General features: G+C 39.1%; 3 protein-coding genes across 5 annotated transcripts in view; 1 reads left to right on the top strand and 2 right to left on the bottom strand.

Moving 5' to 3' along the window:
- Positions 1-5,230: 5,230 nt before the first annotated feature.
- On the bottom strand, positions 5,231-21,245 carry DECR1 (2,4-dienoyl-CoA reductase 1). The gene is made up of 10 exons (XM_086608726.1): positions 21,174-21,245; positions 16,333-16,535; positions 15,381-15,438; positions 15,145-15,231; positions 12,472-12,619; positions 9,202-9,301; positions 7,856-7,928; positions 5,990-6,136; positions 5,624-5,686; positions 5,231-5,530 (listed from the first exon to the last, which is right to left on the bottom strand). Exons 1-10 carry the CDS (start codon positions 21,243-21,245, stop codon positions 5,471-5,473), a joined length of 1,011 nt encoding a protein of 336 aa, XP_086464852.1. The 3' UTR covers positions 5,231-5,470.
- Positions 21,246-29,552: 8,307 nt separating this feature from the next.
- Positions 29,553-54,637, top strand: NBN (nibrin). 3 transcript variants are annotated; one of them, XM_086609446.1, is made up of 16 exons: positions 29,553-29,583; positions 31,180-31,313; positions 32,435-32,580; positions 33,865-34,024; positions 34,449-34,552; positions 38,391-38,508; positions 38,800-38,990; positions 40,089-40,189; positions 42,477-42,618; positions 43,067-43,330; positions 43,614-44,088; positions 46,137-46,208; positions 47,669-47,824; positions 48,844-48,957; positions 49,974-50,023; positions 54,571-54,637. In XM_086609446.1, the coding sequence occupies exons 1-16, from the start codon at positions 29,553-29,555 to the stop codon at positions 54,599-54,601; spliced, it is 2,289 nt and encodes a 762-aa protein (XP_086465572.1). In that variant the 3' UTR covers positions 54,602-54,637. The 3 variants fall into 3 exon arrangements, with proteins under 3 accessions (XP_086465572.1, XP_086465573.1, XP_086465574.1); XM_086609447.1 differs by having other exon boundaries at positions 46,137-46,226; XM_086609448.1 differs by having other exon boundaries at positions 31,180-31,317; positions 32,451-32,580.
- A 12,346-nt stretch (positions 54,638-66,983) lies between these two features.
- Positions 66,984-71,788, bottom strand: part of OSGIN2 (oxidative stress induced growth inhibitor family member 2) — a 13,899-nt gene continuing 9,094 nt past the window's right edge. Inside the window, exons 4-6 of the mRNA XM_086609445.1 lie at positions 70,710-70,901; positions 69,983-70,074; positions 66,984-68,031 (exon numbers count right to left, since the gene is read on the bottom strand). Coding sequence (XP_086465571.1) covers positions 66,984-68,031; positions 69,983-70,074; positions 70,710-70,901 — 1,332 coding nt within the window. The remainder of the gene's footprint in view (positions 68,032-69,982; positions 70,075-70,709; positions 70,902-71,788) is intronic.

Raw genomic sequence — 71,788 nt, 5'->3', positions numbered from 1 at the left:
GCCTGTGGCATACAACTGCGATAGTCTGCCCCAATATAAAACCGCAGAGCATCTTTATGGATCGAGCATCTCTTGGGATTTCGGGATATTTTATGCCTCTTGCATGACAGTCTCATCCTCATGGGCATTTAGGAACAGGTTCTTTTGGAATTTCCAGTCCAAGCCAGACACCACCTAGGTTAGGTAGTCACGATAAAGCTACTTTCTCTTGTCTGAGTTCTTTACTCTGTCTGAGTTCAGATGTCGTATGCTGCTACTTTAGTAACAGACAAATTCTATTTAGGTAAAACATAAACTTGAGATGTTCAAGATTCATCTCTTCATAGTAATGTCCCTCTCCTGCCACTAGCAAGTCTAACAACGCTTTTAATGAAGGAAATGAATCCAAGCTAGACTATTCCATTCTCCTGCAGAAGTGGACAGCTAGATCAGAGTTGGGTTTTGACTTAAGTCTATATATTTGGAAATATTTTCTAAACTATTCAGTAACATATAACTCTTTAAAACATTATATGTGATTTCTAAAACCTGCATCAACACATTGTATATATCTTGTCATGCCAGAATGCTCAGAATCTAAAAGCAACTAACTTGCATAGTTTGAAATGGATGTCGTTGGTATAGGTAAGACAAAATAAACTCTATTCTTATTATAGATGCTCATTAAAATTTGAACTGTGCTTTCTGGTTCTACCACTGAATAACATATGCTTTGAAAATGTTTTGTTGTCACTTTACAATTAATAATTCATTTAGCTATGGACAGTAAACAGGTAGAAGAAGATACTTTAGAAGCAATACCTGTTCCTACAAGTGATAAATGTTTTCTATCTATTTACAAGACAGGCTTTAAGAGGCCTCCCTTCAATAACCTGATCTTACCAAAAGAAAAGACAGAAAACCCACTCTTAAAGGACATGTTCCAGTAACCGTGGTGGTTCAGAAAACAGCTTCAGCCTCTGAAACGCTCACTACAAATTGAAGTGAGTTTCTCGTAGATGGAAAGTTGACCTGAATCTCTCTGATGAGTAAAGCAACAAAGGAAAGACAAAGATCTTTCCATTTTTCACTTTTAGGTCAAGAAGCAGTATTCATTTTAAACTGCAAAAGCACTTGAAAATCTTTAAGTGCTTTTGCATAGGAACCCACTGCCTTTCGCTATGGAAGAGAAACATGTCTGAACTGAACTCTTCATGAAAAGTTTACTTTCTACACAAAGGACATAAGCAAGCAAAGAAATATTATACTGCTGGTTGAGCCAAAGAAGAGTGGGTCTGTGTGTTTAAAGCTGTATAATGGATTTCTGGCATTTACTCTGTCAGTAGGCATTACATCTAACCATCGTGGTACTTGCTGCTGAAGTATTTGGAAAAAATATAATCATAGCAGGGCTAAGTTTATCTCTCTTTTCTCTTCTGCTCTTCCTTTTCTGTCTAACCCCACCCCCACCAAAATATGCCTCTGCTTTCAATATCTAAAAAACACATTACATAGTACATAGGATTTACATAGGATTATTAAAAAAGTATTCAAGATTAAAAACAAAGTATCATTACTATTAATTTATATGCAGGGAAGAGAGATGGATTAAGAATACGTGGCAGTCAGCAGTGCTTTCTAGCCCCCAAAGCCAACTACAGACTTGATCCTAACTTAATGTTGAGACTGGGAATGGGCCTCTTTTCCTGATCTTTTCCACCTGCGCCCCACCCAGGACCTATGTTTTGTGAGCTAAAAGGAACACGTCGGTCTCCTTGCTTCAGATGACCAGTTCCTGAGGGAATGCAGCAGTGTACCTACCCTACTGTTCAGATGCAACAGAGATAATTTTAGGTCTCCCAAAGTCTGTGACAATGTTGGAGACTGAACACAGCTGGTATCTTCCACCTCAGTCCAGTACTTCAACCACATGATAAACTTTCCTATAGTAGTTGTACACACTCACAGATGCAAGATACCAGTGAGAATTTATTTTTATTGATAGCCCATCTCCAGAGGATACTCTACTAAATACCACAGAGAAATACTTGATCATACCGCAGCTCACAAACATACCTTTGAAATTTTTTTTCTGAAACCATTTTTTCCCCGTGTCAAAGCCTTGTATGCAACTGTGCCCCGTATGAAGAGAAAATGTAAGTACATGAAAGGACGACCAGCAAAGAACAGTATATATGGGCCTAACTTCTTAATTAAATCACTTTTCTGGAAAAAGACATGGATATCATGTCAGAATTTCATCTTGACAGTAGACCTACCGAAACCCAAGATGCTATAAAAATGCTTCACATTATGTTCAAGAGACACCTTGAAGGCTGCTATGATAAACATAGTTGCTTTGTTTTATTATCTGGCACAGATGCTACTCAATCCCTCACAGGACTATCACTCTCAGGAGAAAGCTGGAAAGTGGAAGCTTGCACTAATACAGTCCATTCTTTCAGCAGAACATATATCAGCTTGCTTCAGCTTTGTATTAAGGCAATCAATTGATTTCAGTGTCAGATGCAAGTATGGCCAGAAGTGTGGGTAAAGTGTCAAGACCACTGTCAGCACTTGAAGGAAGACATGCCAGAATTGCTTCTGTATTCCTGACTCGTCCATCACTGTATCGATTTCATAGCACATACAGCTATGTCCATGTTTCTACATGTGAACAGTCTGGAGCTCAGGTTAAACAACTGAAAAAAAGGCATGGATTTCAGGCTGTAAAAGCCAGAGTCTGTGTGGTGGGTTGACCCAGGCCAGATGCTGGGTGCCTACCAAAGCCGCTCTATTGCTCCCTCTCCTCAGCTGGACAATGGAGACAAAACATAATTAAAGACTTGAGGGTCAAGATAAGGACGGGGAGATCACTCAGCAATTACCGTCACAGGCAAAACAGACTCAGCTTGGGAAAATTAATTTATTACTAATCAGATCAGAGTAGGGTAATGAGAAAAAACCCTACATCTTAAAACACCTTTCCCCCACCCCTCCTTCTACAGCTCAACTTCACTCCTGATTTTCTCTGCCTTCTCCCCTGCAGTGATGCAGAGGGATGGGGAATGGGGGTCGTGGCCAGTTTCATCACACATTGTCTCTGCTGCTCCTTTCTCCTCAGGGAGAGGACTCCTCACTCTTCCCCTGCTCCAATGTGGGGTTCATCCTGTGGGAGACAGTCCTCCACAAACTTCTCTGACGTGAGTCTTTTCCACAGGCTGCAGTTCTTCATGAACTGCTCCAGCGTAGGTCCCTTCCACAGGGTCGTAAGTCTTGCCAGCAAACCTGCTCCAGCATGGGCTCTTCTCTCCACAGGTGCTGCCAGGAGCCTGCTCTAGCATGGGCTTTCCATGGAACCACACTTTCATTCAGGCATCCACCTGCTCTTGCATGGAGTCCTCCACGGACTGCAGCTGGATCTCTGCTTAACTGTTAACTTCCATGGGCTGCAAGGGGAAAGCCTGCCTCACCATGGTCTTCACCACGGGCTGCAGAGGAATCTCTGCTCTGGTGCCTAGACCACCGCCTCTCCTTCCTTCTTCACAGACCTTGGTGTCTGCAGAGTTCTTTCTCTCGCTTCTCTCTCCAGCTGCAGTTTTTTTTCTTGTGCAGCTTTTTTGCCCCTCTTCTCAAGGATGCTATTCCAGAGGCACTACCACCATCACTGATGGGCTCAGCCTTGCCCTGGCCAGCAGTGGGTCTGTCTTGGAGCCGGCTAGCATTGGCTCTGTTGGACACGGGAAGCTTCTAACAGCTTCTCGCAGAAGCCACCCCTGTAGCCCACCAGCTATCAAAACCTTGCCATGCAAACCCAATACAGCCTGTTAATTTCTTTGAAGAATTCCATCCATTGTTTGAAGCGGGAGGAACAAAGAAATGGGAACCTCCTAATCTGGAAAATGCAACAATACTAAAAGAGGGACATCAATAAACATGGCTTGTTTGGTTTTGTTTGTTTTGGGGTGTTTTTTTTAATAACTTGCTTATTTGAGATGGGTAAACTGACTAGATTCAGAGGTAATATATTCCAAAATATGGAATATAATACAAAAAAGTTAAATTTTGTGAACGATTGCATGGAAGGTTTAGTAGGCTGTTTGCATGTATCTAAAGAAAACAGATATGCACACAAGGTCTGAGAACACGATGATCATCCTTGAAGCTGTCAAGAGTGATTAGTTGAGAAACTCCCTATCAAGACTTGCCTATCCTTGAATGGACAACATCCCCAAAAATGTATAAACTTAGTTACCATGTTTTGGATTGTCAGCATGTGCAGCAGTAACTGGGGAAAGGTAATTCTGGCAGGGGGAGACGGCAACCATCAACTCACGGACCACCTACCCTAAATGTGCCCCAGACTCAAAAGAAAAGGGCAGAGGCAAAGTACTGAGCACGTGAAGTAATTTACATGCTAGGCGAGAGATAATTAACCAATCGTTTAAGAGAGTAACACTGAATATATACAGTTTTGGGGAAATGTTATGAATATGTACAATTACAACATATAACTAAGTTTCTATCCTGGGGCTGTGTGTGCACTTTGGGAGGAGAAATTCCCCATGCACGCAGCGCTGCAATAAACTAATGTCAGCTTTGTAAACCATTGCTTAGTTTGGCGAGTTTTCTTGGTTACCATTTCAGTAACAGCAATGCCATCTTAAAGCTTCTTTAGTACCAGTCTGTGAACGCAAATGAAACCTAGGCATTTCTGTAAATCTCAACCAAGACTTTCAGTCCCAATTTACTGCTGTCCTTTACTAGTCTTAAGTAAACCATTTTATACAGAGAGACTCCCCTAGTCACATACACATTCATAGCAAATGTTTTAGTTTCTCATTTTCAAGAACATTAACTTAATCATGACAAAGAGCGAGCTCCTTAGAAAGGCTCTGCAAGTCCTTAAATGCCATTTTTGAAGTTCGGCATAAGATAATTAACAGACTTAAAATGTCAGCAAAAGATGAGACCAAGATGGTTATGCATTTCAAGATTTTGTAAGTAACCACAGGAGTTACATCTTACGTCAGTATATGTAGTCCTGCTGATAACTTGAAAGTTTGTTATTCACAAATTTAGGATTTATTACTGAAGTGTGAAGATTAGAACTTAATTTCCTCAGATTAACAATTATATTCAGTTATGACTGTCCTGAAGTGCTACTGGAATTACAACATTAAAAGACGTATCTGAGAAACAAAAAAATCCTCTGAAGGAATAAAAAATGAAAGCTAATTGTAGACCTCGGCAAGGCTATATAGGACCTAATCTAAAAATTTCAGTGAACAGCTGTTGTTCGTTATTGGCAATGGATTAGACTGTAGATAGGAAAAACATACATGCTATATTCAAAAATGACAATTTCAAAATATTTTACTGAAATCAGTATACAAAAGATTTTGAAGGCTATTTCTCAAGTGGTTATTTCTAAATAATGATGAAAAAGTAGTGATTAATTTCCAAAAATCCCACCGCACAGTTATGTACTTTAAGAGCCTTTTGTTTTTCTAATCATTGCTTCCATCATATCCCACTGCTCTCTGGTAACCTAAAAAAAGAAAAGAGCATTTTATTGGAATTCCACATAATAAATACAAATTTAAGTATCTGTTTGAATGCAAAATAGCAAGGAATTTAATACCTTCTTCAAATCATTGAATTCTCCTGCCATAGAAACATATTCTCCGCCATCCATTCTAATAACCTAGAAAAAGCATAAGCAGTGTTTTAACAATAGCGGGTTTTCTGTAGCATTCTTGTTATGAACTGTGAAACTAATTTTTATTGATTTGGATCAGAAAAACCCATGTTCAAAATGTAATTCAACCATTTTTAAAAGTGTTCTTTTTAAAGAACCATGCATTACAATTAAAAGGGTAATTATGCTTGTAAAGAATTTCAAATTAACAGTTTTTCTTTTATTTTTTTAAGCCCTGGTTTCAGAAATATCAGCAAAACACAGACCATCATCAGGTTCATTGTATAAACAAGATCAACTAAAACTTACTGCTCCATTAACCCAGCTTGCATAGTCACTGCAGAAATAGGCAGCAAGATTTGCAATTTCTTCTACAGTTCCCAGACGGCCACAGGGAATCCTCTCAATCATTTTCTTCTCAAATGTGCCTGTCGGGTCAAGGCGGCTAAAAGCACCCTGAGAATTAAGAGAAACATTTGGGAGCAAAAATTTTCTGTATCAGAAATCAAAATCCATCAGAGATTTGACTCTGCATAAACAATATGGAAGGTAACATTTGTGAGTAAACAGTCTACATCATCTTTGTCAGTAGGATAACAAAGAAGTAGGGAATTGAAAACAGAATTTATCCCTGTTGCGCTGATACGCACCATGGTCTATCTATGAAAAACAAAAGCGGTTAATAGTCTTTGTTTCTCAAACATCCTTGATAAACACTTGAGAAAATAAGCAAGACTCAAAATTGCTGCATGGACAGAGGAGAGGAACAAGGAGAGAAAAAGAGCAGGAAAGTGACAGAAAAATTACATGTGACACAGACTAAGTAAATCTGAAAAGAAAAGAAAAAAAAAATTAAGTTTGATCAAATTGCCCAATGGCTAGAACTCAACTAAGTCACTGGAAGTTTTAGTATTTGAATAGCTTGGAATGGCATGGGAAACAGAAGAGGTTTTTTGTTCTTCCTGGCTTCTCCATAAGGAAACAAACTCCTCAGGCAAAATCAGAAATGTATTAGTAACATTTATGTTAAGTTATTGAAGTTATGAGAGAGTTCGAGCACACCGTAATTTATGTAATCATGGCTGTACTCACATCATTTAAGTCTTCTATTGCCATGTTTTCAAATGCCAGTTTATAAGCTTAACAGTATTGTGCTTAAACACTTTTTTCTCTTCCTATCATGACTTACAACACTGTTTTTTAAAGACATGGATGTAGCCTCTAAGACAGAAAGCCTCAATTTTGAAATTTCAGGGAAATTTTAACTTGGAAGCAGTATCACAAATGTAGTACTTTATTAAGAACACATAGTATCTCAAGTGGGATATACGCTATTAGTTTAAATCAGAAACATTAATGTGAGGTAGCAGTATTGACATTTCAAGCAGTTAGCTTGTCAAAAATTATGAGAATCTATAAATCGAAGTGATCTTGCCACATGATATCATGAATGCCAAAAGTTTATATGGATTCAAAAAGGATCAGAACAAACTAATGGAAGAAAAAAAAAAAATCCATCAAGATGGTTACAATCTTAAGTGATATCAACTGTATCAAACTCCCTGAGCCGTGCACTGCCAGAGGCTGGAGACATGAAGAAATGTCATTAAATGTTTTTCTTCTACTCTTGCCTAAAGATAGTAGATACAAGGACTGGAGGACTTTTGGTCTGATCCCATAATGTTGTTTCAACATTCTTATAACCATTATAACTTATTTCAAATAAAACTAGTGAGATTCTGTTCTCATATACCTAAAAGAGAGTCTGAAATTTTGGAATTGTTGAGATGTTTTGTTTAAAAATCAGGAGTTCAGGCAGAAATAGGCACTTTTACTCCACCACGTGTAAGAATTCACTTCATTTGACAAACTAGATATGTACAGCTGGTAAGAATCAACATCAAATACTTTGATACAGCATTTCTTTGAAACACTAAAAGAAAATTCCATTTACATTAATGTAGTAGGAGGGGCAGTAGCAGGTTTCAAAAGTTCAAGAAACTCTATTTTACAAAAGAATTATTGAGAAGTAGTGTGTCCAATATTCCAGCATAATCTTGACTACCACGGAAATCATACTTGAATTTAATGGTTACAGAAAAGGTCAGATTACCTTAAAGTTAAGTCTGTGCTACAACTTGTATTTAAGGCTCTGTTTCACTTCATGCTATGTACCTTTGTTTTTATTGGACCTGGTTGAATCACATTGAATCTCATGCCATATTTACCCCATTCAGCCGCAAGAGACCTAAAAATTCATTAACAGAATGCATCAATATTTTAAACACAATATTTAAATAATGCTATTCAGAAAAAAAATTATTTAAAACTGAATCAAATATGTAAATACTAGAATTTTCCTGCAAGAGGTATTTCTACTTAAGGGGTTTTTATGTTCTTAACAAAAACATTTCAGAGAAGAAAAAAATAAATCCTACTCACAAACAAAGGAACATGGATTTAATAGATGTATCAGAGATAAAGCAACATTAAGGAGCAATTCTTTCTCTCTCACAAACCATACAGATTATTTTGGCACCTAAACTCCTTGACAAACAACTGTTAGGCCCCCATCTTTCTCTGGTAATGTAGACTATCCTACAAGTATACATTTCTAACATTTACAACACAGATCTCATATTAGATGTTTTGAAGTAACATAAACCAGAGGTTACATTCTAAAATGGGACCAGTAGAATAATTTTGCCTTATGGCAAAATTTTCTCTGCATAAGCAATACTTCAGATAGATGATCTACTACAGTGAATGAATTAGTTGGCTCATAAAGCCTCTGAAAAGTACACACTCCAGTTACAGCTTTATAGAACAGAAATCAAGACCTTCTCTCATTTTTTTTCTGGATAAAGATTTCTGCTAACTACAAGGCTGCCAAACTATTCAATTCCTTCTGCGAAGTGCAAAGGCGGATCCATTTGCTGTGAAGGACTGCCCTATAGTTAATAATGATAGAAATCCTTTTGTTTGCTGAGTAACCTGCATGTCACATGATGCTGTTCTGAACTAAGTATAACTGACGTTAATTTAAAATAGTGATAGGAAATACATTTCTTTATGAAACTACATAGGTGAAGCAACAATATATTCCACCCAAGTACAAGTACACCTTTTCCTGAGACAAAAGAAAGTGCAAGGCATTATAGACCTCAAATAATTCCCCTAATAACTGGCTTTAAGTGCTGGTTTACCTATGAGAATGCAAGAGAATCTGATTATCAGAACTTTGTAATTGAAACTTTAGAACTTGCTGTTGCCAAAAGAAGTATTTCCACTTGTCCTTATCTCGTCCTTGTGATAAAAATCATCACAATTACAGCAGTTAATACTTCCTTCTGTAAGAAGCTGTCAGCATACTATTTTCTTGCTAGGAGACTGCAGGATGGAAGGTTCTCTTAGGATACAAAGGAATAGGAAGACCATACCAACTAGCTCCATTTTCATAGATCAATAACCTTATCTCAAGGATGTGAAAAGCAGAACACACGTTTTGCTGTACTACTCACTTGCTCATTGCTTCTACACCAGCTTTGGCAGAGGCACTCGGCAACACAAATCCTGAACCACTCTCTGCATAAATTGTTGTAATAGCCAGGAATGCTGCTCCTGGAAGTATCAAAAACATTTTAAAAAATTAAATCCACAATGAACAAACAAAAAATGCATGAAGATCAAACTCTGAACATAAAGTAAAAATCAACCTCAGTGGTACAGAAGTTTGCAGCTCGAGCATTAGTGATGTCATTTCACTCTGGGTTGTGAAAAGATATTTTAAAAATCTAGTCTTGGAAGCTTTGCTTTCAAGTCTTTTTATCTCAGTTCCCTCTTTTCCATGAATGTTGCTGCATGTAAGTGTACATAAGTATTGGTAAGGTCTAAACCCTCAGATTTTTACTGATAATGAATTTACACGTGCAAATCGGTCTAACTGGAGTGAAAGCCTAAGATCTTACAGGGTCTTTATAGAAGCTGCCCTAGCCCAGTAGTCCTTAAGCAGGTAATTTACCCTAATTTCATCAACTCTTGCCGGAAAAAAAAAAAAATGAGCATTAACAATTAGGTTTAGCATGATCTTAAAATGACACAGTTTAAGGCTTGATTTAAAGTTCATGCAAAAAAAAAAAAAAAGAGGTTTTAAGAAATTTTCAGAAACTTCTTCTGCAGTAGAGCTTATGACAAATTTAACCTGTGTAACTTTTTCCCGTTATTATCACAACAAACTGCATTATAAAAAGATCACTTTCTTTTACATATTTTATAACAGATTTAGTAAAAACATTATGGAAAATAATGGAAACTGAAACTGTTTGTTTAATCTTTCTCTTCTAGAAGCCTGCAAATTCTAATTGTCTGATCAATGACTAGGCATGAACTTACTGTAACTGGGAAATGGAGGACAAGGGATGACAGTTCACTACTTACGCCACAGTAACTAAAATAACTGTTCTACTTACTGTATTTTAAAAATAATTTAATTAGAATAGCTACCCAAGGGGTATTTCTAAAACAATAAACGTTACTGATAGAATGCATGTGACAATTAAGTAGAGCCAGCTAAAAATTTACAGTAATGTTACACAAGAGAAACTACAAGGAATCATAAACAAGCATCAACAGATATGCCAGCAGACACCCAGAAAACACAGATCCTATTTATAAAAAAGTAGTCTACAGTGAGAAACTTTGAGAAGAAAAATCAACACAGGCAAAAACCACAGAACAACTTTGAAGTTACCTAGAGTTGATTGTTAATTATATATTTTGCAGAATTAAACCATAGAATTTTTAAAATACAAGTTAAATAGAGGTGAGTTGGATGAACCTAACACAGAAGCAAGAACGAGTTTTACAGCTCTGAAGTTTAAAGCACACTTCAATTCATAGACAATTTTTATTTCTATAACCTATATTCATAAAATAGACAGTATCTAATTAACTCCTCTCAATTTGTAAAACTTTGCTGCATAAATAAATAACGCACTAGCAGATTACAAATCCCTTTTAAATACTAGTACAAATGTAGAGTCTAAAAGTAGAGCACTTTTATTATTTACTAAATTAGGTTTAACGTAGGTCACACTGTAGATCTAAAGGATGTGCCAGTGTTCTAGTAACTGTCAGATGTACAGCACCCTCACAGACTGTATTTGCATTGGGTAGCATCTCCATCACTTCAGAAACCAAAGTCTCTGCTCAAACTTAAAAAAAAAAAAGCAAGTAAAAATAAAATGAAGGTGGAGAATGAGAGGACAAACAGGTACACTTGATTTACTTGCAAAAACATGTCTTAAAGAAAGCCTTAAATAAAAAGTCTTACATAGAGATTGAATCCCCTAGAAAAAAGGCATGCAAGTAATGGCAAAAGAAATTCACATGTTTTGGAAGCTTCAAGTGAAAGGAAAAGAGACAACATGGAAGTAACTTCTGGATTTTGCTGAATTTGAAGGTGGAAGCAAGGAAAATAGTTTTCATTCAACAGCAGCAGAGACAAAGGCATTTTTAAAGCTGTATTTCACATTACTGTAGGGAGACATTGCATGCATTTGGAAGCCATAAAGCCTGCCAATTACAGTAGTTTGCTATACTGATATAGTAAGTCAGAGCTGGGGATGGGTTTTCTGCATGGGAATACTAGCACTAGAATGGTGGAAATTATTTTTTTCATGTGCTGCTAAATTATATGTGGGAAATACCTCATCAACTGACCAAAACTGTTACAGACTTACTGAAGCAACATTAACTTTATATTGTTATCATTAAATAGCATAAACACACTGAGCACTTTTTGGAGAGGAGTTCTGAAGAAATTCAATTAATTCAGGAGTGAGAGAAATACAGTGCAAATACAAAAGGATTATTTCAACATAGTGACTGCACCTAGAAAATAGGATTCAGAATTGAGGGCAGATGGAAAACCATAATATACTTCATTGCTTTTAAATGCTATTTGAGATGATATCATTCTGATCAAAAACTAAGCTCAATGTTTTTCAATTCATAACTAGATGTTAATGTAAAATGAAAGCAGCTTCTTTTACATCATCTATGATATAACACAGAAGAGCATACATTATCTTTCCCTTAAAGACAATAATTTGGTTAAGTAAATCCTTGGCTAAATAGTATACCAAAGAACTATCATAGTTTTAAGGCAAAGCCAAAATATTGGATTAACCTCCTAGGTGGTCTAGAACTAAGAATTATACCTGGGAAACTAAAACCTAATACTGATTTCAATTTTTAATTTCTTTTTCAAATTATCTCAAACTTAATGTTCTCTGGTGCTATTAGTCAAATAACACAGCTATGAATTTTATTTATTTAAGCAAGGAGGAAAAGTCAAATTGATACCCTGACTTGCTGTTCGTTTACATAAATGCCACATGTTCAGTTGCACAATGAAACCAACATAGATAAGAAGACTCAAAAGAAAAAACAATATATATTTTAAACAGAGTCTTATTTTTAAAAATTTAAAAATGTTTTACAGCTAGTACAAACTCTGCAATCAGCTTTTTTTATTCAACCTCACGGTGTCCGGGTCCAATTTTAAGGGCAGACTCTACAATGAAGTAACTGCTAGCCAGTTCTGCTGTGTGATGTTTAAGCACGGCTTTACTCAAAATGAAGCTTCTTTCTAGAAAATATGTAGAGTATTAAAAATTGTGGTTTTTTTCAAACTCCCAAAACTGCCTATAATAATAGTAAGGACAGGAAAGCAAGTAATAATATTACGTTACAATGCTTAGTTACCATTAATCCTCAACTTAAGATACCTTTCTGTACTTTAATGAGCTCCTTTCCAATTTCCAGCGTTACGAAAGCAGTACCATTAAGCACAATATCAGTTATCGTCTTCCATGCATTAGCAGAAAGTCGTTCAGAAGGGGAAATAAAGTTTCCAGCTGCATTGTTTATCACAACCTGAAACACATGAAGAAAAATCTAAGAGTTAGCTAAAAATACAAAGAGAAGTAGAGAGACATAGAATACAAAGAGAGAAAGTAAAGAATTTATCAGGAACTTCTTAGTGTTTCCACGTAGAAAAGAAAAATATCCTCATCAAAAGAGGTACAGGGGGAAAGGGAGTAGCGGGGACGTGGAGGGGGACTGAGAGAGAGAGAAAATAGTCCATCAGAAATTTTAACTTCAGCAGCATAGATATGTATGAGTAACAGAAAATGAGATGTATTTCCAAACTGCTGTAGTTACTAATCTAGTTCTGAGGAATTGCAAATGAGAGGGTGACTTAAGTCACTATTTTCCATAGCGTCTCAAGTACATCCTAACAGAAAAGTTTGTCCCCACCAAGTTCCAAGATCACATATCATATTTAATGGAATGAATGCAGAAGAATAAAAGCAAAAGACGTTCATGTATCTTGATCATGAAAGTCTGGATTAGCTGACTGTTGCATAACAGGAAGTCTAACGAAAAATAAGAAAGATCCAATTATGATTTAGAGAACTGCAAGCAACTACTACAAAACATTTTCCATTCAGATGTATATCCATCGCTTGTTGCCTTTCTACAAACAATAATTAGGCAGAGGATACTTTCAATGTATCATCTGCCTGGCCCTTTAAGCTAGCAGTTGGGATACCTTTTTTTAGGGGACTAAGAACCACATTAAGCAGTTCTTAAACCAAAACCTATGTGGCCAGATCTTGTGTATTTAATAATAATATAATGTGCTGAAGCAATAAAACAGTGTATTACTTATGGAATAGCATCAGATTCATGCAGGTTCGGACATAAAACAAAGTCTGTCCTGAAGAACTTATGAGCTAAATTAAGACATTAGAATTTCTGATACAAAAACAGAGCATAGCATATATCCCATTAAATAAAACAAATAAAACACAATAGTCATAAATTATACATACAGATGCCAAATACAATTTAAAAGCCTTCCTACATTTTGAAGAAAATTAAAATGAAATCCAAGCATCTCAAGATACTGAGGGGGTACTTGAAACACTGAATAAATATAGTGAAGACATAATAATAAAACCAGTGAACTAAGGATTGCACGATACAATCTTTGAGGTATGTAGATACAAATGACCGCCAAAACAATTCCTGTGACAAAAGAATGATTGCTTTCTACTTGGGAGCAACAGTTTTGGGGATGAAATGAACAAAACAAAGCTAAAAGGAACACGATACTGCCATTAACTTCTATCTTTGAGATCTCACCTCACATGCACAGTGGCAGTAATACCCGGGCTTGCAGTATTCATAAATATATGTCATGTCTGTCACTAGGAGAAAAACTAGACAACAAGAACTGAATATTCAATTTACTCTGCAGTCTCTTAAACACACAGAATATGTGAAATGAAAGAGAAAGGAAATGCCTGTAAAGAACAAGTCATGGGAACTATTTGTTTAGAAAATTACTGGTGTACTAAAAATGTAATATATAGGAAGAAGTCTCCTCCTCCTCTGCACACACTTAAAACCTGGAGATTGTGGTGTGCTTTGGCCAAAAAATGCAGTAATTAGTAGTCAGAATATTATCCAGGTATTTGTCTACAAATCAGGACAGTGACCTGCCTTATTTTATACCACTGTTATAGCATACAGCTGTGAGAAAAAGTTTCTCCACTTCTTATCACATTTAAAATTCAGTAGGTTCTCTCCCATGTTTGCAGGAAGCTACTGGTGAATGCAAAGCATCTACAATGCACATGACAGTTTTAAATCTACAATAAACAATTCTAAATCTCACTGACTATGCTTTGCATCGATGTTAACATACTCATCATGCTTTCTATCAGCTAGCAGAATCTGAGTTGTTTCAAGATCAAACCAGAATTTGGGGCCTATCATTGTTCAGACTCCACCAGACCACCCTTCTCAAAGCAACAGCCTGATGTTAACGGCTAATGCCAAACTACTAAAAACCAGATGCTTACCCTGACTGAAGATTTTTTCTTGATTTTATGAGAACTTAGTTTCCAAGAATTTAGTTTCCAAGTTAAAGCCTTCTTTGTGTATTTTAATGAGCTAAGCAAGGACCAAAGAAGACCTTTACTATTACTTCCATTTCTAATTTGTGAGATGTTCTGTTAACGAGCAACAGGTGTAATTTGGTACCAACACAGGTCACTCACCTTTTCAGGAGGATTTAAGGGCAATATTCTGTTCACTTAATTAATCCAAAGATCCCCATCATAACTGTCCCACTGTTTTCAAAGAAATTGTTAGTCCTTAGAGTAAGGACAACAATGTTTGGTCTGTTTGGCCGCTAAGTATTTGAAGAACAACAGGAATAGAGTAACCAGTCTGTTAATGTTAGCTTTATCTTGAAGTACAGACACTTTTGGTCTAGTGTCTCTTTAAATTCCATTAACTTTCTATCATAGTCATTTTCTCCATACCTATTATGCAGAGAATTTTCAGTAATGAAGACTGAAGTTCCTTCCTTTCACTAGAGCACTTACATCAGGATGTCCTGCCACTTGGACTAGTTCGGCAACAGCATTCTTAACTGAAACTGGATCTCTCACATCACACTGGATGGCATGAACCTATATAATAAACGGAAAGGCAGCTGTAAGAATTCAAAACCATATCACTCATAAATTAAACAAGCCCACTGAAGCACATAAATGCATAAAAATCCTATAACCACTTAAAGTACAGTAACTAATACATTCTCAATTCTGTAAAACTTTACCTTATTCCCTGTTTTCGAAGAAATTTCTTCTGCTGTTCCTTTCAAAACATCGAGCTTCCTAGAAATAAGTATAAAATGTCACTAAATTTCAATTAAATGCAATTACAATTCAGATTAATAAAAATCTGGTGATTTTTTCCGAGCAAATATGAGCTAAACTTTAAAATATCATTTAATAGGTGTGTGCGCACACGTGTGTTGCTGATCTTCAAGGAAACTCAGAAGTGACTACAGTAAGAGACTATCTTTAGCTAACCAAACATGCTGAGCTAGAAAAAATATTTTCATTCCGAGTGCATAATCGTAACAAACTTAGTATTAGCTACTACTCTACTAGTATTTTTGAAGGGACATGCATATTCAGATTTAAAACTAAATATCTAAACCACTATTTGGATGAATGTCACAATACTTCTGTTTATTTCGATTAAAAATTAGATTGTTTTTCTAGTCTTTGCTGTAGCGCTACGTAAGAGAACTGTTTAAAGATCATCTTTGTTAAGGGAAAATCAGGGCTGTTTTTAAAGTCTCAAGAATGAAGAGGAATGGCTTTAATTCTTTACTGCAATTCAAATCTGTATCAAGAGCTTCTGCAATAATACATTCAAAATGTTCAGCAAAGGCCATCTCAATTTTGTGTTCTTTTTCAAGCTTCAGTTGAATTTATGTCTAATATGCTGGGTTGTTTATTTTGATGCTGCATTTCATGGAAATGTGTTTAGTTTATTTCTACTATTGCTACTGCTGGTTACACCATTAGACACTTTTAGATGGATCTGCAAGTTCCTGGTATTTACAATATGCCATTATAATTTAAAAGTGTACTGAAATAAACAGGACAAATTTATCCATTCTATGAAGAAGAAAACAAGATCCATTATAAATAAGAAAACAGATCTAGTCAGTGTTCAGTACTAAATGAAAGCTCTAAAACATCTTCATTAATATTTACCGGCTTGCTATAACACACTTGGCACCTAAACTGGACAAAGTTGTTGTCATCCCTTTGCCAATCCCAGTACCTCCACCAGTTATAAAGGCCACTTTCCCTTGAAAGGTATTTGGTGGCAACATCACTTTTTGAAGAGGTGAAAAGAACGCAGCTTGAGGTGCACTGATGTCTTGATGCAGCACATTTGGCCCACGGCTGAAAAACTGAAAGAAAAAAAGAAGAAAGTCAGTTTTTTCTCATTTCTGTACACAGCACTGTTACGCAAGATTAGATTTTCTTATGACACTGGAGGTAACAACCGTAACTGCCTGATTATACATGGAATGTTGGAATTATTAGATAAAATTATATTAAAACACGAAGATCATAGAATCATAGAATGGTTAGGGCTGGAAGGGACCTTCAAAGGTCATCTAGTCCAACCCCCCTGCAAGGAACAGGGATATCTCCAACTAGATCAGGTTGCTCAGGGCCTCGTCCAACCTGGCCTTGAACGTCTCCAGGGATGGAGCATCCACCACCTCTCTGGGCAACCTCTTCCAGTGTTCTACAACTCTCATGGTAAAAAATTTTTTCCTAATATCCAATCTGAATCTACCTCCCTCTATTTTAAAACCATTACCCCTTGTCCTATCACAACAGGCCCTCCTGAACAGCCTCTCCCCATCTTTCCTGTAGGCCCCCTTGAGGTACTGGAAGACCACTATAAGGTCACCCCGGAGCCTCCTCTTCTCCAGGCTGAACAGCCCCAACTCTTTCAGCCTGTCCTCATAGGAAAGGTGCTCCAGCCCTCTTATCATCTTCGTGGCCCTCCTCTGGACCCTCTCCAACTGGTCCATGTCCTTCTTATGTTGGGGGCTCCAGAACTGGACGCAGTACTCCAGGTGAGGTCTCACGAGGGCAGAGTAGAGGGGGAGAATCACCTCCCTCGACCTGCTGGCCACGCTCCTCTTGATGCAGCCCAGGACGCGGTTGGCCTTCTGGGCCGCAAGAGCACATTGCCGGCTCATATTGAGCTTCTCGTCCACCAGTACTCCCAAGTCCTTCTCCTCAGGGCTGCTCTCGATCCATTCACCACCCAGTCTGTATTTGTGCCTGGGATTGCCACGACCCAGATGTAGGACCTTGCATTTGGCCTGGTTGAACTTCATGAGGTTGACACGGGCCCACCTCTCCAGCCTGTCGAGGTCCCTCTGGATGGCATCCCTCCCTTCCAGCGTGTCGACAGCACCACACAGCTTGGTGTCATCAGCGAACTTGCTGAGGGTGCACTCCATGCCACTGTCCATGTCACCAACAAAGATGTTGAAGAGGGCCGGGCCCAACACGGACCCCTGAGGGACGCCACTCGTGACCGGTCTCCACTTGGACATCGAGCCGTTGACCACTACTCTCTGAGTGCGGCCATTGAGCCAATTCCTTATCCACCGAGTGGTCCATCCATCAAACCCATGCCTCTCTAGTTTAGAGAGAAGAATGTCATGCGGGACAGTGTCAAAAGCTTTGCACAAGTCCAGGTAGATGATATCTGTTGGTTGACCCTTGTCCACCGATGCTGTCACCCCATCGTAAAAGGCCACCAAGTTTGTCAGGCACGATCTGTCTTTGGTGAAGCCATGTTGGCTGTCACCCACCACCTCCTTGCTCTCCATGTGCCTTAGCATGGTTCCCAGGAGAATCTGCTCCATGACCTTGCCAGGCACAGAGGTGAGGCTGACCGGCCTGTAGTTGCCCGGGTCCTCCTTGTTCCCCTTTTTAAATATGGGGGTTATGTTCCCTCTCTTCCAGTCATTGGGGACCTCGCCAGACCGCCACGACTTCTCAAATACAATGGCCAGTGGCTTGGCAACTTCATCCGTCAGTTCCTTCAGGACCCGCGGATGGATCTCATCAGGTCCCATGGACTTGTGCACCTTCAAGTTCCTCAGATGTTCCTGAACCTGCTCTTCAAGTACAGTGGGTGGTGGTTCATCCTCACAGTCCCTGCTAGTTCTTTCCACAGCTTGGGTGGTAAGACAACATATCTTCACATAAATGCTAACACTAGACTAGGAAAGTACCTGAGCTATTTCTAGATGTTCCATCTCAACTAGAGAACTATTGAAAAAAATATTTTAATAACGACTTTTTTTATTTTGAAAGTAAGTTATTCTTACGTCTGTCTCTCTTACTAAAGTGTGTGGAAAATTATTACCAACTAATTACAGACTCCTAGCAGGATCTGGGTTTCAGATTCATACATGTACTGCACTTTATGCATAAGGAGTTTAGCCTTAACAAATCCATGTGATTTTGAAATTACATGTATATATATTTACAAACTCAAAAGCTTCAGTAGTAGCTTCAAGGCTTTGATCCTTTACTACTGTAGTCAATGAAACATTCTTCTTTACTGGAGAATGAGGCAGAATCAAACTCCATGAGACCTGTCCCAATCATTACTACAGCTGCTAAGCAAACCAATGCCAACTCCCAGACAAAATTGTGCAAGGTTTGGTTATCGGCATTACATTCTGATCCAGGAGAAACACAGTAAAACAGCTCTCAATGAACTGGTCCTTGGAAAAAGACACATGGCTGGTACGTGTTTAAAAACATATATGAAAAGAGAAGAAAATTCAGCATTACGTCTAGTGATCCATGTTAATATGAAAGCATCTCATTAATGCAATGAGAAATTTGTAATGTCAGCAAGAAAGTCACAGCAAAAATAGCCAAGAGGCTATTTCTAGCATCCTAAAACACTAAACTAACTCAAACCCTAAACTAAATACCGAATTAAATGCCTTGGGACAGCAGCATTACAGCAGTAATTCAGAAATTCTCCAATTATTTAGAATAAAAGTTACCTTTAACCTGAAGCTGCAAATACTTCTAAGTATGACAAAACTAGACTATTTTTATTTTTGACGTGCAAAAAATTGTAAGAATGTCATATTTCTTTTCTCCAATACTAGTTTGTACTTTAGCATTTAACGTGTTTATCTGAATACAAAAAATTCTAGTATAATTTTAGGACAGAAAACTGAATGGTCACTCTTGAATGGTGGCGTTAATAAAAACATGCAATTGTTCAATAGGTTGACTCGAAGAAGAAAAGTTATTTTGAAGTAGTAAAAATATTACAACTTGTTCTATTTACTAACTCACATTTTCAACACTAAAATTAAGAGGCAACATTTGTACTGGTAGCTGAATAATCTGTACATGCCACAGCTATAATGCGCAGGGATGAGGGTTTCACAGAGCTTAAAGCTGGCCTGAGAAAGTGTGCATGTGAATTTTTCTGTATGGTAATACACTTCCATGTGAGTAACACAGGTGAAAACAGAGACAATAATCATGGAATCACACTGCCAATTTAATGGAGTCTTGTTCCAAAGAAACGATGAAACAAAAACTAAGAGTGAAGAAGAGTTGTGGCCACTATGTAGAACAAAATGAAGAAAGTAAAGCTCAAACTAAAGCTAGAATTATCACAAAAGTAAAGCAGTGCAGCAAGTCCTACAGCATTTATATATTAAATGCATACTTTAGGGATTCTTTCTGGAACCTGGGCTCTTCAGCTACAGCTTCTGACGAAGAAAAAAAAAATAAACCAAAGGCAGTTCTAGGGAAAACAAGCAGCTCAAATGGAAAATCCAAAGAACATCACGATATTTTTCTGAAATAACAGAATTCTACAAATCAGATTTGCCACCAAATGTCTGTAAAATACTGACGATTTATTTTTTTTAATTCTCCCAAGGAAAACAATATTTGCATGTTTTCACAGAGTACCAAAACACTATTAAGGGTCCAGGAAAGGAGCGTGTGAATATTCTCTTTCGGGTCTTTCTTAGTAGTCCCCTACTCATCTCATCTCTCTTCCGCTATGCAGGGAGAGTGAAGCGCTGCCTCTGGAGAACTTCAGCTCACTGCAGAGACTGCAAATCCAGACGGCGTTTGGATTCTCTTTTCCTCCAGTATAACGAGATGACTGGAGATAAATCCCTACGCAGTGCTGAGTCTCCCTGACCAGGTGCTCTGCTAGGGACGGACCTCGCCCGCTCCTCTCGCTCACGGCTGCAGAACCTGCGCAAGCAGCTCTCCCCCTGCCCGGGGGAGGAAGATGAGGGCGCCGGCCGCGGCAGGGGCAGGCAGGGAGACTGCACCAGGACTAACAACGCAGCGTAACGATACCAAGCAGCCGCTGAAGCTGGTATAATTCAGCAATCGAGACTGCTATCGTCTCGTTACCAGCTTGCACCAAGGGCTTCCGTCACTCAATCATTCTACCATTTAAGGTCAAGGTTTTAAATTAAACCTCAGGGGTAAAGAGGGATATAAAGAAGCCAGGTAACAGCATTTTTTATAAAAACAAAACAAAACCAAACCAAACCCAAACATGAACAAACCAAAAAACAACCTTCACCCAGCGGGTGGAAGCAAATCATGGGAAGCACCACCCAGGCAGCCGCTGGCGAGCAGCACCGTGCCGGGCACAGCTCGCCAGGCAGGGCCTCCAGCAGCACCCGCACACATCAGCCATGCCACTGCTCGGACGGCAACGTTCAAACCACTTCACCTAAATCGCACGCATGACTTTGCTACCGGGACCACCAGTGCCTCCACAGCCCCTGCTGAAACGGGAGAGAAACGGGAACCGCCCCGCGGTGGGGCTGGGGGCCACGTCCAGGGCAGCACAGGCCGCACCTCCGCGAAGGCTCCCGGACCCGCCGCGTCCTCTGACGGGACGAGGGCGCCCGGGCAGCGCCGGGGGAGCGGGGGAGGAGGCCGCGGAGCACTCCCGAGGCGCCGGCCGGCTGCCCTCGGCCCCACCAGAGCAGGGAGCGCCTTACCCGCCCGGTGCCAGAGAAGCAAGCCGCGGCAGCGCCACGGGCACCGCGCCGCCTCAGCCACGCCGCCGCCATCTTTCCCTGCCGAGGGCCGGGGGTGGCGGGGGCCGGGCTGTGCGCCTGCTCCGCGGCCGGGGCCAGCGCCCGCCCCGGGGCAGGAGGCGGTCCGGCCGCCGGAGCTCCGCGCCGTCCGCGGGCCGGCGGGGCTGCGCCGTGGGTAGCGGTGCGCCGCCGCCACGCTTGCCTCAGCGACTGCAGTCGGGAAAGCAGCAAGGCCGCCGCTGCACCACAAAACCGGGGCCTCGCCACCCGCCCCCGGCCAGGGGCTCGTCCGGCCGCTGCCACCGACCCGGGCCCCCGAGTTCCAGCTGCGAGGGACCGATGGCGCTCGGTTCAGTTCGTGTGTTTCACTGGGTTGGGATTCTTTACAGCAAATGATTCACTCAATGCTGCTTGAAGGACTCTAAATAACTATTTTTTTTTCGTATGTGGTCTAAAACCAGGAATTGATGTGCCCTCTGTACCCTTAGCATGGCTCCTTTTCAAGCGGCCCTGCCAGTTCTTGGCATGTGTTTTTAGGGGAAAGGGATTGTTCTTTTAAGAAACACGAGAAGAGCAGTGGCACAGCAGTCTGCTGATTGGGATTCCCGAACGGAGCGGGTAACACAGAGCTGATTTGGGTGATACTGCCCTGAGCGCAGTCGTCAGTCGCTCCCGGACAGCAGCAGCTCCGTGCGGGCTCCACTGCACGTGCCTACACCTTTCACCTCGCTGACTGCTGCGAAAGGCGCTTTGCTGGAGAGACCAAGGCTCCTCGTTTCCAATTCAGCACTGCCAACTCTGAAAAGGCCTGAGCCGCCTTTGAACATTAAACCGTGTTATTTTACAGGGGATTACGTGAGCAAGACGTTTGATTCATCTGTGTTGAGCACGTCGACTGAACAGTTGGAAGGGTAGTGACTGACTGATACCCACCCTTTCGCACAGCCTGGGTAGTAAGGCAGAGGTGCTCGCAGAGTCGTATCTGGCCATCAGGATGGCAGGGTAAGGGGGTGGGGGAGTAACACAGTAGCTGTAAGAACCTACGGATTCAATAAAGCTGCCGATTTTGAGGAGAAGAGACCACACCAACGGATCTACGCGGTTACAAAACTCAGCATGAAACACAACAAGCCTATCAGTGGGTCTATACTATCAACTTCTGAATCAAGAATTATGGGGAGACTACTAAATACACACTGCCATGGAAGAGGCATCAGAATTAAAATCCTAAGGCTTAGGATTTTATATAAAATGTATAAAATGGTCAAACAGCTCAGTGTTCAACATTTAGAAAAAATATTGTTGATGCTCTGTTGGTACAGTAAGTTCTAGAACACGTAAGATAATTATTGGTCCTGCATAGCGCCCGGCAGCCACTGAGGCCACAGTGCAACACCACTAAGCAGTAGTTGCCACAGTATCATTAAAGCTGTATGTCAAATTCTGGTAGATGTTAAAGAGGCACCGTAAGGCAACATTTCATTACAGTTAGTTAATTCAAAACACATTGAGTCTCAAGAGATTATGTAATCACTGAACAAAAAAAAAGAAAGTTAGAGAAAGGCAGTGAATATAGTTCAAGAGGTGTTTTAAAATAAACAAATACAGCAGAATTTAGAAAGCTTTACTGGAATGAAGCTAACTCGTAAGAGGAAACAAACTACAAAAGCAAACCCTTTTTGCATTGGAAAATACAAATGTGCCAAGCAGCTACCTCTGAAAGAATCGTCGTATAGTCATGGTAAAAGTGAACAAGACAATATGACCAAACTAAATTTCAGAAAATGTTTTTCAGCAACTTTCATTGATGAGGTGCAATTCCTATACCATACCTGTTATTTTTTGGTAATAAGAAGAAAGTGGTCTCCAAGACTAGGTAGCAGACAAAATTAAAAAACTGCAATAACTCTTTCATGTCTCACAGTCTAAAAATACAATTGAAGGCTGACTACCTGCATTTTACAAGGAAAATAAATTGGCCTAATAGGCTATTACTCCACTTTATAAAATCCTACTTCAGTTTGGGTGATGCTTATTTCCAAGTTTAGGAAGTGTTTAAGAATAGCTTAACTGAAATATTAAAGCATCCAATGTCTAGTTTAAAGTATTTCAGGAGGTTTAAAGTGCAGAAAATACTTGTTTTTTAAAAAATCTTCTAGGGTAACACGAGAAATTACAAGACTGTATAGCTAACATCTGTAGGGGAAAAAGTAATTAAAAACCATAACACCTAGAAAAGCATGATCTGAAAGTGTCTAACTAGCACTAGTCTTCTGTAAAGAGAATTATGTCTCAATAATCTCTTACAGAAATGCCCAAGAGGTAATGAATATATAAGAGCTGGAAGGCATAATTTAAACTTTCAAGGGTTTGGCCAAGTGGCATAAAATAGAGCTCAGCAGAAACCTGAGTCCTCGTTGTAAACTTGCATGCCTGGGCTGTTTCTGCCAAACTACCTTGACAAAAGAAATGCATACCACCTGGTGATAAAATTTTAGAACAGTCCAGGAGACTTTCGACACAAAAGGCTACTAAGGAAAAAAAAAATCCTAGGTCAGGGATAAAATATTAAGATGGACGTAACACAGACCTACATTTATGTTAAGGGCAGATTTTAATGATAGATGACCTCAATATTCTGTTTAGATACGGTTTCACGGAGGTTGGTAAACTGTGGTACTATTTCACCAGTTATATGCAAGTTAAGCCTGTAGTCCGTATGAATATCTGAAATGCCTCTTTCTGCCCTGACAGTCTCTGAGTTTGAGACTCTGCTGAATGCTTTATTTACGATCTGAAAAAAGGAACAAGAAAAAAAACCCAACAAATAGGACAGACACTTAGGTCAATCAGGATCAGCGAGACAGCAAGAACCCAAGAAGTCTAGAAGGTAAATGAATGAGAAAACACAGTACCAGAAAATAAAATTAAATTGGATAAATGTGGCGAAATGGAAAGTATAAACATTATAATGGGTTTTACAGGATTCATACAGTTTCTTATGATGATGATTTGTCATATGAGGTGGTGATCACAAAAGTCAAGCCAATAGGATAAGACAAAATAATGAGAACAATACAGAGAATATTTAAGTACAGTTATATAAAGCTGAGAAATAGTCTTATTTAGGATATGCTCTATTTCTGGTCACCCTAGCTCAAAACTAACTGAAATTGCAAAATTATGAGGGACTGAAAAAAAAAGCAAAGAAGATGAAGAAAACTTGCAAGAAAAGAGATTAAGGAGACTGGGATCATTTATCTTAGGAAAAGCGTAGGAGGGAAAATATAAAAAGGTATCTAAGTGAACATTTAAGGACAAAGGATACTTAAAGTCATAACACATGGAGATTAAACAGACTGTGATTTTACAGAAACAACATTTCTGACTGACAGCTCGTGTTTCATAGAACTGTAGAATCACAGAGTGGTTGCGGTTGGAAGTTACCTTAAGGATCATCTAGTTCCAACCTCCCTGCCATGGGCAGGGACACATTCCACTAGACCAGGTTGCTCAAAGCCTCATCCAGCCTGGCCTTGAACACCTCCAGGGATGGGGCAGCCACAAATTCGCTGGGCAACCTGGTCCAGTGCTCAACCTGCCTCACCACCCTCAGGGTGAAGAATTTCTTCCCTAGATCTAATCTAAATCCACCTTCTTTAAGTATAAAGCCATTACCCCTTGTCCTATCACTATACGCCCTTCCAAAAAGTCCCTGTCCAGCTTTTTTGCAGGTACCCTTTGAGTACTGGAAGGCTGCTACAAGGTCTCCCCAAGAGCCTTCTCTTCTCCAGGCTGAGCAAGCCCAACTCTTTCAGCCTGTCTTCATAAGAGAGGTGCTCCAGCCCTCGGATCATCTTCATGGCCCTCTTCTGGACCCGCTCCAACAGGTCCATGTCCTTCTTATGTTGGAGGCCCCAGAGCTGAAAGCAGTATTCCAGGTGGGGTCTCACAAGAGTGGAGCAGAGAGGGAAAATCACCTCCCTTGACCTACTGACCACGCTTCTTTGGGTGCAGCCCAGGATACAGTTGGCTTTCTGGGCTGCAAGCGCACATTGGCGGCTCATGTTGAGCTTCTCATCCACCAGCAACCCCAATTACTTCTCCTCTTGGCTGCTCTCAATCCATTCTCTGCCCAGCCTGTACTTGTGCTTGGGATTGCCTCGACCCATGTGCAGGACCTTGCACTTGGCCTTGTTGAACTTCATTAGGTAATCACAAGACGACCTCTCCAGCCTGTCAAGGTGTAGTTCCCTGGGTCTTCTCTTTTTCCTTTTATAAAATGGGGGCTATGTTTTCCCTTTTCCATTCAGTGGGAACTTCACCAGACTGCCACGACTTCTCAAATATGATGGATAAGGGTTTAGCAACTTCATCCGCCAGTTCTCTCAGGACACCTGTGGATGCATCTCATCAGGTCTCATGGACTTGTCCACCTTCATGTTCCTTAGATGGTCTCAGACCTGATCTTCTCCTACAGTGGGTGGTTCTTCATTCTCCCAGTCTCTGCCGTTGCCTTCTGTGACTCAGGCAATGTGACAAGAGCACTTGCCAGTGAAGAATGAGGCAAGGAAGTCATTGAGTACTTCAGCCTTCTCCAAATCCTGGGTAACCAGGTCTCCCATTTCCTTCTGGAGAGGGCCTACATTTTCCCTAGTCTTTCTTTATCACCAACATACCAGTAGAAGCTTTTCTTGTTGCCCTTGATGTCCCTGGACAGATCTAATTCTATCAGGGCTTTAGCTTTCCTTACTTGGTCCCTGGCTGCTCGGACAATTTCTCTGTATTCCTCCCAGGTTACCTGTCCTTGCTTCCACACTCTGTAGGCTTCCTTTTTGTGTCTGAGTTGGTCCAGGTCCTCTTTGTTCATCCATGCAGGCCTCCTGGTGTTTTTGCCTGACTTTCTCTTTGTTGGGATGCACCGCTCCTGAGCTTAGAGGAGGTGATTCTTGAATATTATCCAACTTTCTTGGATCCTTCTTCCTGCCAGGGCTTTATCTCATGGTACAGAAGATCCCTGAAGAGGCCAAAGTCTGCTCTCCTGAAGGCCAGGGTGGTGAGCTTGCTTGTCTCCCTCATTGCCACCCTAAAGATCTTGAACTCCATTTTATGGTCACTACAGCCAAGGCTGCCCTTCAGCTTCACATTCCTCATCAGCCCTTCCTTGTTGGTGAGAACAAGGTCCAGCATAGCACCTCTCCTCGTTGGTTCATCTATCACTTGGAGAAGGACGTTATCATCAGTGCATTCCAGGAACCTCCTGGACTGCCTATGCCCTGCTGTGTTGTCCCTCCAACAGATATTGGGGTGGTTGAAGTCCCCAGTGAGGACCAGGACCTGTGAACATGAGGCTGCTCCTATCTGTCTATAGAGGGCCTCATACACTCGGTCTTCCTGGTCAAGTGGCCTGTAGCAGACCCCCTCTACTTTATCACCTGTCCCTGTCCTCCCTTTAATCCTGACCCATAAACTCTTGATCAGCTCCTCATCTTTCCCCAGGTGGAGCTCCATGCACTTTAAGTGGACTTTGAAATAAAGGGTGACACCTCTTCCTCATCTCCCCTGCCTGTCCTTCCTAAAGAGCCTGTATCCTTCCATTCCAACATTCCAGTCATAGGATTCATCCCACCGCATCTCCATGATGCCAATAAGATCATAGCCCTGCAGGTGTGCACACATCTCTAACTCCTCTTGTTTATTCCCCATGTTCTGTGTGTTTGCATAGAGGCATTAGGTTGGGCCTCCATGGAGCAGAATTCCTGGCTGGCATTCCTTCCTGCTGCTCTTCAAGTGCTCTCAGCTTGTCAGGGGCAAGCCTGATATTATCCCCCTTCCCCTTGAAGTCTAGTTTAAAGCCCTGTCAATGACCTCTGCTAGCTCATGAGCAAAGACCCTATTCCCCCTGTGAGAAAGGTGAAACTCATGACCTCTGCTAGCTCATGAGCAAAGACCCTATTCCCCCTGTGAGAAAGGTGAAACTCATCTCGTGTCAGCAATCCTGGTGCCATGTAGGTCATCTCATTATTGAAAAGCCTAAAATTGTGGCAGTGACACCAGCTACGGAGCCACGTATTAATAGAGTGGGTGTGTCTCTTTATTCCAGTGTTGCCATCTGCAACTGGAAGGAGAGAGGAAAAAGTAAACTGTGCTCCAGATCCCCTTACCAACCATCCAAAGGCCCTGAAGTCTCTTTTGATTGCTCTTGGACTACACATTGTGGCTTCATCACCACCCACATCGAAGAGCAGTCACGGGTAACAGCCGAGGGCCGTACCAGGCTAGGAAGATTCCTAGTCATGTCCTTAACTGAGGCCCCAGGGAGAAAGCGGACTTCCCAAAAAGGAGGGTCTGCCCAGCATATTGGACCATCTGTTCCCCTCAGAAGGGAGTCTCCTACACATGTAACCCATCTTTTCTTCCTCATGGAGGTGGTCGTGATACAGGGGGTAGGCCTTTTTTACCCTGGCAACACCTCTGGTGTAGATGGACCAGCATCCATTGACTGGACTTCCACATCCAGAGCCTCAGACCTGTTGTACAGAGGTACCTTGGAAGGTGAGGTGGGCAATTTACATTTCTATATGTTTTAAATTAATCTTTTCCTATAAGAAAAATGTTATCCCGAATTCCTCCACTCCATTTCAACTCCATGGGTTTTCTGATGCTAAAACTCCTTAACTAACTGTCGATATATCTCCAAAAATTTTTGCTGTTTTGCAAAGATTACCAATATTCCTTACCTGAGAAGGAAGCTGATTGCTCAGTAGGAAGAAATCTGCTCTCCTGCCGCTGGGTGATATCATTATGGACATTAGGATTTTGACACCCATTTCCTTGTGAGCTGCATAGCACACGGGGAAATGGGTATTTTGAGCCATACCTGAAATGCGTGTGACTGGAGTCATTCATAGTACCTTCTCTGGGCCTATCCTCTGCCCTTCATTTCCAGAACATTCAGGTTAACAGAGTGTAGGAGACCAACTGGAAGAACTGTTACAACCTAACACCAAGGCTAACTTGTGACCTCCTGGAACAAAAAACTGTTTGCTCAGGAGGGTGCAGACAGGCAAGAGACAAAAACTCAGGAAGGGAACAGGGAGTGGAGATTCCCTGAGGCTTTTCGAGGACTGTCTCAAACACTTGCAAGATGCGAAAATCCTGAAGTGAAACTGTCTGATCTGGGCCCTGAAACAAAACTGCAACCTGGGCAGAGGGACAGTCTGTAGTGAACGGCAGACATAAAAGGGGAGGGCAGGTGCCATTAGGTGGGACTTCTGAACAAGCGTCCCTACACACCAGAGTCCCTTGTTGGCTGGACCAACACTGGAACCCTGACCGGTAATATTTTTCTCTCCTTTTCTCTTCCTTTTTATTCTTTTTTTTTTTCTAGTAAATAACACAAGATATAAAACCCCACATGCGTGACAAGCAGTAAGTATTTCTGCTATCTAATGACTTACCAATGAGCCTAATTATGGAATAGAGGTGGTTGTTTACCCACAGACCTTGAGTGTTTTCTCACCTTATTCCCCACAGAGAGGGCCAGCGAATCTGAGTCACCTCTGCCTTCTTCTGCCATTACATCTGTGGACCCTTAACTGGGATGCACTGTGGTCACAGGCAGGTATTTGGGAGGTGACACAGAGCAGCAAGTCTTTGGTAAGCTGCTGAATGGCCTTCAAGCTCCCAGGCATTTTTTTCTTTTACTTAAAATTTTATTAAGTTAATTTCTTCATCCAAAAGTTGCTTTCAGTTAAGAGATGAATCTCCGTTGTACTTCCTGTTCCGCATGCGAAGCATTTTGTCAGGGACATGAGTGTACTATGAAGGGAGCACAGAGGGACCCCTGTTGGGTGGGGGGTCCCTGCCCAGGCTCACCGGGGCCCCACCTGCACCCGGCCCCTCCGCCCAGGAGTCCCTCCTCGGTCCAGCCTGGGGCTGTCAGCCCCGGCCGAAGCTGTTTCAGCAGCTCCCGGGGGCTGAACGGGCCCTGGCCAGAGGGCAGGGGAAGGGAACAGACCCCAAGTCACGCTGGTGAGATACCAGCGACCTCCCCACGGCCGGGCAGGCGGGGGGGGGGAGGGCCGCGCCTCCCGCTGCGCATGCGCGCCGGGCGCGGCTCCACGGGCTCCCGGTAGCCCGCGCTCTCCCTTGCCTTCCCCTCCCCTCGCACCGCGGGCCGGCAGCCTTGGCCCGGGTCCCTCCCGCAGGACGCGGCGGTCCCGGCAGCAGCAGCGAGCGAGGGGCTTTCTCTTCCCTTCTGGGCCTTGCCCCGGCTCGCCGGGGGCCGCTGGACAGAGCCGGCCCCCCGCGCTGAGGCGCCCCTCGTCGCCCTCCAGGATGTGGAAGCTGGTGCCCGCCGCAGGAAAAGGTGAGGGAGCGCCGGATCCCGCTGAATCCGGGCCTGGGGCTCGCGGTGCCGGTGCCTTGCCCCGCCCGCGCCTGCGCGGATCCCCGGGCGGGGCCGGCGCCTGGCCTCGGTGGCCAGTCGCCGCCCGTGGCGAGTGCGGCCGGGCGCTGCCGGTCGGTCGTTGCCTTCGGATGCCGCGGTGTGCTGGCGACCGGAGCCGGCGTTTTGGCTTCCGCGGGGGTCTGCGGGCGGGCGTGCTTGTCCGTGCTGCCTGGGCAGAGCTGCGCTGGTCCGGCGTGGACAAGCGGTGACCCAAGTCGGCGTCTGTCTGGGCTCCTGTGCGCGGCTGGGCCTCCGTTTTTCCCTGGAGCACTGCAGACCGCAGCTCCCGTTAAATTTAACAGCGCTTTTTGCTTCGCGGACCCGATGTCTGTTGCAGCCGGTGAAGCAAGACACAAAGCGCTGCTTTAAAATACCTGAGGGGTTGAGCGCTGAGGCAGAAGTCAGCCTCAGGAGTCTCTCAGAAAAGATAGCTAAATATTATGTTGGTGTTTCAAGCACCGAGTGTTGAACTCAAGGCATCATGTTGTTTCTTGGATGCAGGGTTTTGAAACTGAGTTGCCGCTGTACCGTTCTTCATCAGTTTCCTTATCCATAGGAGCTTTGATACAGTGCTAACTTCGATACTAGATATTACTTAATACACAAATTTCTTCCTTGACGTAAATGTTTTCTCTTTTGTATAACGAGCAGTCCTATCACAACAGGATCTGCTTTTTATTTCCTTATACGTTGGGAGTGAATTTTGGATGTTTGGTTTATCTCCTAATGGCAACAGTATCTACTTCTATTGAAATGAACTGAGTTATCTTTTACTGCCTGGAAAACTCTTGAGCAAGAGCTAAAACACTGGTATTGTCATTCTATTCAGGGCCATCGTTTCTGTGCAGTTCATATTTGGAAAGTTATTTGCCCAGAGTCGATAACTAGAATTTAATCTGTAATTACTCATTCATTTTCATCAAGAAGCATTTCTGATTATGTTAACGAGTAGGTAACACACACTTTTTGGATGTAGTCAAGCCATTCACTGAAAAGCCACCATGTGGTCTAGCTGACAGATACCAAGCTAAAACATAGGTCAGAGACTGAACTTACTAAGTATCAGTTTGATTTACACTGCAGATCTTCCAACATTCATTTCCTCTGAACCTCTTAATAAGTTATGTAGCCTTAAAACTTGTGTTTTGGAAAAGCTATTTTACAACATATTTTTTTTTATTTATGTGTAACATGTAATCTTCAAGAAGTAATAAAAAAGTTAAGAAGAAAACTATTAGTAAAAAATATATCGGCCTTGAAAATAGTGTCCTGCCGCTTTTGTAACTACTATGTTTATTGTAGAATGTGTCCTTTTGTAGGACAAAACAAAGGAGAGGGGAAGATCCAGATTTTGTCTGTAAACTAAATGCATCATTCTAGTCACCCTACTAGATGATGAATGTTAACAAAGTCGAGTTTCAGATACACTACAGACTTCTGAATGTTTCCTCAATGCTTTGGATGTTTTGGAGTTTTCTGTAAATTGATATTTTTCTGTCTCTTGCTTATTTTCAGGAGAGCCATACCGGCTTTTAAGTGGTACAGAATATGTTGTTGGACGCAAAAACTGCACAATTTTAATTCAAGATGATCAATCTATCAGTCGAAATCATGCAGTTCTGGCAGTAAGTCATCCTGAAACAACCTCTGTAAGTAGCCAGCGTTTTACTGTATTATCAATACACTGTGAGGACAACTCTGTCTACTGTGACCTTGCAGCTAGGTTCTCATTACACTCTCACTGGTGTTTTATGCCTGGAGTAGAACCATTGATCACGTCTCTTCTTAATCTTGATTTTTATTTTTTCTTTCCTTTGGGTTGCTTGCTTGTGTTGAGAAATTGAGTGGTATAATTCTATTGGTCTGGGCTCCCATTTGAGCATTCCTTTTATTCCAGACTGAAGATTCACTAGGAGTTTATATTGAAGTAATTGTAACAGGAAAATTAACGCAATTAAATTTCATTACATAGAGAAGTTTTTGCTTCTGGGAAGTGCTTTAACTGTCTTACTGCAGGCTTGGTTCACACTTCACATCATTAATTCTGTATTTGCTAGGAGACTGAAAATAAAAACGTCTTGAGGAGAATTAGCAAGCAGCAATTTACTATCGCTTATGTTGCAATGTTTACAGACATTTTGAAGCCAGTCAGCAGGAATTTCATTTATGGAACTGTATATGGAGTTTGAAATTAAATACATAACGTTTATTTGACCTTTTAGTATTGCAAATGGTGTATAACTACATAGCAAAATTTCATAAAAACAGACTGACAGTGTGCACATTGGGTTGTGAACCATCGGGGAAATATGAGGGTGTCTGACCTTAAGTCGTTTTGGTGTCACTGTGCCCTACAGCTTGTGGAAGATAACCGTACTCGTGGAAGGAAGTGAGGGAAAGTGACTTGGGCACCTGTGCCAGGGCTGAATGGTAGGATAAACATCAATAATAAATCTGAGAGCCTTGCTAAATCACTGTAGTAGAGGCTTTGGGCTGGTGAATGACTGCCTTGCACAGGCTCCAAAATGACTGTAAGAAGCACAAAAATTCTGAAGCTAAAAATGTATGTGTTTTCTCTCGTTCGTTCGTAGTGAGAAACAGATGATGAATAATTATACATTGCTATCCTCATTATCCAAAGTCTTTATTTAGGATGATATCTTGTGGGCTTTTTCTTACCTACTGCTTTGATCTGTGATGGTGGTAATCTGTTTCTGATAAACTAAGTCATTCTGATAAACTGTAATGGCTTATTTATGTTTATTTTCAGAGCCAGTCTCTCTCAGTCCCTACATTAACAGTAAGAGATACGTCCAAATATGGCACCTTTGTTAATGGATCTAAACTCAACGGCACTTCAGTGTCTTTGCAGTCTGGTGACAGAATTAACTTTGGAGTCTTTGAGAGCAAGTTTAGGTAAGTGCTTTGATTATAAAATACCAAATAGAAAATTGCAGTTTTTGGAAAGAGTATTTTAGCACATTGTACAACTTGGCAAGCGATACAGCAATGATGAGTTTTTAGAAAGCAAAGGAGATGAATAATATTTTGCCTACATTCCACGTAGGCATCAACGAAAATGATGTATCATGTACAGTGAATGTTTTCAGGGTTTCTTAGGCAAAGAACAAAATCCTAAGACGTAGATGGTTCTAAAGAAGGGAGGTAGGCTTAGGGTAGGGAGAGAGCTTGCCTGAGCCCTTGTTAGCTCTTCATAACGTGACAAGAAAAGTATTGACGTAGCTGGAGAATGCTTTGTGCAGCACTAGCCATTGAATGCTTATTGCTGTGATGTATGTCTGCATTCCCTTTAGTGAACCCAACTTGTTAATTTTTCAAATTTAACATAGTAGCCAGTGCTATCTGTTTGAATATATGAAGCACTCCTTCAGGTAAAGTGACAGGTAAACAGAACAAATTCTAATGACCATTGAAATCAACATTAAAGCAACAGAAGATAGCTTTGTTCCTTAAAATTTGACTCCATTTTGTCACTGCTGCTGGTATTACTTGATAGGAAAAACAGCTTTCTCCTCTGCTTACTGCGATAAATTGTTTTTAATATTTTTAGATAGACATACCTGAAATGTGGTACAGGAATCATACCATGAGACCAGATACATTGTGACTTTTGTACCAGAAAGGTTATTTAAATTTCTTTCTGCATTGTAGACTAAATCAAATCAAGTCATGACGTTTGATATATGGAAGATCTACAAATATACATAGGCTATGGTCAGGGTAATGGCAGTGTTAGGAAAAAAGAAAGTTACTTGAACTTGCATTCTGTGACGCTTTTTTTTAAATACTAAGCTGTTCATGGACTGTTCTGTCGAGCATACCTTTTCCTTTGGAAGGATACACTCAATTTCTTCTGGTATTCCCTGACTTTGCAGTATTCTTGAAGCACTAATTAATTCTATGTGATGTCTGTGAAAGACCCAAAAGTCCTTAGAAATATTTCAGACATCAAGTCAGAATGCTGTTATTTTTTTCTGAATAAAAATCAGTAATTACTTTCTTCAGTGAATTTTAAAGCACAGTCTTCGACCTAGGTAAGAATTACAGGTGTTTTTTTGTGTTGTTCCCCTCCTCCCCTGCCCACATTTCCCTGAGACACAAACAAGATAGTTGTCAGCTCTGTTCATCATAATGATTGGGTGAAATAACGAAAGCAATTCTCTCTTACTTGTTTTGCAGAGTAGAGTATGAACCTTTGGTTGTCTGCTCCTCATGTTTAGATGTTGCTCAGAAAACTGCTTTAAATCAAGCCATCCAGCAGCTTGGAGGCCTCGTAGTGAATGAATGGACAAAAGAGTGTACTCACCTTGTAATGGTGTCAGTAAAAGTTACTGTTAAGGTACGTTGACCTTTTGCGTATTGGTGGCGTTGCTTTGCAGTTTTCCCACAAATGGGAATTAAATTCTAGGCCTGCTCAAGATTTTCTTCTACAAAGCTATGAAGCCAACTCTTCCTTTTCCAATTTTAGAGAGAGATGTATGTTGATGGGAGGTTGGAGGGCGAGAAAATGAGAAAAGCCAGTTTTGAAGGCTGTAGCTGATTTTCATTGGTTGCCTTACATGTTTTCATAACTTTGGTCAAGACAACAATTAAAAGCTAGGCTGTTAGAAGCAAAACTGTCCTGTTTTTCAGTAGCAAAATTCAGTATTGTTGTATTTGTGTGATATTTTCCACATCTAAGATCTTTAAAAGCTGATGTCAGTTGAACCATGTTCTAGCTGCGCTTCTTCTATAGAGTAAATACATATTTTATGTCTTTTCAGACTATATGTGCTTTGATTTGTGGTCGACCAATTATAAAACCGGAATTTTTTGTTGAATTAATCAAAGCTATTCAGTCCAGGCAACAGTTGCCAAATCATGAAAGGTAGGTATCAGGTTTTCAGTGTCATGAAATTAAATTTATGTGAGTTAGGTTATCAAATAACTGCACATTTATCTGTTCATATTTGACAGAGTATGTGAATTGCAGTAACTTTATTTGTTGAAGAATGCTTAATATGACACACATTTTAATATTCAGGCAATTTTCTTGCTCTCATCCCTAGAGTTATAAAATGAGCTCTTGAAATTGACTATATGCTTAGAGATGTTACTAGCTTTAAATAGGAACTTGGTGGTTTGATGTGTTTGAAGCACATTTAAACTTTTGAGAGTTGATACATTAAAATAAAGAAAATTGTATTTTTAGAAAAGAGATTATATCAAGCTTATTTCCCTATGTAGGCATTTTCCCAGTGCACAGTTAGTTACTGAGTTTACAGTAAACTTTGATCAAAACAGAGTTAGCCTGACCATTGAGTTCCCTGAAATAGCAGGGGGTTTTAGTTATCTGTTAAGAGATGAAGTGAGACTAATGTGCATTGGTCTTCACTATAAGAGAATAAAATACTCATTGTTTTCATGGTTAAATTAACTTGAACAGGAAATTCTTACTTTAGAATAAATAAGTACTTCAGAATAGCCCCTTGGCTATTTTTCCTGTGTAGAAAGGTGTAAAATAATCTCGTTGTTGTATGAGAGAATTTCACCTGAGCTTGTAATGCTACAATTTTGCCTCGAAAAGGGAGACAGTTGTCTTTTGGTTGTTTGGGTAGATTGTTTGGGTTTTTTTTTTTGTATGAACGCATGATTTAAGTAGGGGAGAAATTTCCATCATGTGTTTTTAAAAGGTAAACCTCATGGATACTTTTTTTTTTAATCGCTTCTATTCTTTGTATGCTTTGGAAGATACTGTGAAATGAGATACAATGAAAAATGAATGGAAATTGTAATAGTACTTGGCATTTGAAAAATAACATGTTGAGCTTTTAATGTCAGTTAACAGGCAGAAAAATTTGTGAAATTACTTTAAATGCATTCAAACATTATGATTTTTCTGGATGTATTGTTTTAACCAGGTGGATGCTGGACACCAGACACTTGAGTTGAGGGAAATAAGTGGTGGAGAAGTCACTTTGTTGCTTTTACATGAATATGGCTATACATATGTACATAACGTATTAGGAAATAGCAATTTAATTTATTTTCTTTAGTGGGTCTGATGATGGCTGTTGGTAGAATAGTTTGAAGAACAGGAGGGGAAAAAAGAGGTGGCTGAACAAACCTCAGTGGTGCACATATGGTAGTGAAAGCAAAGCTGCAGAGGATTCACAATAAGCTGCGCTTGCTGTGTGTTAAAATATATTTCACAGAATGTGGCAGTACCTTGTTAGAACAATACAGGTGCCAATCTGGAGCAGTTAGTAACAGATACTCTGTCATTTCTAGATGCTGTTTTACATTTGCAGGGCTTTGTGTAGTATGTGAAATCGGTCATCTGTGAGTGGCTTAAAGCTCATTTGGTCTTCAGCTTCAGAAGAAAGAGGGAAACTTCATGAATTGTAATTTTTCCTTCTACTTCTACATTGTTTTGTAAGGATGTGAGAAAACTAAATAGAATCCTCTCTGAAATACTGGACATAAGGTTTTCTGTCAGATTTTTTTTTTTTTTAGTACAGGTAGTACAAGCCATCAAAAGTTAGCAATTGGTTGTACAATCTGAAATTTGCATGGTCTAACCTTACCTAGCTGTAAGGCTGCTGTTACTGTCTGTTATGCTGACAAGCTGATGGCAGTTTGGACTCTTGAAACTAAGATTCATGTTGTCCATTCTTTTAATAGGGAAGTGACAATATAATTGAGCTGTTAAATGCTCCCTAAAATAGAATCAAGTGGATATGTTTCCCTTCTTTAACATTTTTGTTAACTTTTGAGACCCTCAGAGGAACTGAGTTCACTAAATGTGATTGATACTAGCAGTATATCCATTATTTAGCTTTCACGGAGAAAGTTCTGCATCAAGCTAAATGAGACAGCTGGTGTAATATGCAGATCTATATTTAAAATAATTACAGTACCTTAAATAGGTAATGTTTTTAAGATTAAGCTTGTGGGAAGATACTGAAAATCTACTTAGCAACTGTTTGCATTCAGTTTCCAGAAATGCTTTTAACTTTCACAGGGGATCTCTACATTGTGCTCTGTAGCTAGAGCTGACCTGAGCTAGTACATCCACAAGACACAGAACAACTTTGGTATGAAATAAGTTTGGATATGAAAGGCATATTGTTGTGGTAATACAGGACGAGACTATTAATTAAATCTTGATTACTACTGTCAATCTGATAAAAAAAATCTTAGGAAAATAAAATATTAAAAGTTCAAAAAAATTACGACTTCTTTTTGTTTATACTAAGACTTCATAGAATTGCAAACCTGCAGTTCACATAACGTATGTGGCTTCTTACTTGAGACTTTTTATGGTGAAGTATGTTATGCCAGTCCTCTAATACCCTCTGATAACCCATGCAAGGAAGAAAAATAACTGAAGATTTCACTAATAGCTGCATAAGTGCAGCTCTGTATGAAATAATGTGTTTTATTACAGCAGTCCAGTGTCAATAGTGTAGGGCTTTGAAGAAAGTAACTGAGCCTTTAACAGAAACTCATCAACAATCAAAATCTATTTATTGAAAGATAAGACTGTAGAGGGTCTTTTCTGCATAATAGTGGTACTAGTCAAAGCTAGTATGTTTGTTTACGGATGGTGAAGGTACTGTATAATAAATGCCCTTTTTTTCAGAAATTTAAATATTTCAGCATTTTATGGAGTATGTTTCTTTCTTATAATCTGCTAATCTTTGCATAAATTAGGAACAAAATAATTAAAGACGTATCCGTGTGTGTATGTATTTATGTAATTTATTGGGCTGTTAAACCAGATTTTGGGAATGTGTTTCAGCATCTTTTTTTCCCTGCATAGTAGTATGAGAGGGATGTATAATCAGTAGTCAAAATAAAGATAAGTAGTTCTTTGTTCAGCCAGAGTACATACATAAACTCCTGTGTAGGTACAGACATAGTATAGCACAGTTGAAATCAACCTATAGTTTCCCTCCTTTCTAGCATGTGCCTTGACCTTGCTCTGTCAGAACTGCTGCAGTAGTGAATATGTGGCTCAAAGATCCTGTAATTATCAGTTAGATGCTTGTCTTAACTCTAGAGGCTTTTTTGTTGTGGACATGCTATCATTAACTAGAAGCTGACATCACAGGCTGTGACAAAAAGTAGAGCTTGAGGACAGAATTTCACTTCTGCCTAATCTGTTCCCCAGCTGAGCTGTTGGTTGCTTGTATTGGACAAAACAGTTGAGAATCTGCAGGGTGAATCAGTTCACCAGCAAAAAAAGTGTACCTATTTGCTGTCATCTAGTGTGGCGGTACACAATTTCTTGATTGGATAGAAGAGAAGGAGGGATGGCTGTCCCCACCTGAAGGCTAGAGAAAGCAAGATGGCTACTTTTGTGTGGAGGTTTACTATTAGCTAGAGTAAGTGCAGAATGAGATTGCAGACGCATTTGTCAGTATCGTTAGTGGATAATGTAGATATGTGTACAGCAGATTCTTGAAGTGAATAGGTTGAATACATTTTCTAAAAGTGTTGTTCTCTTAGTTACTGAAGTAGGAAGTCTTGGTGTTAGCTTAGATGTTGAGAAATTAGAGGCTCAGATTCTTCTTAACAATCTCTTGAAAAATATTTATATAATAGTTTTAACAGAGCAATGCGGTATTTTAACTTCAGAGCTTTACTCTAAAACAAAAGACCATGAGTCAGTACTGATAAGTAAATCTCAATTTTGTAACTGTAATTTTTTGTTCTTGCAGTTTTTATCCTCCAGTTGATGAGCCTTCTATTGGCACTGAAAAACTGGATTTATCTGAGCATCATGAGAGGAAAAGAATATTCAATGGAAAAACTTTTGTATTTCTAACTGCCAAGCAGGTAATTAGGCTTTATATTGCAAAAATATTGCAGGGGTAGCTAAGCACATATTCTGTTCTCTGTGAATTCACACTTACTCTGGGTTCATCAGGAAAGAAGGATTTATGTTTATTTATCTTCTTACAATATGATTGCCTACGCAAAATGAAATACAGGGGGAGAAACAGAACACATCACTTCTGCATTAGTGCATCAGTGATAAGCATGATGCTGCTAGTTTGTTATGCTGATACTTTTAAACGGACTGTATTTTAAGATTTTTTTTTTTTTTTATTTGCATTCTCTTTTTAGCACAAGAAACTGGGTCCAGCTGTTATTCTTGGAGGAGGGGAAGCAAAATTGATGACAGAGGGAAGAAAAGAAACGTCTTTACTGTTTTCTCCTGAAGTTTGTGTTGTTGATGTGGGATTGACAAACTCTCAGATCCCAGGGTCTGACTCCATGAGAAACTGGTCTGATTCCATTCTGACTGTCTTGCAAAGGTGCAGCATTGTTCTCTTGTACAGCAGTATGGTAATTTCAGAATTTCTGCAGAGAATTAGTCATGGTGTTTGCATAGATATTTAAGCAGTAGAATGCTTACAAAGAGGGTATTTTCTTCATTGCTTTAAGTATTTAGCATAGTAACTACAATTTCTTGAAGCAGGAAAGAAAGGACTTAGCAGTTCTGTGAGACTTTGGTGGGGTTTATCCTTTTTTTTTTTTTCTTTCCCCTGGGGTATCCAATTCTACAAAAATTCATTGCAAGGAAGCTGCTTTGAAATTACAGGCAGCGAGTTAAAAAATTAATATATTCTTAGAATGGAAAATAGATCATCTGTGATTTTTTTTTTTCAATAAACATACGTATTTATTTAATGGAAAACAGGTGAGATGGCACCTTGAGGTCATGTGGTTCGTTGCCATCTAATTATTTGCATACAATGTTTCTGAAGAGCAGCTTCTGTTTAATAAAAATCAATTTTTGTTTTGATGATGAGGTGGGGGGTTTTTTGTTTGAGAGGGTGGACTGCATATTTTTATAGATGTTAGGATTTTCACGATGCTATTTTATTAAAACAATAAAAGAAACCAAAATCCCAACCCTTAATCTAACACCTAAGGCTAGTTCCTCTGAATTTTCCTGCTAAATAGAGAGAACTGCACTCAAGCTCTTCTCATGGCTGCAGTACAGGTGTGTGTGTACCTAATGATTTGCAAGAAGTGCTCAAATCTTTCAAGTCGCTTTTCCATTGAAACACATTTTTGAATTAGAGGTAGAGCACAGTTGGTTAAATGCCCAGAAATCAGGTAGGGAGAGAAGCATTGGCCAGATCACTGGGACTAGGCAGTGGCTGCAGCAGCAGGAAATGGGAAGTTTGTATGTATAGGACACGGGTAGAGGGATGGATAATTTTGCTGGCTTACTGTGTTGTGAAAAATTGTGGTGTAGACTGATGTTTTTTGAAAGGAGGAATGGAACTTTTTTGTACTTTGTCATATCTGTGCCCATTCGCTTGTTCATCTCTGACTCTGTACTGAGTAAGATTTTTTTTTTTTTTTTTTTTTTTTTGGTCCTTATTTTATTTGTGTATGAACAGCAAGGATCTCAGGGCTATTCCTGAGGCAGAAATTGGATTGGCAGTTATCTTCATGTCTACGGAAAAATACTGCAACCCTCAAAAGCAGCCTGGTAACAAAGGTAATTGGAAAAAGGGTAGTAATAAATTAACGATGTTAAAGAGGCAGTATTTCTTTCTGTACAGGGGCATCAATGGATAATGTTAAAGTTCTTTTGTTTTGTTTTTCAAGACCACTAAAATAGAATGACGCTGTATGAAAAACGTATACAAGTCTGAAGAGGTAATTGTTTTTTAATGGTCTTGCAATAAACTGCATTGAAAATTATATAACTTTCAGATGTAAATTAAAAAATTCTAGCAGCTCTAAAATTAGCGTGAAAAGCAGACACATACTACATTGATCTTTAAAGGAAAGTTCTTCAAAACAATCTTCTGAAGTTCACATTTTTAGTGGCCACTGAGTTGATATGTATGTGGTAGTTTGAGTTCCATACTGTTGTCTTTTATGAAAAGACTGAGGTAATAAGGAGGTAGAAAGTGAATGTTAGAAATTGAGAGAATAAGAATGGAATTAATTTGTAAAGGCTTGTTGTTGGGGTTTTTTTTGCACAAAAAGGAATTTGTTTCAAGGAAATTCAGCCACCCCCTGCTTAGTTCAAAACCAAACATAATCTTGACGTAACAAGTGAAAACAATGAGAGATGATTGCCATGTTTCCTAAAAATAATAGTTTGGGAGTGGACATTCCAAGTCTTGACTCGAAACTTAACTTTGCTATTTGTATTTGCTATTACAGAAGTAATAAAGATTTTTGAGAGACGGAGTTTTTGTTTGTCTATTCACTTTTCATGCTTCTTCCAAAAGTGTTAGTCTATATTTTGTTTCTATAAAATTGTCAGAACTATGTATAGAATTGCAGGTTCTGTTCTGTTCTACAAAGTGTTGTATTAGGTAGCAAATCCTACAATTTTTTAAAAAAATCAAAGAAAACCCCCATAAATTTGTCTTTACATATAGGAACGTTACTTACTCAAAAATGTATTTTGAAGAGAGAAAGATAGATATACATGTAGTACTGGCAGAGCTCTGAAAAATATTTTAGTTGACTGGTATTCTTATATGAATAACTTGTATATGATCTGTTGTCATCCAGTTAGTTTAGAAAACAGTACAAAATAAATTGATTCTCAGATTGTATTTAAAGATACTGACCTTGCAGACATCTGAATAAATCAGAAATGCTGACTTTTGTTTCCAGTCTGAATGATTCAATTGGATATAAATTAAATTGTCTGAATGAATTGTGTAGAAGGACATATCAGGCTTTTAAAGGTAGCTCTGTTTACAGTTTGTTTGCTAAGAGGGAACAAATGTTATTGTTTGGGAGTTATGAAAAATTCCCTTCTATGTGTTGCAAATGAAAGGGATTGTAGACAAGACTCTTTCCCCTGATCTTGTCTCAGAGCAATGAATAGCAACATGTATAACATGTCGTTGTGCCAGGAAGAGACCTAGGTGTCTATATTATTGGTTATGTTGATAGTTACCAATATTATTGGTTATTCCTCTATAGGTTACAGTGGTAGGAAAAAAATAATTAATGAATGTATGAAGAATGAGTTATCTGAAAGGATAATACTGTCATAGTCTCAATCAGAATGAGATCCAAGAAGAATGTAAAGGGCTGAGAGATGAGTAATTAAAGAAAAAAAACCATATCTCGAAGCACAGTGAGACATGTTTAAATAGTAAATATTAGTATCCTTTGACTTGGAGAAGACATAAGTATATGAAGACAAAGACAAGTGAAAGGACAGGCAATGTAAAAGATGTTGTCCATTCTTTCTGTTTTACAGAGAAATAATGTGAGTAACTAGAGAGCAGCAAACAATGTTTTAAGGCAATCCCCTGACTATGGGGTTTATGAGAAATTGGCTGTAGAAGACATTTATTCTAAGGGGTTTTTGATAGTAAATATTGATACTGTATTAATAGAAATAATCTCAAATATAATAAACACATTAGAGATCATCATAAAGCAGTAAATGTAAGGATTTTTGTGCTCTGACAGATTTGTGTAAAAATATATATTGCATGATTTATTAATTACCCTATGTCCATATTAATATATGATTTCCCATTATACTTCATTTTTATTTAAGCAAAATTCCATAACTTAATTCAGAGGAAAATTTAACTAAAACTGAATCCTAGAATTTGGTCTTTTAGTACTGTTTCTTTCAGGTTTTTTTAATTAATAAAGCTGCTTAATTTTTTTGATTAAAACAGCACTGAGATAATTTTACAAAAATCTCACCTGAGTGATTACTGGTGTGCGGTGATACATGCAAAGAAACACAGATTTTATATTAACATTATAATTTTTTTCTTATGTTGATCTTGCAGCTGCAACAAAAAGTACTCCTGCATCAGCTGTTGTAGGGCATGCCATTTCTCAGAGTCTGGCTGTGGATGAAACCATAATGCCAACTGCTGCAGATAACAGCACAATGTGTGTAGCTGATACAGAAATAGAAGAGCAGACATGGTAAAGTATTCATGGAAATAGTTTCTAAGCTAATACTTGCGAATGAAGCAGCCTTTTGTGGCAGAGGAACTGCATCATTGCCGTGGGCAAAGATACACATTGCTAAATGGCGCTTATTAAATTGCTGTTGCTTGTCTGCAGTGAGATAATTTCTGCTTTTGGGTGGTAGATAACAGAAAACATCACATAGGAGTTATGACTTTCATATACCAATGTAGGTACAGCATATCTGATTTGACTGTCTTGATTATTAAAAATTTTCAAGCCATTTCACAATTATAAAAATACATGTATTATAGCAGATTTTACAATTTGTTTTAGCACACCTACATTGTTTATAAGTATGTTCAAACTACAGGTACAGCTTTTTTAAAAAGTGATATTCTGCAGTATATCTCTATGGTATCTTCTTGTGTGTTCATGTAATATTTTTTTCTTTCTAATATAGTATGGAGATAGAGAATACTCCTCAGATGGACAGAAGAGGGAAAATGGCTTTCCAGGATATAGCTGCTGTAAAGAAAAACTCTAGCACAAGTGGCAATTTAAATGTGGGAACATCTATACCTGGAGTGAACAGAACATCTGGGTTTAGTCAAAAAAGTCATCCTGTCTCGCCATCTAAAATTTCAGAAGCTGGTAAACCTAGTGAGTGCACTTCACGTCACCAGTCTAACTCAATTACAAATTACTTCCAGGTAGCTAGAAAAAGGTATGTTGAAATGTTCTTGACATTACTTCCCTTATTGTTATGCTAGTGCTGTTTCTGGAAAATAATTTTAATTCAAGGGATGTACGTTTAATTCAAAACATGCTTAAAAAGGTGATTTTTAGATCAGTGTCCTAGAATGGCAGCTTTTCCTAAGAGTACTTAACATTCGAATTTCACAATGCAGTCACTAAAATGCCAGGAAGCTGTTGTATTGTGAATGCAGCTAATCATATTCAGAAATGCTATTGTAATTTTTTTCTTTTGTAATTACTTTCTGGCAAAGGGAAAGAGCTGAAGAAGGAGAAGAAACATCTGTACCAAAACTAGCAAAACTAGGGGAAAGGTCATCGCCTGTTTCCAAGTGCACTGAACCCACAACTTCATCAGTGTGGAACAGTGGAGCAGAACAGCATCAAAAAGAAAATAACATCCTGGAGCCAAACCCAATTTTTCCATTAGAAGACACAGGTCTACAGCTTATGAGGGAAAGTGGCAAACTAGCAAGTGATAAAACAGGCACTAAAACTACTTCTAGTGAAAAGCATGCACCAAGGAAGAGAAAGGAGTTAGATGATTTATCTGAAGACAAAGAGACACTAGAAATTGTGTTTGGAAGCAGAGACCTAGACTGGGAAGACCAAATGGCAGATCATGACCAGGAAGCTCAAGGAAATGCGCGAAAAAGAAGATGTCTGGAAGCCAAAGGAAGCAGGATTCAAGAAGTAAATGTAAAGCAGAGAGACGAGAATAAAATATTAGTAAGTATATTGTAGTCTTCTCATGTGCCTAATCTTGACATTGACAACTGTGTTAGAAGGATGCAGATAGCTCCTTTAAGGATGAGGCTGCCTGCATGCAGAAAGTGGATTTATAAAGTTTGTTGGCTTAAACCTCTCAAGTCACTGAACTAAAAATAGACATGATGTATCTAGTACATGTGAACACTGCAGTGTTACACCTATTCTTCAGGACAGTGTTTCTTTGTGAATTGAAAGCTGCTTGTATTCTGAAAGTTACCTTTCTTTCTGCTTGATGTACTGTAGGTAGAACAGCAGAATATATCCCTGGTCCAAGAAAAACTTCTCATATTGTATGTTGTTGTATTAACTATAATGTTGATATTTATACTAAAGCAATACTCAATTGTTTTATCTTTGTGTAATGAATTTTCTGAAGAAACCTTTACTTGACTTCGTCTGTTGACTACCACGGTAGTGTCCAACATCTTTTAGGTCAGAATCTCTAGATGTCACGTGAAAGATTATTAAAATTCCTGTATGAGGCAATTCAGATCACTAATGTCCTCTTAAAAACAGGGAAACAAAAACCCCCAAGCAAACACTATAAACCAAAACACAGCTTGTGATTATTTTTCTTGATTATTTCTCTGTTTTTGTTTTTGAGAATAAGGCAATTTTCAAGGCAATTTTCAAAGAGAAATGAAAAAAGTGATGAGTTTTGAGTTAACAGTAGCCATTTCACTGAAAAAAAAAAAAACAACCCAAAAGCAGATTTGTAGAGGAAAACAACGTTGAGAGCTCTAGCAAAGTAGACTGTTAACAATGTAGAGGAGAATAGGAGGGAAGGAACAGGTTTAATCTTTGTTTATTTTAAATATATATATTAAAGCTTTCTGTCCAGTCAATTTTTATACGATGTAGGCAGTGTTAATGCTGTAATAATAACGTTTGAAAGTATGATTGAGTAACTGAAATTTGCAAAGTACCTTGGATCAGATGACAATTAGTAATTGTCTATATGTCCTTAGCTCAGACCAGCGTAATGCTCTTCTCTTGATACTTTACTGGAGCTTGCTTCGGACAAAGTGTGAATTTTGGACTTTGTTATAAGGTTTTTGATGTTATTAACAGGCAAATTTTAAAGGACAGGTAAGTCTTACAATTGTAGAGAATCTTTGTTTCTTGCTCTTTATACTAGAGAGGAGGTTCTTTCTATTGGGTCTGACTGTACTGCGAGACTAAAATGGTCTTTCAAATTTTCTTATGGCCTGGGAAGTTTTTGCTAGTCTAATTTCTTGTCAGGATCATGAAGGAAAACAAATTCTTGTGTGTAACTATAAACTGTTATTTTATCAGATGTGCACTTAAAGATTTTTGCTGACAAAAAGTCTTCTAACAGTTTAATTAATAGTGATCTATTTTATTCACATAAATTATATTTCCAGTGCAATATGAAAGAGATTCCATTATAAAACTCCACAGGTATATTTATGTTACCTATTTTTTTAAGTATAGAGGCACCTGTGTGTCTAGCAAGACAGAGAATGTAAATAATTGACTCAAAATCTACCAGGTGCATAAAGCTGATCTGCCTTTTTTTCAACCACTGAAAATAATTTATGAAAGGCAAATCTGGTTTTAAACTATGGGAGTAAAGCAGCCTGCAAAATACTTTCCTATCGTAGTAATGAAATGGCCTTTGTGCACAGATGTACACTTAACATTTGAAATTGAAAATGCTACTTTTTATATTCAGAAGCTCTCACAGTATTTTCCAGAACCTGGCAAGACTTTAGCCTTGTACACATGAAGAAAACTTGCTACTAGTATAAGAAAAAAAACATATGAGAAAATAAGAGTGATTTTTTTAATAGAGAAAAAAACTCAACAATTGTTATAGTGTAGATAAAATCATATGCATTTAAAAGTGCAGTGGAGATTTTTGTCTAAATACTTACATTTATTTGAAAATGCTTGTTCCACTGTAAAGAGCAGAAAACAATTTTATGTAATTAAATTTGCATTTAATTTCAGTGATGCATTTTAAATAATTTTTAATCAAACAGAAAGAAGAGGCACTTGGATCAGTTCCAACTTTGGAAACAAAAAATGAGATCAAGCAAGAGTTGCCAGTCTTGGTAAGAAACCAGTTAATTGTAAGTTTGAACAGCAAGCTTTGAGAAGCATTAAGAAAATGCATCAACTTTGCTTTTAAGAGCATGGTATTTGTGGATCCTGTTTCAGAGTAAAGGAGGTTCTGAAGATTGTGCTCCTTAAAAGAATCACGTGTGAATTTGAATAGTACAGTCCAACTTACTGACTGTGAAAAGACAGAGAGAACTGTAGTTCATCTGCAAGTTTTTGTAATGGCATTGAGATGGATACTTAAGATGAAATGAAACTACAGAAACCTAATGTAATTGTATTAACCTTCAACGTGGTTAATACTTGTACTGATGTTTTTGTTAGGTTACTGCTTACAGACCAGATGAGAATGTAATCTCCTTGTCTGCCCTAAGGAGATCACAACTAAAATGGAAGAGATGGAGCCTTGAAAAAAATAGATGTAACATACACTGATTAACAGTAAATGGCGTGCTAACTTTGTTATAGGTGAGACGAAGGAAGGGAGGAGGGTAGAATTGCTGGGAATGGCACTGAGGCAAGAGGAAAAGGAGGGAAGGCCAAATGAAATTGAAGTGGAAAGATTCTGAAGAGATAAAGGGGAGCACAGCCAGTCAACAAGGGGCAGGATAAAACCTTTTTGCATATGTACAAAAAACAGTCCAAGAGAGGGAATACTGTGCAGGTATACCAAAGTGCAGGGTCACCTCAGATTAAGAGACTTTTAGTTTCTACTTTGTTTTAAAACAGCTGTACTGCATTTGGGCTGGAGCTGTCCATGGAGATAGTTTAACATTACTTGTGAACTTGTCCTGCACCTGGACTTCCTTTTTAATGCACATAGGTCTAGCCCCGAGCAGCAAAGTGTGCCTGCAAACTTGGTGACGTATAAGCATTCTCATGTACAAGAAAAGGTAGCTTCATTGATCAGATCCAGTTTACAACCCTAAAGTTGGCCTAAATAGTAAATCTGTAGGCTAGAATTGAGCTGAAGAGGTTCAACTTTGTCCTCCTTGCAGCTTGCTGGAGTTTCCAGTAGAGTAAGAATACTTGATTAAATTAGTTCTTGTAAGAGTTAAGGTGCAGGAGACGAGAGAAGTATTTCTTAGATGTTAGCTAAATTGAAAAAAAATATTTTTTTTGCTAGAAGTTTTATCTTGAAGTAAAATCCTAGTGAAATGAGGTACACTGACTTCTTTATTATTACTGCAGTTCTTAATGATCCTGTCTTTTCAACAGATGTAAATATGAGAGAAATAAATTTACTGAGCTCCTAGCTCTATTGGTAGTATTTAAGGAGGCTGAGAAGTATTTCCATCTTCTCGGCTTCTAGCACTGCTACTGCTTCACCTCAGCCTAACTTTTGCCTCAGCTGTGCTCATGGTAATTTCTTTCTCTGAAGTTTGTGCTGTTAGATATGCTGTATGTCTGTTCATACACTTGAAGGGTTCCTTCCTTTTTCTTCCCACATAAGAACCACAACAAACTTCAAGATGACTCCAGCAATCTTCCTAGCAGACTTCTGTTGACTGAGTTTAGATCCTTGGTTGTCAGCCATCCAAGACAAAACAGTCAGCTTACTGGAAGTACCACCTATGGGGGAAAGAAAAACTTCAAAATGTTCAAAAAGGTTAGTGTGTATTTGAAATGGTCACAAGATGGCACTGTTTAAAAATACTAAAAGGTATTGCCTTAAGAGTACAGAAATATGTTATGATTTTTTTTTTAATTGATAATAACTACATAAATAAACAATTTAAATACCATATTATACTGTTAAATATTTTGCTAATTGACTGAAGAAGTACCAGGCTGACAAAGGCCTACCTCATGTTAGATTATTCAGATACTTGTACTCTATATTCTAAGCTGTTAATTGGAAAAAGTCATTAAGTGATGCCTCCCATAACTTCTGGTTGAACCTCCAAAAGCTAGCAATTTGACTAATCTGAAGACCTACTCATAAAGCATATGCTTATTCAGGATCTTGCATTTTATCTAATTAATCTTGGGTTTCTAAAGAGAACTAAATCTAGTATCTTACAAAAGTAAGATTGTTGCTTGCTTGTGTCTTGAAAGTAATTTCAAGAAGATTCTTAGTGTTCAATGTAAGAATACCGCTTCAGCTCATATTAAAAATAAATTAAAAAATACGCAGTGTAAGATTACTAGAAATGTATTTCAGTAAAATATTTTGTAGAGAATCTGAGTCACTTAATGCAACTTCCAGGTTTCTAGGAGTATGCTCTCATTTTTAAATAACATTTTAAATTTCCGATAGTATTTCCTTTTCCCTCATCTTGTAATAGATGGTTATACATTCTGATGATAAAATAGAATCTATCAGTAAAAATCAGTTTTTAAGTTTTTCAAACTCCATTTAATGTACTGTCAGATTTATTTAGCATATATAAGTTGTCATCTTTGTTTGTTCCTTTTGGTAAAAGGAGGGAGTTAATAGCTTTCTGGAAATGCTTTTTTTCACTTCAATCTCTTTTAAATGTGATCTCTGATAAATATTACTCAAAGAAAGACCGACCAACTTTCTTCTGTGGTATCTGAATAGACTTTCTGAATTTGTTACATCAGACCTTTTACTTGCAATATGCTTGCCTTGTATTGTAATTGTAAGAATTTCTTGTCTGACAGGTAGCTTATCCAGGGGCAGGACAACTTCCGTACATTATTGGAGGATCAGATTTGGTTGCTCACCATGCTAAAAAGAATTCAGAGCTAGAAGACTGGTTAAGGCAAGAAATGGAGGTAAGAAATTATATCTTAAAGATGATCAAACAAAACTTAACTTATCTAAGTGGTCCTACCAACCCATGGTCATTACTGAAATACTTCAGACTTTTATTTGTGAAATTAAACCTCAGCCAGTCCACACATGCTCATAGGAACATACATATTAGAAAAGTTACCGAAAGTCAGAGGTCAGTAGTAAGGCTTATCTTTTTGCTGATTATTTGAATTTGTTTTACATGCAACATTCATATAATCAGAAATACTGTTTTAAAGCAAAATCAATAACCTAAAAGAGAATGATGGGTTTTTTTAATAAGCAAAATAAGCATTATGGAAACTTGTGACTTCTAAAAATGTGACAGGGAGCTAGGAAGAACTTCTGTATGGTTAGCTGTGTTCAGATTGTTATATAGTACAATTGATACTCTGCTCTTGAACAGAACAGAAAATATCTGAGTAAAATTCTGTTGAAGTATACTGAAGAGATATAGGAAGAAAAAATTTAATATTTTTGTATTGTAAAATTCTTCACCTTTGTATGTAAAAGTTGTAAAAAATATTCTAGCTTTTAAGAAAAGCAGTTTATGCAGTTCTGTAGCATTTTCATTTTCCAATAGTTTCTTTAAAAAAACTTGCTGATGATTAATACTCTGTTTCCACAGCCTGATTGACATCCCGTTACATCAACACTTTTTGATTATCTCTTTTTTAATCCCTGGCTATAGATAGTGCTAATTAAAATTCTCTTTTTGCACCAGTAATGAGATAAAAAATTCCCAATTTCTATAGTGATGCTTAAAAAACAAAAAACATTTCTGACCACAGTTGATTCCTTGCAAAAACTAATCCATTCCGTTAGTTGGTAGCAGTAGCCAAACTTGAGTGGTGAAATACATTATCTAGTGTGAATATGCACAGAATGGAGTACTTAAAGAAAACTTATTGCTTCAGGAAAAACTGTGTTAGTGCAGGAATATGTTGTTTGTTACCTTCATCCTTAACATCAAATATTGAATAAACTTACTTCTCAGGAACAGAACCGACAAGCAAGAGAAGAATCGCTTGCTGATGATCTCTTTAGGTAAGAGTCATGTTTGTACTTAGAAAATGTGTATTTTTTGCATCACGTCTGTTTTTGGACAAATTACAATTTTGTAAAAGACTTCTTTGACTACTTTTTTCAAAATTCCATGTATTCCCATGTATGGAATATACCCAAAATGACTCATCAGCTTCTCTCAAATTTTTTGTGCTTTAAACTTTCAATTTTACTCAGATGTGCTACAATTTTTTAAATAAGAACTTTCTCAAAGTTGTTATTTCCTGTCTCATATGCACAAGCTTGATTGTTCATAAAGGCTGGAAGAGATTCCGGGGTCAGGCTTTCCATCATTAGAGTTCGCTACAGCCTAATGAAGTGTTTCGATCTTACAAGTCAGTCACCTGAACTCCCAAGAAAAAGTGATGGGGTCTGCCATTTTTTCATTCTGGCCATGGCACTTGACTGTTCCTGTGCTGAGTCACTTGAGGGAGCTCAAGCAGCAGAATACTAGTTCTGTGAAAAAGTAATTGGCAGGACTGCTTTCTTTATCTTTGAAGTGATGCTTTGCAGAATTTAAAACAAAAATGTAAAAATCCACTCTTAAGTAAATCCTTCAGTATGGCCCCTCTGTGTCCCTTATGAGACTTTAAGCTGCTTTGAAACCCATTCACAATGAAAGAGCTCCTACCTTCTTTTAACTCGTTAGAAACTCCCTGAATGCCTTACCATCTTTACAGTTTTCAGACTGAGAAGAGACATTTTTACACCAATCATGCTATGCTCTTGACAGTGTAGTGGAGTCATTAATTCTGTCTTAATCAGTGCTTATGTCACAGGAGTTTGAGATATTTCTTTAGTAGGTCCAGGTTCACCTTGGCTGTTTGCCATTGCTTTTTGCCATAACTCATTACATTTGCCTCTAAAATACAGTCTGTTTCAGCGGTTTTCTTTCAATAACCCTTACTTCAGTTGTGTGCTGCTTTCCCTAATCTCTCCTTTGAAAGAGAGAATCATCCTATTCAGTAGATTTCCTGTCCAGTTACTTTCAACTGTAATCCTAATTTAATGATTTATAACCACTTTCTAATTAAAAAAAAAAGTCTAAACCAAGTTTGCCACTTCATGTAGTTTTTACATCTGCATCTAGGTTGGAAAAGACCTTAGAGATCATCGAGTCCAACCGTCCCTAATCCCCATTAAACCATATCACTAAGTAGATCATCCACCCTATTCTTAAACACATCCAGGGATGGGGACTCAACCACCTCCCTGGGCAGCCTATTCCAGTGGCTGACAACCCTTTCAGAGAAGAAATACTTCCTAACATCCAACCTGAATCTCCCCTGACTAAGCTTATACCCATTTCCTCTTGTTCTATCACCCATCACTAATGTAAAGAGCCCTTCCCCTACCTCCCCACCATCTTTTCTCAAGTATTTGTAGGCCGTAATCAGGTCTCCCCTCAGCCTCCTCTTCTCCAGGCTAAACAGCCCCAACTCCCTCAGTCGCTCCTCATAAGTTTTATTTTCCAGCCCCTCGACCAGTTTAGTCGCCCTTCTTTGGGCTCGCTCCAGGAGCTCAATATCTCTCTTAAAACGAGGGGCCCAAAACTGGACACAATATTCCAGGTGCGGCCTCACCAGTGCCGAGTACAGGGGCAGGATCATTTCCCTATTCCTGCTGGTTACACTATTCTTGATACACACCAGTATCCCATTGGCCTTTTTGGCCACCTGGGCACACTGCTGGCTCATTTCAAGCCGGTAGTCAACCAACACCCCCAGGTCCTTCTCCGCCAGGCAGCTCTCCAGCCACTCTTCCCTGAGCCTATAGCGATGCTTGGGGTTTTTATACCCCAAGTGAAGGACTCTGCACTTGGCCTTATTAAAGCTCATGCCATTGGCTTCAGCCCAACGATCCAGTCTGTTCAAATCCCTCTGAAGGGCCTCCCTACCCTCGAGCAGATCGACACAGCCTCCCAGCTTGGTGTCGTCCGCAAATTTACTGAGGGTACATTCGATCCCCTCATCCAGGTCATTGATAAAGATGTTAAACAGAACTGGACCCAGCACTGAGCCCTGGGGAACCCCACTGGTGACCGGCCTCCAGCCAGATTTAGCCCCATTTACCACCACTCTTTGGGCCCGGCCATCCAGCCAGTTTTTAACCCAAAGGAGGGTGTGCCTATCCAGGCCAGCAGTTAATCAGTTTCTCAACCAGAACACTATGAGAAACTGTATCAAAGGCTTTACTGAGGTCAAGGAAAACTACATCCACAGCCCTTCCCTCGTCAACCAGGCGGTTGTTAATAATGTTGTTTGATTTGTTTCTGTCTGGAAAACATCTTCCAGGCTTTATTTAGCATGGAAAACGGCTGGAGGTAAAGTGGGGGAGATTACATAAAAACATGTTCATGAACTGTCAGTGTCAGCATCTCTGTAGACAGTCACAGACAGGGTTGAAGCTGTTGGTGTCCTGATGGCAGGTTTCCATCATGATGTGTCATTCCCTTCTCCTATCTGCTTATCTTTCCCCTTCTTCGTCCTCCTCCTCCCCTCCTCCTCCCCTCCGATAGAATTTGGTGTCCAGGATGTACTTAAGTGTTAGAACTAATGTGTTACAGTGCTATAGCAATAAATTCAAAGAGATCTTTTAATATAAGGATCACATTTTGTTTAGCAAAGATTTCATTATTTTCTTAGTTTTTATGTGAAGAAACAAGCAACCGCTGTTTGACTTCTCACCTGCCATGTACTAAGAATCTTGCATTCACACTAAGAATCTTGCATTTAGGCAGAAAAATGTTTATGGTGAAGAAGGATGTCTTTGTCCAAATCACTGTCAAAGAAACATGATATTGCATATGAACATGTGTAAGAGCCATTCAGAAAATCTTAACTGCATTAACAGCTTGCTCTGTTAATTAGCAGTTAATAATAGAGCATTTCTTTCAAAGGATACATATTTCATTTTTGCCAGAATTCTGGTTTGTATAGCAGCAGCAGTGAATTCTAATACCTTTCTAGTTATGTGGTGATGTAATTTGGCTCACAAGTTGTCACATTTTCCTGTCTAAGCAAAAAAAGTTGTGATGAATGAGAGCAGAATTAGTGGAAGTAAAACTGCCTGATCATTCAGTTGTGTCTGTAAGTTATTCATGCATGAATACAAAACACATCAGAATTTCAAAGAAGTGACGCAGGATTTCGGGAGATGAAGCACAAATGGAGAGAAAGAGAAGGCCAAGGGATAGCAATGTCAAGCAGAGGTAAACCATGAGCATATTGCACTCGATCAGGTTACTGTTTAGTATGTCCAGAAAGTAGATCTGAGTTACTGAGAGTCAGTTAGAATCTTTATAAAGGGGAAGGTAAGGCAAGGAACTGCTTTATGCTGCGGAAGAAATAAGCAGACGGGTTTTGTCTGAATGAGTTGTGGCCAAATGTTGCTGTCCTGGTTTCAGCTGGGACAGAGTTAGCTCTTCTTAGCAGCCAGAAGAGCTCCGTGTTTTGGTTTTAGTCAGAGACTTGCTCTGAGAAGAACACTGACAGTGTGCTGATGTTTATGGTTGGCACTGAGGTCTCAAGGACTTTTCAGCTGCCGTGTCCTTGCCAGTGTGCAGGAGCACAACAGGATATGGGGGGAGCATAGCCGGGACAGAGGGTCCACGACTTTCCTTATGATTTGTACCTAGACTTAGGATTGAGGGCCAAACTGGCCAGTTAGTATTCCATACCATGCAGCGTCATGTCCAGTATAAAAATGAGGGTCAGCTGGAAAGAAGGGCCTTTGCTCTGCTGGGGTGCTCACTGTCGGAGTGCTCTCTCTCTCACTCGCTCTATTTTTGGGCCTCTTGCTCATCTGGGGTTGCAGTGTCGGGACTTACCTGTTTCGAGATCATTAGTCCAGGACAGGACAGGCCTTGGTCAAGGGGTGGTGAGCAGTTACACTGTGCATCACTTGCTTGTATATATTGTTATCATTGTACATGTATATATGTTCATATAGTAGTAGTAGTAATATTAAATTGTTCTTATCTCAACCTACGGGTCTCTCTTCTTTTTCTCCTTTAATTCTCTTCCCCATCCCCAGGGGTTGGGGGAAGGTGAGCGAGCGGCTCTGTGGAGTTTAGTTGCCAACCAGCCTAAACCATGACAATTGCTGTGAATACACAGTACCCCTTTCCTTTCCCTTCCCTCCCTCCCCTTTTGAGGTTGTGTTTGGTTTGGTTTGTTTTTTTAGTGTGGTTTGTTGTTTGTTTTTTTTTTCAGTAAGGAACTTAATGTTGGGACATTAAAGGCTTGGAGAAGCTTGTTGATGCATCACATCTAAAGATTTTAAGTAGCTAGGAAGTCAGTGAAAATTTTAGTAAAAGTTATTTATAGTTCATGCACAAGTTCTAGCTTATACATCTCGCAGTCAAGTTGTAGCAACTGTAGCTAATTATAGAAGTGCAGTCAGGGGAAGGACAGAACAGTGGCCAGTCCCTTGTTATGAATATATAAGGAAGCTATTTACGTAACATTTTTAACTTTGAATATTGCTAAGTTTTACTTATTTGTGACAATTTTTCTTTTTTGTTGCAGATACGATCCTAATGTGAAAAGAAGAAGATAATTGTGACCTGAATTTACAGTGATTCTGTAGCAAAATCTGCTTTCTGTTCCTTAGGTGTGCTGTTCCTTAGGTTACAGTGTGTAATACATACCTACGTATGACCATTTGAGCTATCTGTTACTGTAAGACTTGTTTTTAAGTCTTGCTCTTATTAAAGAAAAAGAAAAGTTTCTTTCACTGCTTCGTACTTATGCATTGCACCTTTTCAAGACTTTAACGTTATTTTCTTCAGAGTAATGCTGAGTAAAATACCGTAGCCTCTTAGGATTTTATTATAGGCTGTTGCATTTCCAATGTTTGCTTATCAGTACTATTTTGGGTGAAAAAGGAAGTTAGCATGAGGCTTTCTCTTTTCAGAAAGGCTTTGTTAATTAAATTTTTATATATTGTCAGTTTTTTTCTTGAGGTGGAGGTTTTTGAAGACTTCATAAGTAAGTTAGACCAAACTTTAAATTTGTATCTGAGTAAGCAAGAAGTATTTAATATTGATAAGGTCAAGCTTCTTCCTATTTTTGAAGTTGGTGACATCAAATTATTCTTAGCCAGCCACCAGTTTTGTGTGATGGCAAATTTGAAAGAAATATCGAAATTCTAAAATTCAATGATTTTTGCCTTATTATGTCTTCAAATCTTTAATATTTGTTTGAACAGCCTACAGTTAGACTAGAAACACTCTTCTGAACTCAAAAAGATACCAAAATTTTTTTCAGCAGCAACAAGCATTTTAATTTTGGTTTCTTGGGAAGGGAGAGAGAGACAAGTGCGGTTTCTTTCTCTGTGTATTTCCTTTCCTTTGCAAATAGGAGAGCACTGTGTTTGGCTGTTTAAGAACAAAAGATGTATACAGACAGCTCAAAAGCTGCATGATGAGAACCATCAGATTATGAGAGTCTGTGTACTTTCCTGTAGTATTGGATGAGAAATGACCTTGTACGTTCCTCAGAAGTGTAAATTCTGATATAATGATGTATCATGTTCTGTAATTGTTTTTATTTATAATGAGACTGAAATTAGACAGGGAGAAGACTGAATTTGATAGTTTCTGGGAGTCAAGTGTGAGTGTGTGTGTGAAACCTACTGCTGAAAAAAGACTTATAAAAACCTCCAACCAAACCTGGCTGGAGAGTGTAGGGAGTTTCCCTGGAAAATAAAAAAAGAAAAACTTGAAAGCTCTTGATCTAGTGGCAGAGAAGCCAAGTGAATCCTCTTGCTATTGGAAATACCTGTTAGCTAGTTAGGAAGATTCAGGCGAAAAAAAACCAATGAGCTTTCCTTTGAAAGGGAGAAAAGGAAGTTAAGTGAGCTTCACATTTTCATGGATATTGTCTTAAGAATTGGGAATCTATTGAGAAAGACTTAAATGCAGCTGATACCTGGTCATGATAGCCTTCTCTGTAGTGCATTATGTAGCACAAATACTATTGTTACTGTTACAAAGGGTCTTGGAGCTGAAAAAAAACCAGCTTTTTTTTCTCTTCCTTAAGCATATTTTCATTTGCAGCTTTAAATCAAGTTATTCCAGCAACCATTTGTTGAAAGCTCCTTCCAAGCCAGAGAAAGACTTAAAAAGCTCTTGCACTCCAGTTTGAGATTTTAAGTTTGATTGACCCACTTCTTCCTCTCATGCCTTTACTTTTTGCAATCACTGTGTAAAAATCTGCCCTCCAAAATGATTCCACCGTCTATATCAACAGTGAAAGCTATGAAACAGCTACGGGTTCTTGGCTTAGGAGAGCTTGTCTTAATGACCTGAGAATTTGGAATTTGAGGGATTCCCCTGGAAGTGTAGTGAGAAAAGCCTTCCAGACTTTGCTCAGCTGTATGAAGCCATCACATACAGATGAAAATGGACAGTAGCTCCATTGCATCGTTTCAAGAGGCAGCATGGTAGGGTCTCCTTCCTCATGTGAGGAAGTAATCTGGTTGATGTAATTGAATTTAAGTACTAATTAACAAAACTACCTCTCCTGGCGAGAGCTCAGAACGTGCATGCAAGACGAGCCGAGCTGTTTCAAGCTACTCTTGTCATGCGTCAGATTTGAAGAACAGCATCGTGAGATCTATGTATGTCAAGATAGCATATCTGCTGAAGTCATGTTGAGACTTGCATAGTCTCAGAAAATATTTGGTCTTCAAAAACCCGTGTTTTCTCAGGTCTGTCTTGGCATCTTCTTGATGATTTGGTCAGAGATGTCCAGGGTGATTGTACACAAAGTACAAGACCAGTACCTCTGAGTAGATCTTCAGCAATAGCCATGAGAGTGTTTTGGTATTGTAACTTGCATCAGGGCACATCAAATCTTGTCCGCCAAATACCTTTAAAAAGACTGTTCTTCAGCAGTTGAAATACTTGCTGGAGGAGAGTACTGGTTGCTGTTTATGTACCCTCAGGTGAGTTTTTCTACTGTTGCAATGAGAATCTCCACCTTTTTGTGTTGAAGACCCCTTGGTCCAACAGGGCAGCTCTTGCAGACTGCTGAGGATGGCCTTTTTGATTGTTGTTACTAAATTCAAGCCAATAGCTTGGATAGCAGAATATTAATGGACAAGATCCTTCAGAAAGGTGGTGTTTACAGCTGTAAGAAACAGAACTTGTCATTTCACCTTAGAAATTCTCAAAAGATAACACGGTGTACAGAGGCCTTCTATGAGAAGGTAAATGCGAAGTCCTTTGCTGCTCAGACTGCAGTCTGCTAGGGTTCAAGTAACCCTGGTGGTCCATCTGAGACCACTCTTCTATCACGTTATAGGACTTCGGTCTCTGCAAATACAGTTCCTCAAACAGTTGAATTTAGCAGCTTTGATACTTTTTTTTTGTTATTTAGTGCCCTAGACTGATGGACTCACCCATCGTGTGACTGGAGGAGCACCCCTAGACAAACACTTGGAGATTTCTTTATAGGTCGTATTTGAGATGTCTTCTCTGTACCAACACTTCCAGCATCTTCAGATTTCTTTGCAGTCCTTCACAAGCAACTGTGTGCTCTCTAGAGGGGAGGGCGTTGTAGGGATTGCCACAGTAGTGCTGAGGAAAAAAAAAAGGATCAGCACTTGGCTAAAGATACACCCAATGCATCTTCCTGTTTTGGGTTGAGCTTGAGGGTGCCTAATAGGTGACTGTTTGGTTTCTGATCAGATTCTATGGGCTGCCAGGTTGATGAGAAGCCTGTAGATGAGTGAACCTAAGCCTTTTGCTGTTTCAACATGAAGTTGTGCTTGCATTAAAAAAGCTTAGGCATCTAAACCTCTACCCCTTACCCATGGCTTGAATTAGAATTCCAAATTCATGCAACAAATCCTATTCATAATAGTGAAGCTTTCCTTCTGTTTTAGCATGATTTTGTCGTGATGTTCAGCTCCAGACATTGGAGGAAACATGCTTGTTGGCTTACTGATTTGGGCCTTCTGTTACTGAAGTTTCTGAGGTAGATTATAAAGGACACGATTACATGATCCAAGTCTTTGGATCCTGAACATCCAATAAATTACATCAGTAATTGCCTTACCCCTGGAACTCCTACATTAACTTGGCCTGATGTTTCCCTTTTTTATAAAATGTACTGGCTAAGCCAAGTGGGCAGCTAAGCCCCATGCAGCTGCTCACTTGCTCACTCCCTGTCACGGATGGAATGTTTTAACACGGTTATGATTTAGCAGCAATTCAAGATTTGTTAATGCTATGAAGTAAATCAAAGGTTAAATTTGAGCAACTCTTGATGATTAACTAATTTAAAGATTAACAAGACAGTAGGATATGTTATAATTAATACAGCAACCTAATTACAGATTTGAAATGATAAGATTCACACCAACTTACTATAAGTTATCCGAAATCAAAATACATATATGTACATATGTATAAAACATAAAATGCACAAACGAATATTTGGATCCAGTGAAATAAAGGCATCCACAGTTGTGAAGGCAAATGTGTATGTTCAAACATACAGATAAGTAGAGAGGTGGATGGAAGAGGCTGGACTGTAGGTAAAATTTCCCTCTCGAGTTAAATACTCAGAATGCATCGACATTCCTCAACAGGTGATTATGGAGACTCAAGGGTGTTTCACCTTGCCCTTCTGTCGGCTTTGCCTGCAGATGATCTGCGGAGTTGGTACCCGAGAGGTTTCCCAGCTCAGGGGAGATGCTGGTCACAGCCCACTGCCATCCAAGAGAGCTCCAAGGGTCTCACTTGGAATCATTATTTATAGGGTTTGAGATAATTGACTTCTGTCAGGTACTTCTCCATTTCAGCCTAGCTCGGATGATGAAATATTCTGGTATTTTCCACCAGTTGCACAGGCCCCCATATTGTTGATTTTGGGGTTTCTGGCATCACCCTTTCTGGGCCGCAATCCAGGTACAGATGTACCAGGTCAAGTGATAGAAGAAGTGGGAGGCTGGTACGTTCAGGGGGTGCCATAACACTCTGGTTTGCTGCCTTTCACAGTCCACCTCCAACTCCTCCCAGGCTGGTGTGCAGCCCAGAAAAAGGTGAGAGAATCGCACTGAGCACCAAGTGGCCCAACTGTGGGGGGTGGGAGGGGGGTGTTGTACCACCACGCCCCCCAGCAGGGTAGGGGAAGAAAATCAGAAGGGTAAAAGTGCGAAAACTCATGGGTTGAGACAAAAGACAGTTTTACAGGTAAAGCAAAAGCTGTGAGCCCAAGCCAGGGCAATTAACTGCATACTGCAGTTCAGAACTTCTGCTGCTTGCTCCATGTTCATTCTGTGAGGCCTCATGTTCATTCTTTTGCCTCACAGAAATGTGGTTGAAACATTCAATGTGGTTTCAACATTCAGCTCGCTGGTTTTCTGAGAGAACTTGTGTGGTGTTGATTTTCTTTAGAAGGTTATAAAAAGTTCAGTAACTCAGATGTGACATCTAAGGTTTCTCTCATCTGCCTGAAACCACAATCTGCAAGCATACCCACCTTTTTGATGAAATGATGCTCTTCACCTAAAAATACATCTAAGCAGAAACTTATCTTCAGATCTTCCTTTTTTTTCTGTGTAGCACAAAGTTTGAGGGTTTGTTGGGATGGCTTTTGTAGAGCACGTGTTTGTTCACACAGTTCACAGGAAGGAGAAGCACACAATACATAAACTAAATAATACTTTTTATTAGCAAGGCTTTTCAAATACAGTCTTGCATTCAGCAGCCGAGCTGAATGCAGTTTAAAGCAGATGATTGAATTACTCCATGCTCCGCTAAAATAGAGGATGGGTGCTGTATCCCTGCAGGAGTAACATACTGAATTTTCAGATTCACTCACACCAGTTTTGGCTGACTTCCCATCTTTCCCACGAGTTGGGGAAGCCACTGCCTTCTTTGGCAAGACCACCAAGATATTCTCACTGTTGAAGTTTGTTTTCTGTTTCTGTCCATTCACACCTGTGAGTCTGCCCCTTTTTCTCCTACCCATCTTCTCCTAGAATAGGGCACTTGGTCTCTCCCATGTCATTGCACCAGTTCCTACATGCTGAAAGTGTGTTTGCAGCCAGCTTCGGTTTCCTCCATCCACCGACCTCCCCATCGACTGCCTCCAGAGCGCTAGGCCCCCATCACTGCCTCCACTCCTGATGTGTCCGAGAGCCTCTATTCCACATGTTCACCATCAAACCTAAGTTTGTAACTGAGGCAGTAGCTGAAGTCTGCTGTAGACCTACCTCCAAACCCCTCCCAGCTCTCCTATTACCAGTCCATTCTGTACAGGTGATTTCTCAGACCTTATTCTTACTCTGTCTTTTCTCCCTCTCCCACAAAACTAGCCCTTCTCTTGCTCTGTTCCATTTCTTGAATCTATCTTCAGTCACATTTGGCCACATCTGGTGTTTGATTCACAAATTCTGATTGCATTCTGGTTGGTCTGGTGTCTCCTTAGAACTCAAGCCAAACATGGCAAAACCTGAACTGTCTTTCTTACTGTTATTCCTCACTCTTCCTCTTACAATGTTTTTATAACCACCATCACCACATTCCAGTGAGATAGTTACAAAAATGCTAGACAAAATCAGATCTAACTTGCAACTTTCTGTGCCACTTGCTTTAGCACTCTGCCCCTACCCCTCTCCCCCTGCTTTGACTATTGGAATCTCTCTGGAGAGTTGGCTACAGCACAGATCCACACAAACCAACGCCTTCCGCTCTTTCTGAACACTACAGCTCTCTGGACGCCTCTTCCTCCCCAGTTTGCTTTTTCCTTTAGGAGTTCCCCACTTCTCCAAACCAAAATAATTGGCTTCTAGGTGAAACTGTTTCAATATTACTCTTTTAGCTTTCAGTCCATCATCAGTTTTCACACATAAAACAAGCTTAGCATGCAAACCTCAGGTAGGCTTATCATCTAATCGAAGCTGAGGTTTTGCTCCCAAGTTTCTTGCCGTGCAGAGGGAGAATATGTTTCAGCTGACAGCAGATGTTCTGTACATGTTTACATTGCTTGTCTAAAAATAAGTATGACCCAAGCATACTCCAGCAAAAGCAGAAAACTGAGGCATGACACACAGAAATGATATTTACATAGTATCTCCAAGTCTGGGTGTATCACGTGTGTGAACAAACATATAGGTAGATGAATGTAGTAAGCCTTTATCTCTTTTAGAACTGGAATTCCACAACTGGCAGCCCAGACCTAACAGAGAAGCAGGCAAGATCAGAGTATTGACTTTCCAAATTGTGCCAGGTAAGGTAAGGTAGCAGGATCAGTTCTTGAACAGCAATAACTCCGTGTTCGCATAGAAGCTGGTCCTGGAATCCAAACTGATGAAAAATGAACTATTTCACTCTCCTCAGAGTATCCCCTGGAACTGTATCAAATTTCTTTGATCGCCTTGTCTCTAGCTTTACATTTGTGGACAGCCACTTTTTCCTCTATACACTTAGTTAAAAAAGAACCTGAAAATGCCAGGATTCCGTAATATTTTGTTAATATATAATGAACTTAGTTGTTCAGTTTTTTTATGCTGGCATGTAAGTCTACAAAGGGTGTCCAGGAACATGAAGCTGAATTTTAGTTTATTGAAGTATCCACTGTAGGCTGATACTTGCACGTTGCCAGTGATCTCAGAATAAAGAGATGGAGGAGGAAGGCACAGATTAACTTAGTCTCCAGAACAAGTAGTTTCAAAAGGATAGGAGAGCTAAGAATATGAAGTATTTTGGTTTCCTGGTTTTGATAACTACTGATGACCACTAGGTTATAAAAGTTGACTTGATGTGCCCTTTAAGTACAAAATGATCGTTGTTAGAAAATCAGCTAGCATGCAGATGAGTGTAATGTGAACCCAAGTTCAGGGTTTGTTTAAGCTGAAATGCTCCACAGTGTCTGCAAAGACAAAATCATCCTTAAAACAGTGCTTAGCTGCACTGTAATTACTAAATTATACGGTAACGCTTCTTTTCCCCACATAAATCTTTGTTCCTTACACCAAATTCACCCTTGACCTCACACTTCCTTGTGTAATTCAAGCTTCCAAAACTAGCTAAACTCAAACACCTTGTAAGCGTACCATATTCCCCAAAATACAGTCTTTTTCAGAAAAAGAGCTGTTTATAATTCAGTATCCTCGCTTGAAATTTGTACCTCAAATATCACCAAAACCTTCCTTTCTCTGTCAAAGAATGTTTCTGTTTCCATCGTTTCTGCTAAATAGAATCAGGTATGATGGTTATTTCAAACAAAGCATGACTTTTCTTTCAGGTTGGGCAAGGGGAAAAGGGGGAAGTAAATGCCCTAAAAGCTCTCGCATCAGTTAACTGAGTTACTGTGATCCCATCTTGCTCTCACCTCAAAAAACAATCCAAATTTATGACAGAATGTTGTTATTGTAAGGTTGTAAAATATTATCTAAATTAAAATGTAACAGTATAAGCCTTTTAGCATTTTTTGTTTCATAACTTCTTCAAAATGAAATCATTACTATATAGATAATAATAAAATTGACAAATCAGCTGCCTTTAAGGCATATGTGTGCTACCTCGTGCTGTTTGGAAACGTCTGGGAGCCAGCACTGTTACAGCACAGATTCTGCTATTGCATGAAAACACCTTCTTGCTTTCTTAGTAGAAAATATGGTACCAGAGCAACCAAGCCTCATCTCTTGGCACTCCGCCTTACCCATCCAGTCCTACAGCTTCTGGAGCAAATACAACTGCTTCTAGTTCACATGTCTGTGTTGCACCTGCAACTTCAGTTAATAACCAATTAAAAATACATGGGAACATGTTAGACTAACAGCCCCAGCACAGAGCTCTGAAGTGGCAATAAGCACATCTTGACACAAGAGGATGGGAGACCACCAGCCTATCAATGCTGCACGGATTCACTTCAGCACCTATAGCTTTGCAGTTCACATTGATGATTCTTTCCTCCCACCTTCCTCACTGGTCATCACTTGTTGTCTGTAAGGACTCACTAGAAGTTTGCAGGTTTTACACCCTTTCTTTCTCCCTCAAGAGCAATTGGCCTAAAAATGGCTTTTTCTTCCTTTCAGCTGGATATGCAGGTCGGGCCTGCCTCAAAGTTTGGGTCTTAATTTAATTTCCTCCAGCTTTGAATACGTACTCTGGATTTCTGGCTCTGGCCTTCTTTTCACAATTCTTGAGCTGTGAGAGAAAGAAGCTACAGCCACCTCCTTCTACAAAATTAGTATTTTTCATTATGCAACCATCACTCTATGAAATTAATCATTAAAAAAAGGTGTCTACACTCACCAGGCCAGAAGGAAAATACAGTATATCCGAACAACTCCTGAAGTGCTGAGGACTAGGGACCTACAGCTGTGCAATACACTTTAGTCTCCCTTAAACAACGTATAGGTGCTGTTTCTGGGAGCTATGCTCTTTCCGTGCGTTCACTGGCAAGCCCAGGCTGCTAGCCCAAGGCAATGCATTTTCCTAAAAGAGAGGAGAATCCAATGTTTTGCCATCACTCTCTCTCTGGATTACTTGCAGAAAGGACTTACGCGTTTACTCACCAGAGTAAAACTTAGTCTTACTCTTTTATGGAACATGTTTTAAGCAGAAGTCAATCACCTGCTGGAAACGAAAAGAAAGGCTGTGCTGCTTCCTACTGCCCCATTAGGTGTCTTCGTTAACAACCACCTATTGTTAAATAATCCCATAAAAAGCAGATCATTAGGGAAATCGACTGTGACAAATCTTAGTCCCAGTTCAACAGCTGGATACTACTTAAAATAATCTCAGCAATAATTTAGCTAGGAGACACATCCACCACTAAGAACCAAAACCAAACATAAAGAGACGTTTTCCCACTAGCCTGTTAGAAAATACACAGTATGGGTTGGCATACCTTTACAAAGTCTGTAAATCCAAGTTAAATTCCTTTAGCTAAAAATTATATTCTTCCTGTCTGTATTTTAGTAATAAAGTTTAAGTAGCGACATTTAGATTAAATCTGTGTTGTTTAATTAATGTTTAGTTAACTCTGTGATGTTTAAAAGCTTATCTTTCTCCCTGAAGGAAAAGCCGTAAGAAGCAAACAGTCCCTTCTGGGAGCTATTGTAACATATGGGAGATTCAAATGTAGTGGTTTTGGTTTTGCAAATCTGAGAAACAAAGTATTTTCCCAAAAGACAACTATTCGGTGCCAACATCTAATCCACAATAAATGCAGTAAGAATGATATAATGCTTTAGGTAAAACAGCCCTAAGGGAAAGCTTGAATTTTCACATCTCTTATTCTCTCAAAATACCAAAGAGGAGAGAAACAGAAATTTCTCTGAAGATCAGAAACCCAAAAGCAAGAAAGTCCAGCTACAACTTTAAACCTAGCAATTCCTAGAAGAAACATTATTTTTTAGTAAAGCTTTGGTTGAAAAAAGTACTTTTTTCCTCGTTTAATAAACATGACCACTGAGAAAATTTCTCTGCCCAACTAAGGGGGTGTCACATGCAATTTTTTATCATCTCAAAAATACTGGCAAGATTGATAAAAAAAACACAGTTCAACCTCAAGGTGCTGTAATACCCCAGGGAAAGATACCTGTGTAATAACAGGACAAGCAAGTCTGCTACAAATCTGCCACTACAACGCACATGACCTCTAAGTAGCTGCAGCAGCTCAGGCTACACGTTTGGCTGTTTGATGCTTTTTTTCCTCTTTTGGCAAAATAACTGTTTAAGTAAACCGCTTCCTTTGTTTTGCTGGCATTTTAAACATTCCACGTGATAAATGAAAAAGCAGTAACATGCCATGGTATGTTGTATCCGGACATTTATATTGACACAAAACCAAAGGAATTTAATCACAGCGCAGATGTATTCTGTTAATATATTAACTGCAATAAAGTTCTGGTTTAGCACTTTTAACACTGATTCTTAGTTAAAATTATCAGGTATCACAGGTTATGGATAGACTTATATACACACAGTTTGTGCCAAAAAAGGCAAATTATGGAATCTCAATTCAATTATGAAGACAGTAAGCCTTAAATTTAGCATAACTAAAACCAGCTCAAACATCAGTATAAAAGTATCTTAACTAGTATTGACAATGCATGGTTAAATCCAACCATGTAGGCAACGCAGAAATTAATATAAACGTTGTTTCATTTGTGTTTATTTTTATGCTATTAAGTTGGCTCTAAACTAAAACTTATTAGAATTAGTAGTAGCGTCATTTAATAAATTACTTTGGACTTCCATTGAAAATACAGTCATTTTAATCCTTGCATACTTCACCTTTTCAACTTCTATGTCCAAAGTCTGAGTAACTTACTCAGATGCATAAAGGCCTGCAGTCGCCACAGAACCCCACAATTCAGCAGGCACAGAAAACAGGCATTTATTGCATACAGGTATCTACAACTTATTAGACAGCCGTTCTAGAAGCTGCACTAGCAGTTCCACAAAGTCTAAGCCTAATTTCCTTTTTAAAAATCTGTTCCGAGTTCTAACATTGAGATTTTAACCATGCAAACAAATACAGTACCTTAAACTAACATAACGTTCTTCAACACAAGAGCCCCGAACAAAAAATTAAATAAAAAGCATCTATTCCATCACATTGGACCTGAATTCAAATGTTTGGTAATAAATCAGTCAAAACCAAGCACTTGCTCTATTGAGAGTTCTGGAAGATAAGTTTTCTAACTCGCTGTTGCTTACCTCACGATGGTGAATAACCCGTGAGCGTGTTTAGGTAAACCAACTACTCCGAAACCCAGCAAATGAAATCTAGGTCTTACGTTATGGAGCAGAAAGGTGAAACTTCAATTCCGAGGTAGGTACAAGTTAAGTCTTTGCCTTTCGTAACAAGCTTTAAGATTTATAGGAAGTATGGCATGTTTGGTTTGGGTTTGGTTTGTTTATTTTTCAGCTGGCTGTAAGATATAACCCTTTTTCAAGTTTCAAAAACTGCAGGCTAAAATAGTTTTATTACTATGTGCTGCTCTAGAATAAAGGAGAACTAATACTTGGTCAAACGGGAGATGAGAATATATATCACCCACCTTCATCAGTCAAGTGGTCCCATTCAGTCTTCCTGAGCTAGGAAGCAAGAGAACCTTAACTTTTCTCATGTACTTAATTTTCCAGTAGTACACTAATATATGCATTATATCGACACTGTAGTAAGAGCACTTACATCAGTACTTTATTGTTTATGTTAATGAGTATTCTCAGAAGCATACATATCACTGTAAGGGAACACCTCATGTTAGCCCTTCTGCACTCACCCAACTCTTAGGCATAGTGTGAAAAAACATTAATGGCTTGTGTCAAATCACGTGTTAAAAACATTAAATGGGAATGCTTATTCTTTTATTCCAATTATCAAATAGGATAATTTGTAACTGCTGAGGAACACTCCTTGCTTACAGAAATTCTTCTTATGGTAAAGACCATTTTACTAAGTGCTTATTCCAAGTGTTACTGTATTACTATGGCAAATAAATAAAATCCTTGTTTCAAGCAGAAGGCTCCAAATTTGCTTTGGGACCAAGAATCACTTTGTACTAAGCAAGCTTTCTGCCTTTAGAAGTTATTTCAGTTTCATGGTAAGAATATTCTGTCACATTTGACACTAAAATGTAAAGCCACCCTGATAGGCATCCCTTTTGCCAGAAGTCGTCTGCTCTTTAGCTGAGCAAGAGATGACAGGCAGATCAATATAAGTTAGTCTCATTTTCTATTTATCTGGAAGTAATTCCAGCTGAGTAGAAATCAGTTGTAATAGCAGATCAATTTTGTGTGTTTTGAGAAGGTGAAGTATTGTAGTATCAACATCCTTTACCAAGCAATACAAGCGCAGGCTACTTGTACACAACAGAAATGTGACTGCTATCAACTTTCGCTGTCAGTGGGTGTTCTGTTAGACTCCGTCTGTAATTGTGTATGTGCAAGTTTCTAATGTCTCATTTACGGCACCCCATCACCTCCTCCATCCCCACCTTCCATCAATTCATGCTTTTTCTTTTGTCTTATTGCCAAGCATCGTGCAATGCCCAATGCACCTCCTTTTAGAAACCGTACAAAGTTGTCTCCCACCAGAGGACCTAAAGCAAAGAGGTTAGCTTCTTTAGTGCATTCGTAAGTATATGGATCAATCTCTATAGGATTCCCCTTGCATGTGATGGGCTGATTAGAGTGATGACCTATGCTATGTCCTTCGTCCTTTAGAAAGAAAAGATTTGGGTGAGAACCTATCAGAACTAAGGCTACGGAAAACTTCAAAATTTTCTTCAGTCCAGAGGCACTCTGAAGAACACATTTCATTTCAGGCTTGAAGGAAAGTACATTGTGTTCAGGGAAACTAGTGTAAGCAGAATGTAGATTAGAGTCCGCAGTATGGGACTGAGTACACATCATATGATAGACCTTATGGTATTCAGGGTAAAGCTTTTTAGGCAGCTGTTTGAAAATCAGACTTGTATCAGTAACTCTTCTGCGAAACACGTGGATTACTGGGATGTTGTTGTTGTAGGCACACAGTACTGCATCAGCTGCTGTAAGTCCAGCACCGACAATTAACACAGGGTCTGCCTTCCCACGTAACTTTCCTTTGCTGATAGCAGCTCCGAAGTCAGACATGGAATGAAGCACGAAAGGAAAGTCTTCTCCTTCAACTTGCAATCGGCCAGGAGAATCGAAGCTTCCTGTGGCAAGCGCCACATTCTCAGCAAAGAGGCAGAAGGGCACATGAGAACCATCAGTTGCTCGCTGATAACCTCTGACTTCCCAGTTTCTCTTAATCAGTGATTTCTGTCCATCTTCCATTTCCGAATGCTGTGTTGAAATATTTTCATCCAGTTGACTTCTACCTTCATCGTCCTTTCCTCGGTAAAGCCTGGATACTGATGTTATGTAAACGTTGTCTCTGAAATTCTTTTGAAGGCCCATGACTTTAACATAGTGTTTATAATAACAAGCTATTTCCTCTGGCATTACTCGATCACTCTTTATATTTCTGAAACAAAATCGAATGGTTCCAATTAATATTTAGACCTTATTGATAATATGAATATCATAAATGATATACCACATGGCAGTCAAATAAATTTAAGAGGACTGATTGAATCTGCTCAGTATCTTTAAATGCATTCAGTTTCTTTGATTTATTCTCTTTTATTTGATTCCTGGTATACAAGACAAGCTAACTTTTTTTTTAATAGCTGGAACTCTTTACAACGTAAAGTGCTATGGTGATTAACAAATCAAGCATAACAGAACTCTGCAGTTATCACGGCACGTCTGTATGGAAGTGTTTACACACTGTCAACAATACAACATTGGCTAAACTTGTACTCGGTGAGAATACACTTACTTAGGATATAAATAAGTAAATATCATAGTAATTATTAAGCGCTAATTTTGAAACCCCAGGTTCGATGTATTACTTGAGTAAAGTATTCTTCATTGGACTTTGCAAAAGACTTCTCGCTTGGGTACAGGTAAGTTCAGTAAGTATCAAGTTCAGTAGCTCCATGTCACAGGAAAGAACACTGCAAGTATGACACAGAACCTTAATGCAACAATGTAAACAGGATTATGATGTCCAAGTGTCCAATTAAAAACATTTTTGCGCTGCAATCCTGGTATTACATCTATGCTTTTCTCATGTTTATTGCATTCTCACTTACAAAAAAAAAAGCTGAAAATGTATTTATTTTGAACAGGTGAATGGATTTTGCTGTTTCTTTAGAAGTATGCTCTAGGAGGAAGGCAAAAGAAACAGCAGTGAATTTCAGGATTGCCAGTGAATTATGCTTAAAAGCATATTTTCAAAAAATCGGGCTACTCATTCTCATAGAGTAACAAGATAATAGTGTATGTCCTTTTAAATGTTCAGGTTACTACTCTGAAAATCCTGATGAGATAGTTATTGAAGAGGATAACGCCAAAGTATGACACCTGTTACAATGAAACTTTGGAAATAACTAGTAGTTTTCATTATCATCAATACTTTTAAATATATTTGTTTAACTGTAGTATAACAGGTCAGCATTTCTGGGTTTAGTGTTGTTGAAAACTATAATATAAACAAATTAGCTTCAGATAATAAGCAGCTTATGGGATTTCAGTTAATAAGGAGGCAAGATTACTGTGGTTATCTAAGAAAGCGATTAAATAAGAAAGGTACAGTTTCTTCACTATACGTGGTGTCCCGAAATAAGCAACAGTCTGCCCTTAAAGACACATGGCCAACTAATTCTATTTCTTCTTTTGCCGTATGGGGTGCAAGAACAACTTCCTTTAACTTTGCTAGAACAAAGTCAGGAAAATTAAAATTTTAGAAAAAGCTTATGTAGAGCGTTCCTAGGTTCATCTGCTGATACAGACCTTTATGAACTAACTGTACAACTGAAGTAAAAACAGTGAGCTTGTACTCCAAGAAAATTACTACTAGAAAACAACACTGGGAAATACTGAATTATGTGCTTAAAATTAAAATTCATAGATAGTAACATTTCCCATGCTGCAGCTTTGACTGTAAAAGCAAACACTGAAATATACAACTTCCTGAATTACAAGACAGCTGGTGTGCACAGCAACTGAAGTTGCATCTGTGTTGAAAGAGGAACTTCCAGTACTGTAGATTTTAAATTCCTCCCTCAACTCTGATAAAAACTGCTTACAGAAACAGTGCTTCTTTGTGAAATGCTGCTAGAACACACCACTGCTAGTACGTATGCTCTCAATGCACTCAAAGCAATTACTCTGGCCAACCATTGTCCATTTTTTTCCATCAGAATACACACAGCAGAATAATTTCCAATGCCATCAGGCAATTTAATAAACAAAACAAGAAGTCCTCCTGTGAACAATGAAGTTGGAATGTTTTCTAGTTCTCAAAAAATAATGTTTTCTGTATTCTTACAGCAACTAGGTTTCCCAACGACGTTAGGCAATACCTTTACCTGCGTTTGCTAGCTGCCCACTCCTTAAAGGTGAGGCCAGGCAATTCCATCCAGTCTCCAAAACTGATTGTTAGCATAGAGCCTTCCATGGACTTATGGAGAAAAAAAAAACAAGATGCATGACTAGATACATTTCAAATGGATACACTTATGTAAAACACAGTAAAGTTCCTCTCACTGTACCCCTTTAGAGCAATAAAACACCAGAACATAACATAATACCAGGACACTGCACGAAGTGTTGATGAACCACTTTGGCGTTACAGTTAGATACTATTTCAAGGAGCAACTACATAACCTAATAGAGTGGAAAGGTGAAGACAGAACAAGTGAAAGGGAAGTGAAAAGCAAGTTATTTAAAATACAAAACAAGTAAGAAAAAAAAAAGTGAAACCAAGAGCATCTGAACACATTAAGATTGTGTATAAAAGTACCTGGAAAAAATGCAGACAAGAGAAAAAAGTCATAGAAAATACTCTTCATTGTAATTCATTAAATTTAAACTAATAAAACAACCCACATAAGACGGCAGCCATGGCCACAAATCCCCAAAGGAAGGACAACATTTTCCTTCCGTTCTCATCTCTTCAATGCATTTGGGTTTTGGTAATTAAGCAGATGAAACTGCAAATGCCATTACGATCTAAAACAGCCTCAGACAGTAAGAAAAACCCCAAACCACAAAATTATCAAGCTATCCTAGAAGTGATATGAAATTTTTACTCACATGCCAAGCCCCGCCAGGCGGTCCTTTACCAAGCACTATATGAGGAATATAATTATGTTGTTCTAGCTTCCAGTGCAAAACTGGCGGGTAGTCATACCCGAAGTCAGCATCAGGATGAAGCAACGTATCAAAAAGCACTGCTACTGGGTTGGAAGAGCGTCCTTCGAGGCCTTCAGACAGGTACTCCAAATCCTGAAGTATGGAAAAAAAAAAAGTGGTATGTTCATGCAACTCTTACTGTTCATCATGCTATTCTGAAGTACAGAAGTTGCATTTTAAAGGAAAACATAATTATTTCAAGTTGCATTTTAAGGAGAGATAAGTATTTAGTGTAGAGATTCAACCAAAACACTTTTCAGAAATAACTGCCATGATTCAGTTCTTCTGTAACTCTGAATTCACTCATTTAAAAATTACATGTTAATAACACAGTAATAGCAGGGCAGGTCAGTATTTGAAATTCATCGTAGAAAAAGAAATATAGGAACAAATCTTCAGAGATGGGAGCAACTTAGTAACATTTATATATTTAGCAATAGCGGACTGCTTTTAACAAAGAATTGCTAGTATTTCCAGAAGCCCCATTTTGATAAAGAAAAACTGGAATCTAGAAACATTAACTTTTAAAGATCAAGTAAAAAAAGCTCCTTTGACAGCTCTTAGATAGTTCCAACACTAACTTTATTATGTTTTAAAATAATGGAGGTATTGTAAGTATTGTTTTTAAAAATTAATTAAAACCATACTTATTTTACAAAGCAGTTAACGTTGAGAGCAATTTCTAGAAATTTGTGAAATGTTCACCTTTCAGCATCTATTAACCAGCAGTGTTCTAAAAATTTCATGATGCAACGGCAAATATTTGAAGAGAGAATAGAGATTTGAAGAAATAATTGGCCACAAGGCAATTTTTGCTGACAAAGACAGGACAGTTTATCTTCCTAAACTGGGAAAATACCAGGGGGTCGGGGGAGGATGAATCACACGAAACATCTGTACCCAAACGCGTAGGCAGCTTACTCTCCTGCCAAAAAAATGAACCTTGAGATTCGCAGTCAACATTACATGCAAGTAGCACA

This window comes from Tauraco erythrolophus, chromosome 3, assembly GCF_009769465.1.
Source record: "Tauraco erythrolophus isolate bTauEry1 chromosome 3, bTauEry1.pri, whole genome shotgun sequence".
In the NCBI taxonomy this organism is placed as follows: Eukaryota; Metazoa; Chordata; class Aves; order Musophagiformes; family Musophagidae; genus Tauraco; species Tauraco erythrolophus.
Note: the sequence above shows the minus strand (reverse complement) of the source record. Positions and strands in the feature narration are given on the sequence as shown.

Bases quoted from the DNA above. Each gene is read 5' to 3' on its own strand.
- DECR1 (XM_086608726.1), bottom strand. From the start codon at position 21,245: ATGGCGGCGGCGTGGCTGAGGCGGCGCGGTGCCCGTGGCGCTGCCGCG. The intron at 16,536-21,173 runs GTAAGGCGCTCC...TTTTTCTTTCAG, and splicing joins GCTTCTCTGGCACCGGGCGG to TTTTTCAGCCGTGGGCCAAA. The intron at 15,439-16,332 runs GTAAATATTAAT...ACTTATTTCTAG, and splicing joins AAGTGTGTTATAGCAAGCCG to GAAGCTCGATGTTTTGAAAG.
- NBN (XM_086609447.1), top strand. From the start codon at position 29,553: ATGTGGAAGCTGGTGCCCGCCGCAGGAAAAG. The intron at 34,553-38,390 runs GTAGGTATCAGG...TTGTTCTTGCAG, and splicing joins CAGTTGCCAAATCATGAAAG to TTTTTATCCTCCAGTTGATG. The intron at 47,825-48,843 runs GTTAGTGTGTAT...CTTGTCTGACAG, and splicing joins ACTTCAAAATGTTCAAAAAG to GTAGCTTATCCAGGGGCAGG.